The 72,089-nt window shown below is 41.4% G+C and overlaps 1 pseudogene; it reads right to left on the minus strand.

The window, feature by feature from the left end:
- Window positions 1–17,847: 17,847 nt before the first annotated feature.
- On the minus strand, window positions 17,848–55,682 carry LOC128588770 (N-lysine methyltransferase KMT5A-like; annotated as a pseudogene).
- Between the last annotated feature and the right edge of the window lie 16,407 nt (window positions 55,683–72,089).

Below are 72,089 nucleotides of genomic sequence, written 5' to 3' on the forward strand. Positions count from 1 at the left end.
TGAGGATCAAATTTCAGTCTTCTGCATGTGGATAACATTTTCCCAGCACGTTTTTGTTAGGCTTACCAAAGATTAAATGATGATATGTGGCTGGGTTCATCTCTAGATTCTCTATCTTAATTCCATAGATCTGTGTCTCTATTTTTGCATCAGTACCATGCTGCTTTGACCAGTATAGCCTTGTAATGTAACCTAAAGTCTGGCAATATGATGTCCCCAGATTTGTTTTAATTTCTAAGAACTTTATTTGCTATTTGTATTTTTTTTCTGATTTCATATGAATCAAAGTACTATTTTTTAAAGTTCTTTAAAGTATGACATTGGCGCTTTGATGGGGATTACATTAAATCTGTAGATTGCTTTCAGTAGCATGGACATTTTAACAATGTTAATTCTTTCCAACCACGAGCATGGTATGTTCTTCCATTTGTTGACCTCTTCTGCTATTTCCTTTATCAAAGTTTCATAATTCTCTTTATAGAGATCTTTCACATCTTTTATTAGATAACTTCCCAGGTATTTCATCATCTTTGGTACTATTGTAAAAGGAATGGGGTTTTTGATTTTAAAGACATTTGCACTAAAATGATAATTGTGGCTCAATTAATAATTGCCAAGTCATCGATGCAACCTAAATGCCCATCAACCCATGAATGGATCAACAAACTGTGGTATATGTACACTGTGGAATATTATTTACCAATTAAAAAAGATGAAGACGGGCGGCGCCTGTGGCTCAGTGAGCAGGGTGCCGGCCCCATATACCGAGGGTGGTGGGTTCATACCCGGCCCCGGCCAAACTGCAACAAAAAAGTAGCCGGGCGTCGTGGCGGGCGCCTGTGGTCCCAGCTACTCGGGAGGCTGAGGCAGGAGAATCACCTAAGCCCAGGAGTTGGAGGTTGCTGTGAGCTGTGTGACGCCACGGCACTCTACCAAGGGCAATAAAGTGAAACTCTGTCTCTACAAAAAAAATATATAAAAAAAAAAAAGATAAAGACTTTACATCTTTTACATTTACCTGGTTGGAGGTGAAACATATTCTTCTTAGTAAAGTATTACAAAAATGAAAAAAATAAATATCCAATGTACTCCATACTACTATGAAATCAATATGTAAATAATTACATGCTCAAAAGAACAATAAAACACTAATATAGTCCAGTTTGGAGGTAAAGGGAAGCAGGAGGGGGTTAGGGGAGACCATTTGGCAAAAGGAGGAAGGGCATGAGGTGGGATCTCACCTAATGTGTACATTGTGAAGGTGTATAACAGGCACCCTGAGTGATGGGCTCTTCTACAAATGGAACTTTACCCTGGAAGTGAGAACAATGTAACCTAAAAATTGTACCCTCATATTAATTTGAAAAAATTGAAAAAATACTCAAAAATAAATAAAGTTCTTTGAATTACATTGACAAACAGGTTGATTTCAATGGGCCTGAAATAATTCCTAAGAATAATAATGGTAAGTCAGATAATTATCAAGCTTAAGAAATTAGGAGCAACAATCATAACATTATCTTTTAAAAGCTACTAACAATTGGAAGGATTTCAAGAGAAGCAATGCAACTTGAACTTTCAATACTGTAAATTTACAATTTATTCATTTTTTGTTAGTTTTTTTAATAAAATAAAGTTCAATGCACACATCTAAATTAATTAATCTTGATGGAGAAATATAACATAATTTTTACTATAAATAATTTAGAATAGGCAAAAACAAATATAAACAATAAAATAACAAAGAAAAATCCAAAAATTTCCCATTCAAAATATTAGAAAATGACAAGTGAATTGCAGATTATACCAGTGATGGCAGTTGTAAAAATTGTGAATAGGTAAGTATTAGTCATTGAGTACTTAGGTATAGCTCATCAATGAAATAAATAAAACCATATGTAGTGACATTTGATCATGAGTAGGAATAGCTATGCCAAATTTAAAAATCCAGTTATAAATTATACACCACAGAGATACTTAAAATATGTTGCCACAGTTTTTCCGCTGATTCTGCCTCGTGGTTGTTTTTCACTGTTCGCTAGGTGGTCTGGGAAGGTGAGATTTGATTGGGGTTTCCTGGGGTTGTGGTTAACCAGCCCTTTGTTAAGGATCTTGGACTGATGACTACAGCTTTTTCCCCTTTAGCTTTGCAAAGGATCTGTACAGTATTACAGTCTGAGGCTGGGAAAACCTGCTTGGTATGGTGGTGTTAGGGAGCTCAGTCTTGTATTCAACTGGTTCTTGTCTGATCCTGGTGGACCAGTGACTCTGGTGAAGTCTTACCTATGAAGAAATAGAAGCAATTAAGTAACCCCACCTTCCGAGACAACAACTGGAATGGGAAAATCAACCCTTCCTGTAACTACACAACCAGGGTATCACCCTAGACGGTCCTTGGGTGATTGTCCCAAGTTATGGGTTCTGAACCAATTGTCCCTGTCAGTATGAACTCTCAGGTGGGAGAGTTTGAAAGGTCTCTAGCAGCTAGATAGCAGAAATCTACTGGCTGCTCAGATTTGGCTGTCTCCGGTGCTCTACAAAGTCAGAAAGGCCCGCCCAGTAGCACAGTAGGACCAGGGGGCTGAGTGTCTTCCTCCACTTTGTTCCTTTTTCACGCCTAATCACTGGTGACCCTGCATGGCTGCAGTCCTGTTTCCTCCAATAATGCGAAGTGCCAGGGTTTAGCACCTGTCAGAGTCAAAGGAAGGTCAATGCCACCCAGCCAGCTGGGGGAGCTGAGGCCTGCCTGCCTCGGGTGTTCAATATTCACTGGCAAGTGTTCCACTTGGGCTCAGTCTAATCCTAGGGGTACGAGGCCTGCCAATGCTTATCTCCCTCAAGCACTGCACTTTGCCCCTGCCACTCTGCACCACCAGTATCCCTATAGAGTGACTTCTGGTTTCCTCTGGCAGTGCACAGAGTTGGGGGGCGAGGTGTTTCTCCAAGATTAGATCCCAGCTTGATCACTCTATTGGTGGATCTTTGTGGGAAGTGCCCCTGCACAGTTCCACTGCCACTGCCAAAGCCAGAGAATTCTGGTTGTAGGAGCAGCTCTAGGAGTGTGCTGCACACAGATCTGGCACCAGGGCAGGGTACGCTGCACGTGATTATGGCAGTATCTAGTGCCCAGTGACATCAGGAAGGAGAACACTACTCCACTGTCAATTCTGGTCAGGCCAGGTGCAGAGGCACGGTGGGCACGGGGCTTCAGCGGTCTCTAGATGGGTGGGGCACTGTAAGGGGCCTCAGTGGTCTCTGGGTGGGTGGGGCATGGTGCAGCCTCGGTGGTCTCCAGGCAGACAGGGCTTGATGCCTCAGCGGTCTCTTGGCGGGCAGGGCACAGAGCCAGCCTTCGCGGTCTAGAAGCACTCTTATTTTTTGTGATGGCAGATGGAGTTTTTGGACTCAGTTTTCCTGTGTGACTACTACACATCATAACTTTGAGCTACAACAAAAGGAAAAACACAACTGAACAGGAAAGCCCCAAGCACCAATATTTGACAGAGAAAAGTACTATTGTACATATGTAGAAGTAAATATCATGGGTAAAATAGTAATGCAGTGTAAAAATGCATCTGAGAGCAAAGAAATTTCATTATACTTCTGAAGGTATAAAGACCAAAATCAAAGTAGTGAAAGTATGACAAAGAGGGAAAACTTTATATCATTACCATCTAGTTCTTTGTGCTCCCTAGAAAACCTTGGCAAGTGTCAAAACCCAATGAGGAAAACCTCATTCCAAGTGTCAAAACCCACAAGCTAGAGCATAGAAGTGCTTCACTGAGCTGCCATGATGAGGTTGGGTTGTGAGGGAAGTAGTGGGTAAAGCAAGCTCAGTGGGTAGGCTTTGTTCCAGGCCATATGCTAAGGCTAACAAATTTACTTTAGCATTTGGGTAACTTATGAAGTAGCAGTCAATGTCTCAACACCTAATTCTGAGGTAAGACAAAGCACTCCTTTGTTACTTATAGAGTAGTATTTAGAATAATGTTTTTAAAAGGTTACCTCAAATCCCCCTGGGATGAGAGTAAGAAGAGTAAGGCTACCTACTTACAATCAGACCATCCTTGAAAGAGACACTTGACACATGATTTATACATAAAAAGGATTAAAATTAGACATTACCTTTTCACTTACTCCACATATGGTAACCATCTGTTTTGTTCTGTTAGTTACATTATCAACATCCCTGGAACAACCTAATGAAACCCATTTAAAAATATACAACTCAATATTTTAAAAAAATCTTTAGACCTACACAGAAAATTTGAACTAAAGGCACTCTTTCAAGCCAAACTGTGGTTATATGGTGCATTCCAACTATAAGCTTCTCTGCCACTCTTCCTCCCATACTCACATCCATTTCTTCAAGAAAGGGCTCTGCTTTCATTCCATCAGTCATTCTTAGGCACCAGGGGCATGTAAAAAACTGAAAAACAATCATATCATAACCAAGGACGAACCCCAGATACAATCCTGAAATAGTGACATTGAAAACTAGAATTATCCGGGCGGCACCTGTGGCTTAAAGGGGGTAGGGCGCCGGCCCCATATGCCGGAGGTGGCGGGTTCAAACCCAGCCCCAGCCAAAACAAACTGCAAAAAATAAATAAATAAATAAAAATAAATAAATTAAAAAAAAGAAAACTAGAATTATCATCTAGCGCTAACTAAAGTAAGTGTTTTATACCATGATGCTGAATAATGAAAGCAGAGAGATAGCTATGACTGAAGACAAAACCATCAGTAAAAAAATAATGTTTATAAAGTAAAATTTTATTTTGAAAACAATAAGTGGTTAACCCTGCAACAGGACTGTTTTCTCCCAAGTTACATAAAAATTTCAAAAATGGCTATAACTGAGGCTGGGCGTGTTGGTTCATGCCTGTAATTATAGCACTTGCGAAGTGGAAGCAGGTGAATTGCTTGAGCTCACAGGTTTGAGACCAGCCTGAGCCAGAGGGTGAGATCTTTTCTCTAAGAATAGCAGGTGTTGTGGTGGGTACCTGTAATCCCAGCTACTCAGAAGGCTGTAGCAAGAGAATCACTTGAGCCTAAGAGTTTAAGGTTGCCGTGAGCTATGACACCATGGCACTCAACTAAGGGCAACAAAGGTCTAAAAGAAAAGAGAAAGAAAGAAAACTACAATTGGAAAGATATAACGATAGACTTGCCGTGAATAGAAAAAAGTCGTAGAAAAACTGTTGAATCAATTACCACGACCCATAATTTCTCTCTTTTGAGAGATCTGAGAAATTTTAAGAACTATTGTTTGGTGCAATTACTCAATTAAATTTCATAATATGCACATGTAACATAAAATATATTAAGATAATGATTGTTCTTAACAGGGAAATATCCACAAATGCCACCATCTGATTTCAAGATAGCTCAAGACATTAAAGAAGAATGGTGAATTCTTGTATAAACGTTTCAATCAGCAATTGCCTACATAAGCTTTGTAAAGGATCTATTTGAAAACAAACAAATAAAATTTCACATGTCCATTTGCTGGCCCTCTGGTCCTCATAGTAGCTTTGTCCATAGTCATCTCATCTTCTGTGTAACATAAGGTAATAATAGCATCACCAGATACCACTGGTGGTCTTTTTTTTTTTTAAATCCATTTCCATACTTCTTTTAGCCCCTCATGTAAAAATTTAAGCCAACTACTGTACTAGAAAGGTATATTTCAATCAGTGAAACTCACTTTTCTTTGCAAACCACAAACGTATTCATGAGGTTTTCATCCATAGATTGGATTAATATTGAAAATATTGGTGGGGGACTAATGAAAAAATGATAGTTATAAAAGAACAATATAGGCTAGCAACAGGTTAAATAGCTTTATAGAGTAAAAATAAATAAATGTGGGAGGATGAGCATCATATGGCATCATGAATAAGAGATTTGAATTTACCTGAACTTTAGTATCCATAGGACACTAAATATTTTAAACAGCATAAAGGGATTCTTTTTTTTTCTATAAAAAGTGGGTATAATTCACTCCACAACACATGCAACTATACATATATACATGTACCACAATTTGTTAATCCATTCATGGGTCCATGGGCAATTGGGCTGTTTCCACGTCTTGGCAATTATGAATTGGGCTGCAATAAATATTCTGGTGCAGATGTGTTTTTTTGTGAAATTATTTTTGATCTTCTGGGTATATACCTAGTAGAGGAATTGTGGGAACAAGCGTTAGGTCTGCTTTTAGTTCCTTGAGTATTCTTCAAACTTCTTTCCAAAAAGTCCATATTAGCTTGCATTCCCACCGGCAGTGTAGAAGTTTTCCCTTCACTCCGCATCCAGGCCAACATCTGTAGTTTTGGTATTTTGTTATGTGAGTTATCTTAGTGGAGTTAGATAATATGTTTTGCTTTGTTTTGTTTTGTTTTCTGAGGCAGAGCCTCAAGCTGTCGCCCTGTGTAGGTGCTGTGGCATCACAGCTCACAGCAATCTCCAACTGCTGGGCTCAAGCGATTCTCCTGCATCTGCCTCCCAATTAGCTGGGACTATAGGTGTCCACCACAAAGCCCAGCTATTTTTTGGTTGCAGCCATCATTGTTGTTTGGTCGGCCCAGGCTGGATTCTAACCCGCCAGCTCAGGTGTATGTGGCTGGCGCCCGACCCGCTTGAGCCACAGGTGCCAAGCCAAGTTAGATGATATCTTAAAGTGGTTTTGATTTGCTTTTCTCTGATGATTAAAGATGAGCATTTTTTCATGTGTTTGTAGTCCATACACCTGTTTTCTTCAGTGAAGTTTCTGTTCAGATCTCTTGCCCACATAGAAATGGGGTTATTTGTTCTTTTCTTATTGATTAGTTTGAGTTCTCTGTGGATTTTAGTTATCACACCTTTGTTGGAAGATTCACTGCAAAAATCTTCTCCCAAATGAAGGCTGTCTGTTTGCCTTACCTACTGTGCTCTGGCTCGTGCAGAATCTTTTTACTATGATCAGATCCCAGTAATGTATATTGGGTGTTGCTTCAATTCCCCAGGGTGGGGGTGTCTTCCTCATAAAATATTCTCCCAGACCAATTTCTTCAAGTGTTTTCCCTGCACTCCTTTCTAGTATTTTTATAATTTCATGTCTTAAGTTTGAATCTTTTATCCAGTGAGAATCAATTTTTGTTAATGGTGGAAGACAAGAGTCCAGTTTCAGTCTTCTACAGGTTGCCAGCCAGTTCACAAAACACCACTTGTTAAATAGGGAATCTTTACCCCACTGAATGTTTTTGATAGGCTTATCAAAGATCAAATGCTGATAAGTAGCTGGGCTCATCTCTTGGTTCTCTATTCTGTTCCAACAATCTACCTCTCTGGTTTTGTGCCAATACCGTGCAGTTTTGATCACTATAGATTTATAGTATAGCTTGAAGTCTGGTAACATAATGTCTCCTGATATGTTTTCATTTCTTTCTTTAATAGTATTTTTTTAATTATTAAATCATAGCTGTGTACATTCATGCGATCATGGGGCACCATACACTGGTTTTATAGACCGTTTGACACATTTTCATCACACTGGTAAACATAGCCTTCCTGGCATTTTCTTAGTTATTGTGTTAAGACATTTACATTCTACATTTACTAAGTTTCACATATAGCCTTGTAAGATGCACCACAGGTGTAATTCCGCCAATCACCCACCCTCTGCCCAACTCCCCACTCCTTCCCTGAGTAATGCATTGGGTATTTGAAGTTTTTCTGATTCCATTAAAATGAAGCACTATAAAGGGATTGCATTAAATCTGTAGATTGCTTTGGGTAGTATGGACATTTTAACAATGTTGATTCTTCCCAGTCATGAGCATGGTATGTTTTTCCATTTGTTAGTATCTTCAGCTATTTCTTTGCTCAGAGTTTCATAATGCTTTTTATAGAGATCTTTCATGTCCTTTCTTAGGTAAATTCCCAAATATTCCATCTTTTTTGGCAGTACGGTAAAAGCAATAGAGTCCTTGACTATATTTTCAGCTCGACTATTGTTGGTACATATAAAAGCTACTGATTTGTAAGTATTGATTTTGTATCCTGAGATGCTGCTGTGTTTCTTGATCACTTCAAGAGTTTTGTAGTTAAGTCCCTGGGATTTTCCAGGTATAGGATCATATCATCAGCGAAGAGTGAGAGTTTGATCTCCTCTGACCCTATCTGGACACTCTTAATTGCCTTCTCTTGTCTGATTGCTATGGCTAAGACTTCCATTAGTATGTTGAATAGCAGTGGAAACAATGGATATCCTTGCCTGGTTCTGATCTGAGTGGAAATGTTTTCAGTTTTACTCCATTCACTCTGATACTGGCTGTGAGTTTGCTGAAGATGGCCTCTATCAGTTTAAGAAATGGCCCATCTAAGCCTATTTTCTTAAGTATTCTAATCATGAAAGGATGCTGGATATTATCAGAAGGTTTTTCTGCATCAATTGATAGAATCATATGGTCTATGTTTTTAATTGTATTTATGTGACATATTATATTTATAGATTTACATATGTTGAACCAACCTTGTAACTCTGGAATAAAACTGACTTGATCATGGTGTATAATTCATTTGATGTGTTGTTGAATTCTGTTCATTAAGATCTTATTCAATATTTTTGCATCAATATTCTTTAATGATATTGGTCTATAATTTTCTCTCTTTGTTGGTTCCTTTCCTGGTTTTGGGATCAGGGTGATATTTGCTTCATGGAATGTGTTAGGAAGTATTCCTTCTTTGTTCCTTAAAAACCTATTCTATGTTTTGGAATAGGTTATGTAATATAGGTACTAGTTTCTGTTTAAAGGTTTGGTGGAATTCTGATGTGAAGCCATCTGGTACCGGCTTTTTCTTTATTGGGAGATTTTGTATAGTTGTTATTTCAGTGATTGATATAGTTCTGTTCAGAATTTCTACTTCTTTCTGATTGAGTCTAAGAAGGTGGTGTGCTTCCTGGTATTGGTCTATTTCCTTCAGATTTTCATATTTCTAAGAATAGAGTTTTTTGTAGTAATCATTGAGGAATTTTTTGTTTTCTGAGGTGTCTATTGTTATTTCTCCTTTATCATTTCTTTTTTTTTCTTTTTTTATTAATATTAAATTATAGCTGTGTACATTAATGTGGTAGTGGGGCACCATATATTGGTTTTATAAACAGTTTGACACATTTTCATCACACTGGTTAACATAGCCTTCCTGGCATTTTCTTAGTTATTGTGTTGAGACAATTATATTCTACATTTACTAAGTTTCACATGTACCCTTGTAAGATTACTCCTTTATCATTTCTGATTGATGATATCAGAAATTTTACTTTTATGGTTCTGGTTAGCTTAGCCAAAGGCTTATCAATTTTATTAATCTTTTCAAAAAACCAACTTTTTGTTTTGTTGATCTTCTAAATGATTCTTTTGTTTTCATTTTCATTTAATTCTGCCCTGATTTTAGTTATTGCTTTTCCTCTTGTGGGTTTGGGGTTTGAATATTCTTCTTTTTCCAGTTGGTTGAGGTGACCCATCAAGTTGTTGGCTTCCTCTTTTTCTGTTTTCTTGATGAAGGCTTTCAATGCTACAAATTTCCCTCTTAGGACTGCCTTTGTGGTATCCCACAGGTTTTCATAATTTGTGTCTTCATTATCATTTAGTTCCAACAATTTGGTGATTCCCTTCTTAATCTCATCTTTGGTCCAGCTATCATTCAGCCTAAGATTATTTAGTTTCCATGACTTAGTTTGAGCATGAAGATTCCTTTTGCTGTTGAGTTCAACTTTTATTCCATGGTAATCTGAGAAGATGCAAGGAATAATTTCTATACTTTTGAATTTGCTGAGGTTAGATTTGTGTCTAACCTAAGATATGATCAATTTTGAGGATGATCGTGGGCTGATGAGAAAAATGTATATTCAGATTCATTAGGATGAAATGTTCTATAGAGGTCTGTTAATTCCAGTTGTTCTGTTGTCAAGTTTAAGTCTAATATTTCTTTGTTTAGTTTCTTCTTGGAGGATCTGTCCAAAACTGTCAAAGGGGTGTTAAAATCTCCAACTACTATCGTGCAAGAAGATATCAAGTTGTTCATATCTGTTAGGGCAGTGGTTCTCAACCTTCCTAATGCTGTGGCCCTTTAATACAGTTTCTGTGGGTCGTGACCCACAGGTTGAGAACCACTGTGCTAGGGTTTGCTTTATAAATTGAGGCACATTCTGGTGGGTGCATAAATGTTAATTATCAAAAATCTCTTCATGTTGAGTGTGTCTCTTGAGAAATATGTAGTTACCATCCTTATCTTTACTTTTGTCAGTTTAAAGCCAATTGTTTCTGCAAATAAAATTTCAACCCTTGCTTTTTTTTTTATTTCCATTTGACTGTATTATAGATGTCCGTCCCTTTACCATGAGTCTATTTTTATCCAAAGGTAAGATGAAATTCTTCTATGCAGCACATATGTGGACTGAGTTTATATATCCAGTAAGCCAACCTGTGCCTCTTCAGAGGACAATTTAAACCATTCATGTTATTTGAGAAGACTGATAAGTTTAGTGTTGTTTTGGGTGTCATGTTTTTCAAATGTCCAGTGTGGGACTACAGGTGCTTGCCCAACACCCAGTTATTTTTTGGTTGTAGTTGTCATTGTTGTTTGGCAGGCCCGCCAGCTCTGGCGTATGTGGATTCAAACTTGCCAGCTCTGGTGTATGTGGCTGGTGACTTATCCGCTTGAGCTACAGGTGCTGAGCCTGTTTTTGGAGAACTACTATTTGGATTGCAATTTCTAATGTTTCTTCCATTCTATTCATCTTATTTGCCATCCATATTTTGAATGCTATTTTTGACATTTGTGACATTTGTTTATGCATGGCATCTTCAGTTGTATATCCTGTTGTATCTCAGGTGTATCTCCTGTATCAAGCCTGTTTTGATGGTCGATAATCATCCTCTTCTGGCTTGAAAGTTTTCAGCTGAGAGATGTGCAGTCATTCTAAGATTTCTCCCTTTGCAGGTAATGCTTTTCTTAAGCCTGGCTGCTTGCAGAATTTTCTCCCTCATGTTAACTTTGGCAAAGTTAATTACTATGTGTCTTGGAGATGCTTTATTTGGATTGAGTCTTGCTGGGGTTCTGAAACTGTCTGCTATCTGAATTTGCATATCTATTGCCATGCTTGGGAAATTCTCCTTCATTATCTCTTGGAGTAGAGCATCTGTAACTTCAGAACCATCCTCTTCTCCTTCAGGAATCTCTGTAAGATGAATGTTTGTTCTTTTGAAGTGATTCCACAACTCTCTCAGGGAATGATCAGTTTTGCTCTCCATTTGTCCGCCTCCTTGAGTGTTTGAGAACGTTCAACAACTTTGTCTTCAATTTCAGAGATCCTTTCTTCTGCCTGGTCAACTCTACTACTGAGGGATTCTCATGTATTTTGGAACTCTGCAAATAACTTTTTCATTTTATTGGGCTCTGCTGTCACTTTTCTCATTATCTTCATGTCTTTGGTGACTTTCTCTTTCAATTCATTAATATTTTTCTTTTATTATTTATTTATTTATTTATTTTGAGACAGAGTCTTATTATGGTACACTTGGTAGTGTACCGTGGCATCACAGCTCACAGCAACCTTCAATTCTTGGGCTTAAGTGATTCTGTTGCCTCAGCCTCCCAAGTAGCTGGTACTATAGGCACCTTCCACAATGCACGGCTATTTTTTCTTTCTTTCTTTTCTTTTCTTTTTTTCTGTAGTTGTCATTATTGATTTTAGCTGGCCTGGGGTGGGTCTGAAATGGCAAGCCTCGATGTATGTGGCCGGCATCCTACTCACTGCACTATGGATGCCACCTGAATTCATTAATTTTTCTTGAGACAAGTTTAGAAATACTCTTTGGGTTTCAATTTCTAACTTTTCTTCCATTCTATACATCTTATTTACCATCCACATTAGGGATTCTATTTTTGACATTTGTGCCATTTGTCTATGCATGGCATCTTTAGTTCTATCTTCTTTGTCATTCCTTGGGGGAGTTGATTTACTCTGATTTTTCATGTTGCCAGAGTTCTTCTGTTGTTTCCACCCCATGTTTATTTTCCATCTTTTGGTTATTAAAACTGGTATGGGGAGATTTAATTGGTGGTCCCAGGTAGTAGAGTTAATCATCTCCTTGCAAAAGCACTAGGCTTTGTAATTGTGGCTTATTCTCTACAATCTTACAAAGCCCCCTTTCAGAGTTTTGGCTGGAGACTCTAGGAACCTACTTGGTGAGATAGCACAAGCTGGCTCTGTTTTGAAATCAGCCAACCTAAACCCTATCCTAAGAAGTCACGGTATTAGGTGTAAATCTCAGCTGGGGAGAGATACAGATTGCTGCAGCACCCTGCCTCCACCATTCATTTCTTTTCCTCTACAGAACTTCATAGGTCAACTTCAGAATGCCCCTGGGTAGATAGCCCTAGATGCACGTTCCAATCAAATTGTATCCAGCAGTACAAACTATGCTCAGCAGAGTGAGATCCAAGGGTCTCCAACTGTGGATAGAAATCTGCAGTCAGTTCTGTCCCACAACAGAAAGCATGGGGCCCGATTCCCTCTGGCGAGCTCCAAATTGCCTGCCAAAAGTCCCAACTAGGCATCCCAACAATGCCCTTGTCCCCAGGGCACAATCAATGCCAGGAGTCTGGAACCCTGCCTGCCAGGCTCAGTTCCCACCGGGCATCTGTGCCTCTGCTTGCCAGCTTAATTGGAGCTGGGGGTCTTCGCCCCTGCCTGTTGGAGTCAGTCAACACCAGCCTCCACATTTCTGCTTGCCAGCTCATTTAAAGCCCAGAGATCATGCTCCTGCCCACAGGGCTGAGTCCACACCCAGCAAGCCTCTGCTCACAGGCTCAGTTGGAACCAGGGATCCTTGCTCACTCCCGCCAACCTCAGTCCACACAGAGACTCCATGTCTCTGCTCACAGGCTCAGTTGGAGCTTGGGATCCTCACCCCACCTGCTGAACTCAAGAGTCTACACTGGGCAACCACTGTCCTGCTTGTGGTCACCATCAGAGCTGGGGGTTCTGCACCTCGTCCCACCAGACACAGCCCGAACCAGGGGTCAACACGACTTCTGGCTGGGCAAAGTCATAACCAGAGGACTGCTCCTCTTCCCTCCACATGTCCCTTTCTTCCCATGCCCTCTTTCTTCCCCACTAGTCACAGATTATGTCCTGATGTTTGGTGGTCCACACTATGCCCAGATCTCTCAGGAAAAGGACAAAGAGTCTGGGCTCGGCAGGGGCAGAACTTTAGATCACCATGTGAGGGGGGATGGGTGGAGTGTGTGTTCAGAATTGCAAGAAAAATATTTGCTCAATTTTATGCTGGGCTGGGTGGTGTCTAGGTTCACAAGTGGGACCTCCCTGAAGAAGGAGACTGCTGTATAGCAGCTCTTTTCAGTGAGGTAAAATGGGAGGCCTTTTGTCCTGTGCTTGCTTCCAGAGAGCCTGCAGCAAGCCTCCTGCTTGGGGGAGGGCTCTCCCATTCTCTAGGTGATAGGCTTTGTGCTTGTAATTTGATTTATTTCCTTCCTTCCTTCCTTCCTTCCTTCCTTCCTTCCTTCCTTCCTTCCTTCCTTCCTTCCTTCCTTCCTTCTTTCTTTCTTTCTTTCTTTCTTTCTTTCTTTCTTTCTTTTTGAGACAGAGTCTCACTTTATTGGCCTTGGTAAAGTGCCCTGACATCACAGCTCACAGCAACCTCCAACTCCTGGGCTTAGGCAATTCTCTTGCCTCAGCCTCCCGGGTAGCTGGGATTACAGGAATCAACCACAATGCCTGGTTTTTTTGTGTTGTTGCAGTTTGGCTAGGGCCAGAATCGAATCTGCCACCCTCGGTGTATGGGGTCAGCACCCTACCCACTGAGCCACAGGCACCACGCTATAATTTGTTTTCTTAAGTGCTCTTCTTTGGAATCACAGCTTGCCAAACTTATTTCTTGGCTCAGCTCCACACCTTTGGTTTCATAGAGTCTGATTCTGTCCAGTTTTTCTCCATCTTGTCAGGAGCCTTGGCCATACATCCCTAACTTGTGCCCTTTAAGTGAGAACTCCCCTCCTTCTCCCCCATTTCCTTTACCGTAAAGTGAATGGAATTAATTTTTTCTCTTAGATGGTATGCGTTAGATCATCTGCTGGCTTCATAATAAAATTTAGTACATTGGATACTTGTTTGTCCATTCCTGAGATACTTTACTAAGAAGAATGTAACTTCATCCAGGTTAATAGAAAAGATGTAAAAGCACTATCTTTACTTATAACTGAATAGTTATCCATGATTGATACACACACACACACATAAACTCACATATCAATCACAGTTTTGTAATCCATTCCTGAGTTGGGCATTTAGGTTGCTTCTATATCATCTCGACAATTGTAAATTGAGCTGTGATAAACAATTTAGTGCAAATGTCTTTATGATAAAATGATTTCTTTTCTTCTGGGTAGATGCCTCATAGTGGGATTTGGGGGTCAAATGGGAGGTCTAATTTGTGTACTTTGAGGATTCTCCATAGATTTTTCCAAAGAGGTTAGCTTGCAGTCCTACCAACAGTATAAAAGTGTCCCTCTCTCCACCCATGCCAGTATCTGCAACTGCTGGACTTTGTGATATAGGTTATTCTGATCAGGGTTATGTGATATCTCAGGGTGGTTTTGATTTGAATTTCTTTGGTGATTAGGAATGATGAGCATTTTTGCCTATTTTTTTGCCATTCATCTGTCTTCCTCAGAGAAGGTTCTGCTCATGTCTTTTGCCCAGTGATAAACAAGATTGTTTTCTCCTTTTTTGTTGATTAATAGGGGTTCTCTATCCATCCTGGTTATCAAGCTTTTGTAAGATTCATAATATTCAAGTATCTTTTCCCATTCTGAAAAGTGTCTATTTGCTTTAATTCTTGTGTCCTTAGCTGTGCAAAAGCTTTTCAGTTTAATCAAGTCCCATTTGTGTATTTTTGTTGTTGTGATTACCACTAATGTCTTCTTCATAATAAAATCTTTCCCCAGGCCAACATCCCTAAGAGGTTTCCCCACACTTTCTTTAGAGTTTGTATGACATGCATGTCTTAGATTTGAATCTTTTATCCATCTTGAATCAATTTTTGTATATGGTGAAAGATGTGGGTCCAATTTCAATCTTTTACATGTGGTTATCCAGTTCTACCATCACCATTTGTTGAATGGGGGCTTTTTGCATTTGTTTGGTTTGTTAAAGATCAGATGGCTCTAAGAGATTGGTTTTATCTGTTTATCATTTTCTATTCTCTTCCAAATGTCTATGTTTAGATTTTTGTGCCAATACCAGGCTGTTTTGATCACTGTCGACTTGTAATGTAACCTAAAGCAGTTTTTTTATGACTAAAAATTGCCTTGGCTATATGCTTTTATTTCTGGTTCTGTACAAAACAAACAGTTATTTTTTCTAGTTCCTCAAAGTATGATGTTGGTGTTTTAATCAGGATTTCATTGAATCTGTAAATTGATTTGGGTGGTATAGACATTTTAACAATGTTGATTCTTCCAAGCCAAGATCATTTTATGTTCTTCTGTGGAAGGCTGACACCACAGCATCTATCTTGTAGGCCAAGTGCTATTTCCGGTACTAACAGACTTAAGTTTCTATTTCCCTGCAAACGCCAGGCCTCTTCTCGTAAATCACATGAGCAAAACTTGGAAGCTTGCTGTTTGGAACTTATCTACACCAAGGCTGGGTTGCTTGGATACCTGGTGACGTAAACCTCCTCTTTCACCTACCCTTATATACCCTGGAAGAACTTTGCAATAAACGAGACTTGATCAGACTCCTGTCTTGTCTCCATTCTTCGCGCTCCTTTCCCCTTTTTCATTCTCACCCCCTCCTCCAGGTATCCCTGTCGACTGACCTGCGGGCCGGGTCATTCTTCCATTTGTTAGGTTTCATGAATTTCTTAAGGTTTCATAAGTCTCCTTGTAGAGATCCTTCACCTCTTTTTTAAGGTATATTCCAAAGTATTTCATTTTCTTTGAGTCTACTGTGAAAGGAATTGAATCTTTGATTAGCTTCTTGACTCGGCTGTTATTGGCATATACAAAGGCTACTGATTTGTGAACACTGTTTTTATACCCTGAGATGTTACTATATTTCTTGATTACTTCCATGAGTCTTGTTGTTGAGTCTCTGGGGTTTTCTAAGTATACGATCATATTCTGGTCAACGAACAAGAATTTGATATCCTCTTCCCTCAATTGGGTGCCCTTTATATCCTTCTCTTGCTGATTGCATTAGCTACAACTTCCAGCAGCACTATGTTGAATAGTAGTGGCAATAGTGGTAAACAGAGGACATACTTGTTTGGTTCCTTTTCTAAGTGAAAAGACTTTCACTTTTACTCTATTTAGTATATTAGTTGTGGGTTTGTCTTATATGTCATATTCAGCATAGGGTTGTTCTTCAATCAGTTTAAGAAATGTGCCACCTATATTCTTAAGTGTTCTTTTTTCCCCCACTACAAAACTTTATTTCTAATTAGAATAGAATACCATCTCAGATCTCTTCTACAAAAATGAAAACGGCCCCCAATATAACACAGCCTGTTCACTCACTTCAAGACCTATATACACGGAAGTTGTTTTCTGTTTGTTTTTTTTTCTTTCTTTTTAATTTTTTTGGTTCTTTTTGATTTATTACTATTATTTCTTAAAAACAAATTCAGTGTTCACATTTCTATAAAGAATTAACCCAGGCGGCGCCTGTGGCTCAAGGAGTAGGGCGCCGGTCCCATATGCCGGAGGTGGCGGGTTCAAACCCAGCCCCAGCCAAAAAAAAAAAAAAAAAAAAAAAGAATTAACCCAGTTTCAGGAAACCCTGCCCTGGCAAGGTAGGTAAGCAGTGCTTTCCCTGCCCACATCTAGTTTGATTTCCTGCCCTGATGCTTCAAGGTGCCCAGAAAGGCAGTAGCCTCTGGAAGAGTAAATCTATGCATGCAACATGCTTCAAGGCCAGGTGGTCAGTAAGCTTTCAAGAAAGCAGAGGGAAAGACTAGCTAACTGTGAAACTTTAAAAAATATATATTCATATACTTCAGCATGTGCCTGATGAGATATCAGGAGAACAAGAGCTGGAAAACATGTCATCCAGGCTTCAGGAGGCAGCGTCTTCCTCACACCCACCGGGTACATAGACATTGGGAGTGTGGGGACAAAGTCTGGCTCTTCCACTGGAGGCGGGAGACTTGCCCAGCTTCCTAGTTCATGTTTGACTCTTTCCTCTAAAACCTATGCTGAGTCCTTGACTGCACATAGGGTTGCACAAACGTTCAACTTGCATACAAAAAAAGTACAAAAGCAACTGGAATATAAAAGTTTTCATACTATATGGCCATCTGTTCAAGTCTATCTTGGAAACCTGTAACAGATATTTAAATACTACAGTGAAAAGTCATCTTCATACACTTTTTTAAAAACATCCGAAGTCATCTGCTAAGATTAAGTGTGTAAAAAAAAAATCAGTTCCCCACCCATTACCCTCCCTGCACCCTGACTTCCCCCCTCCCTTCTGTAATGGGTGGGGCACACCCACGGTGCATCTTAGAATGGGTACAGGCGAAAGCTACTAAATGCAGAATACAAATGTCTACATACAATAACTAAGAAAATGCCACGAAGGCTATGTTGACCAGTTTGATGAGAATATTTCAGATTGTATATGAAACCAGCAATTGTACCCCTTGATTGCACAAATGTACACAGCTATGATTTAACAATAAAAAAAAAAAAGAAAAAAAATCAATTCCCTTTGAGGGCACTTTGTCCTTTGAAGAAGAAGGGGTGAGGGAAGGAGGGCGACGGGCCAGTCAGCTAATTTTCCAGCCACAGGTAAGCTTCCATGGAAGCCTTGCTGCTTTCGGCATAGTCATACAAGAGCTCCTCTCCAGCCTCGATGTTTCAGGAGGCGATGAGGATGAGGTGAGGTAATGCCGTCCCTGTTGTGCAGTTTGGTTTGTCAATTCCCACACTTGCTGTAATTGATCAGCCTTCGCAGACGATTTGTCTCTCCAGTTACATCCACACAGTAGGTTTTGCTCAGATACTGGAAATAGTACATTTAACAGCCTATGGAGGGGTCTTGTACATACAGAGCCTCCCGCTTCTTGGCATCGGTGATTTCGATGGGGTCCCTGTGGTATTCCACCACAAAGTCGCCCCAGGAGAAATGCTTGGTGGCTATCACACCCCTGCCTTTGCCATCAATGAGGTCAATCTTCATGCCTTCTTCTTTCCCACTTTCGATCAATTCATCTATTCTTTTTCTTTCTTCTGACTGCAGCTCAGCTTTGCTCTTCCTGTAGCTCCTTCGAACAGGGTAGAAGTCTGTGAGCTTGCATTTCTGTTGTGTTCTTCCTTGAGCTTTCTCGCGAGGGGTCTGTTTGCCCTTGACGGGCTTTTTCAGAGCTTGCTTGGCAACTGCTGCATTGATAGAATCAGCAGACCAGGTTGGAGTTTTTGGAGGCTCTGCAGCTTCAGACTTTTGGTTTGGAAAAGGTGCCAGGGGACCTTTTCTGACATTTTTGATCTTCTGTTCTTCAGACTTCATGGTATTCCATATTGCATTTCCAGGATTTCTTATCTCTTCTCGCCGCCTGTAGATTTCATCTAATGGTTTCCCCTGGCATTTGACATCGTGATGTGCAACTGAGTTTTCTTCCTGAAAGGGGTAACGCGCTCCAGAGAATTTGTTTGGACTCCTGTGGAAATAAATCTTTGATTGCCCAGGAAATACGTTCTCCCTGTGGCTGTGGAGCCTGCACCGCCCCTACGCTCCACTGTCTTTAGGCTCCGGGCGGTCGCTGCCACCACCGTGGCCTCCACTGCGCCGGGTTTGAACATATTCCTGCCTGCAGCCCAGACCAGACCATGGAGGCGCGCCCTGCGCCTTCGCCACTGCAGCCGAGCCACCACCGCTGCCACTGCAGCTGCAGAAGCCACCAGCGCCACCGCGGTGCCCTGGGAACGGCAGGCGGTGCCTCAAGGCACCCCCTTCCCTCAAGGCTTGCAAGGCAGGCCCTGGCTCCCACGCACTGTGGCAGCCCTGGGCCACCTGGAATGAGGCTCACAGGGAGGGAGGCGCTGGCGGCGTGTCCTCAGTGGCCCTCCCTCCCGCTATCCGGCTCCCACCTCAGGAGTATCTTCAGTGTTCTTGTTAGAAAAGGCTACTGAGTGTTATCAAATTCTTTTTTTTTTTTTTTTTTTTGCAGTTTTTGGCCAGGGCTGGGTTTGAACCTGCCACCTCTGGAATATGGGCCTGGCGCCCTACTACTTTGAGCCACAGGTGCTGCCCTGTTATCAAATTCTTTTTCTACATTTATTGGAAGGATCATATGGACTTTTTTTTTAATTATTAAATCATGGATGTGAACATTAATGTGGCCTTTGTTTTTGCTTCTGTTAATATGGTGAATTACATTTATGAATTTGCATATGTTAAACCAGCCTTACATCCCTAGAATGAAACCTACTTGATTGTGGTATATAATTTTTTTTAATGTATTGCTGTAATCTATTGGGTAAGAAGTTACTGAGTATTTTTGAATCAATATTCATTAGTGAAATGGGTCTCTAATTCTCCTTTTTAGTTGGGTCATTTTCTGGTTTTGGTATCAGGTGATATTTGGTGATATTTGGTGATATTTGGTTCATAGCACATGTTAGGGAAGGTTAGGGAAGGTTAACCTTCCCTAACCCTAGGGAACCTTAGGGAAGGTTCCTTTCTTCTCAATGTTTTGAAAAGGGTTCTGTAGCATAGGTACAAGTTTATCTTTGAGGGTTTTATAGAATTGTGGTGTGAAACCACCAGGTCTAGGACATTTTTGTGTTGGAATATTTTTTATTGTTTCTTGGTGTTAGTGCTTGATCTGTTCAAGAGATCTATTTCTTCCTGGTTAAGTCTAGGGAGACAGTATGATTCCAGGTATTGGTCCATTTCCTTCTCATTGTCAAATCTGGGCATATAGTTTCTTGTACTAGTCAGAGATAATTTTCTTTCATCTCAGTGGTATCTGGTGTTATTTCTCCTTTTTCACCTCTGATTGAGGTTACTAGAGCTTTTACTTTTCTATTTCTAGTAAATATGACCAAAAGTTTTTCTATTGTATTTATTTGCTAAAAATAATCAACTTTTTGTTTTGTTAATTTTCTGAGTGATTATTTTTTGTTTTTTCAGTTTCATTTATTTCTGATCTAACTTTGGTTATTCTGGTAGGTTTGGGATCGAATTGCTCTTCCTTTTCCATTTCTAAGATGATTCATTAGATTGTTTATTTGCTCTTTTTCTGTGTTTCGGATGTATGCATTGAATATGACAAATGTCTCTCTTAGGACTGCTTTTGCAGTATCTCACAAGTTTTGGTAACTTGTAGCTTCATAGTTGTTATGTTTGAGGAGTTTAATAATTTCATCCTGTGTCTCTTCCAGATGTTATTCAGCATAGGGTTGTTTAATTTCTATGCCTTTGTGTAGGGATGATAATTTTTTTGGAGTTAAGTTTTATCTTTATTGCCCTGTGGTCTGAGAAGATACAAGGTACAATTTCAATTTTTAAAGTTTTGTTGAGGTTTGATTTGTGACCTACATTATGATGTATTTTATAATACGTTCCATGGGCTGATAAGAAGAATGTATATTAATTTGTTTGGGGATGGTGTGTTCTGTATATGTCTATTAAGCCCATTTGTTCTATGATTGCATTTAAGTGCCTTGTTTAGTTTCTTTCTTTTATATATATATATATATTTTTTTTTTTTATTAAATCATAACTGTATACATTGATATGATCATGGGGCATCATACACTCGCTTCATAAACCATTTAACACATTTTTATCACAGTGGTTAACATAGCCTTTCCGGCGTTATCTCAGTTACTATGCCAAAACATTTACATTCTACATTTACCAAGTTTCTCAAATACCCCTGTAATATGCACCACAGGTGTGATCCCACCGATCCCCCTCCCTCTACCCACCCACCCGCTTTCCCACTTCCCCCTATTGTTAAGTTGTAGCTGGGTTATAGCTTTCATGTGAGAGTCCCAAATTAGTTTCATAGTAGGGCTGTGTACATTGGGTACTTTTTCTTCCATTCTCGGGATACTTTACTAAGAAGAATATGTTCCAGCTCCATCCATGTAAACATGAAAGAGGTAAAGTCTCCATCTTTCTTTAAGGCTGCATAGTATTCCATGGTATACATATACCACAATTTATTAATCCATTCGTGGATCGATGGGCACTTGGGCTTTTTCCATGACTTAGCAATTATGAATTGGGCTGCAATAAACATTCTGGTACAAATATCTTTGTTATGTTGTGATTTTTGGTCTTCTGGGTATATGCCCAGCAGAGGAATTACAGGATTGAATGGCAGATCTATTTTTAGATCTCTGAGTGTTCTCCATATATCTTTCCAAAAGGAATTTATTAATTTGCATTCCCACCAGCAGTGCAGAAGTGTTCCCTTTTCTCCGCATCCACGCCAACATCTCTGGTCTTGAGATTTTGTGATATAGGCTAGTCTCATTGGAGTTAGATGATATCTCAAAGTAGTTTTGATTTGCATTTCTCTGATGATTAAAGATGATGAGCATTTTTTCATATGTCTGAAGGACGTGCGCCTGTCTTCTTCAGAGAAGTTTCTCTTCAAATCTCTTGCCCAGCATGCAACGGGATCCCTTGTTTTTTTCTTTCTTTTTTTTTTTTATTAAATCATAACTGTATACAATGATATGATTATGGGGCATCATACACTCACTTCATAAGCCATTTGACACATTTTTATCACAGTGGTTAACATAGCCTTTCCGGCGTTATCTCAGTTACTGTGCCAAAACATTTACATTCTACATTTACCAAGTTTCGCAAATACCCCTGTAACATGCACCACAGGTGTGATTCCTCTGATTCCCCTCCCTCTACCCACACCCCCCTTTCCCACTTCCCCCTATTGTTAAGTTGTAGCTGGGTTATAGCTTTCATGTGAGAGTCCCAAATTAGTTTCATAGTAGGGCTGTGTACATTGGGTATTTTTTCTTCCATTCTTGGGATACTTTTCTAAGAAGAATATGTTCCAGCTCCATCCATGTAAACATGAAAGAGGTAAAGTCTCCATCTTTCTTTAAGGCTGCATAGTATTCCATGGTATACATATACCACAATTTATTAATCCATTCGTGGATCGATGGGCACTTGGGCTTTTTCCATGACTTAGCTATTATGAATTGGGCTGCAATAAACATTCTGGTACAAATATCTTTGTTATGTTGTGATTTTTGGTCTTCTGGGTATATGCCCAGCAGAGGGATTACAGGATTGAATGGCAGATCTATTTTTAGATCTCTGAGTGTTCTCCATATATCTTTCCAAAAAGAATGTATTAATTTGCATTCCCACCAGCAGTGCAGAAGTGTTCCCTTTTCTCCGCATCCACGCCAACATCTCTGGACTTGAGATTTTGTGATATAGGCTAGTCTCATTGGAGTTAGATGATATCTCAAAGTAGTTTTGATTTGCATTTCTCTGATGATTAAAGATGATGAGCATTTTTTCATATGTCTGAAGGCCGTGCGCCTGTCTTCTTCAGAGAAGTTTCTCTTCAAATCCCTTGCCCAGCCTGCGATGGGATCCCTTGTTTTTTTCTTGCTGATGCGTTTGAGTTCTCTGTGGATTCTGGTTATTAAACCTTTGTCAGAGATATACCCTGCAAATATCTTCTCCCATTCTGAGGGCTGTCTGCTTGCTCTGCTTACTGTGTTCTTAGCTGTGCAGAAGCTTTTTAGTTTGATCAAGTCCCAGTAGTGTATTTTTGAAGCTGCTTCAATTGCCTGGGGGGTTCTCCTCATGAAATACTCACCCAGACCAATTTCTTCAAGGGTTTTCCCTGCATTCTCCTCTAGTATTTTTATAGTTTCATGTCTTAAGTTTAAATCTTTAATCCAATGAGAGTCTATCTTAGTTAATGGTGAAAGGTGTGGGTCCAATTTCAGTCTTCTGCAGGTTGCCAGCCAGTTCACCCAGCACCATTTGTTAAATAGGGAATCTTTTCCCCACTGAATGTTTTTAATTGGCTTGTCAAAAATCAAATAGCGGTAAGTAGCTGGATTCATGTCTTGGTTCTCTATTCTGTTCCAGATATCTACTTCTCTGTTTTTGTGCCAATACCATGCTGTTTTGATCACTATCGATTTGTAGTAAAGTCTGAGGTCTGGTAGTGTGATTCCTCCTGTTTTGTTTTTATTTCTGAGTAATGTCTTGACTATTCGAGGTTTTTTCTGATTCCATATAAAACGAAGTAATGTTTTTTCAAGATCTTTAAAATATGACAGTGGAGCTTTAATAGGGAGTGCGTTGAAATTATATATTGCTTTGGGTAGTATGGACATTTTGATAATGTTGATTCTTCCTAGCCATGAGCATGGTATGTTTTTCCATTTGTTAACATTTTCAGCTATTTCTTTTCTTAGAGTTTCATAGTTCTCTTTATAGAGATCTTTCACGCCTTTTGTTAGGTAAATTCCCAAATATTTCATCTTCTTTGGCACTACTGTGAATGGGATAGAGTCCTTAACTGCTTTTTCAATTTGACTGTTGTTGGTGTATATAAAGGCTACCGATTTATGAATGTTGATTTTGTAACCTGAGACGCTGCTGTATTCCTTGATCACTTCTAGGAGTTTTGTAGTAGAGTCCCTAGTGTTTTCCAGATACACAATCATATCATCTGCGAAGAGCGAGAGTTTGATCTCTTCTGACCCTATATGGATACCCTTGATCGCCTTTTCTTCCCTAATTGCGGTGGCTAAAACATCCATTACAATGTTGAAAAGCAATGGAGACAATGGGCAGCCTTGTCTGGTTCCTGATCTGAGTGGAAATGATTCCAATTTAACTCCATTCAATATGATATTGGCTGTGGGTTTGCTGTAGACGGCCTCTATCAGTTTAAGAAAAGTCCCTTCTAGACCAATTTTCTTGATTGTTCTGATCATAAAGGGATGCTGGATATTATCAAAAGCTTTTTCTGCATCAATTGAGAGAATCATATGGTCTTTGTTTTTTAATTTGTTTATGTGCTGAATTACATTTATAGATTTACATATATTGAACCAGCCTTGAGACCCTGGGATAAAACCAACTTGGTCATGATGTATAATTTGTTTGATGTGTTGCTGGATTCTGTTTGTTAGGATCTTGTTGAATATTTTTGCATCTATATTCATTAGTGATATTGGTCTATAATTTTCTTTTCTTGTTGGGTCTTTTCCTGGTTTGGGGATCAGGGTGATGAATGCTTCATTGAACGTGTTGGGTAGTCTTCCTTCTTTTTCTACATTTTGGAACAGGTTGAGTAATATAGGTACTAATTCCTCTTTAAATGTTTGGTAGAATTCTGATGTGAAACCATCTGGTCCCGGGCTTTTCTTTTTAGGGAGGTTTTGTATAGTTGATGCTATTTCTGAACTTGATATGGGTCTGTTCAACATTTCCACTTGATTCTGGTTAAGTCTTGGAAGGTGGCGTGCTTCCAAGTATCGGTCTATTTCCTTCAGATTTTCATATTTCTGAGAATAAAATTTCTTGTAATATTCATTAAGGATTTTTTGGATTTCTGATGAGTCTGTGGTTATTTCGTCTTTGTTGTTTCTGATTGATGATATTAGAGATTTTACTCTTTTTTTCCTGATTAGGTTGGCCAGAGGTTTATCTATTTTATTGACCTTTTCAAAAAACCAGCTTTTTGATTTATTGATCTGTTGTATTATTCTTTTGTTTTCAATTTCATTTAATTCTGCTCTAATTTTGGTTATTTCTTTTCTTCTACTGGGTTTGGGGTTGGAATGTTCTTCCTTTTCCAGTTGCGTGAGATGTCCCATTAAGTTGTTAACTTCCTCTCTTTCCGTTCTCTTGAGGAAGGCTTGCAGTGCTATAAATTTCCCTCTTAGAACTGCCTTTGCAGTGTCCCATAGGTTCTGATAGTTTGTGTCTTCATTGTCATTTTGTTCCAAAAAATTGGTGATTTCTTTCTTAATCTCATCTCTGACCCAGCTATCATTCAGCATAAGGTTATTTAACTTCCATGTTTTTGTATGGGTATGCAGATTCCTGTTGTTACTCATCTCAAGTTTTATTCCATGATGGTCCGAGAAGATGCATGGAATTATTTCTATTCCTTTAAATTTACTGAGGTTAGACTTGTGACCTAAAATGTGATCAATTTTGGAGTAAGTTCCGAGGGCTGATGAGAAATATGTGTATTCAGTTTTGTTGGGATGAAATGTTCTGTAGATGTGTGCTAAATCTAAATATTGGATGGTTAGGTTTAAATCTAAGATTTCTTTGCTCAGCTTCTTTCTGGAGGAAAGATCCAACACTGCCAAGGGAGTGTTGAAATCTCCGACGATTATGGAGCTGGAGGAAATCAAGTTACTCATGTCTGTTAGAGTTTCTCTTATAAATTGAGGTGCATTCTGGATGGGTGCATAGATATTAATAATTGAGATCTCATCATATTGAGTATTACCCTTAACAAATATGAAGTGACCATTCTTGTCCTTCCTTACTTTTGATGGTTGAAAGCCTACTGTATCTGCAAATAAAATTGCAACACCTGCTTTTTTCTGATTACCATTTGCCTGAAATATGGATGACCATCCTTTCACCCTGAGTCTGTATTTGACTTTTAAGTTGAGATGTGACTCTTGTATGCAACAAATATCTGGCTTGAGTTTTTGTATCCAGTCAGCTAACCTATGCCTCTTTAGAGGACAGTTTAAGCCATTCACATTGATGGAGAGTATTGATAAGTGTGGTGGAATTTTGGGTATCGAGTTTTTCAAAGGTCTAGTGGACATTTTTAATCCTTTCGCCAGTGTGGAAGTTGGAGTTTGATCCGAAGTTTCTGAGTGAGTTTACTTTTGTGGTATAGGATTGGGTTGGTCATTGTGGAGGACAGGTCTGAGAACATCCTGAAGAGCTGGTTTACTTACGGCAAATTTTTTCAACATATGAATGTCATTGAAGTATTTAATTTCTCCATCATAGATGAAACTCAGTTTAGCTGGATACAAGATCCTAGGTTGAAAGTTTTTTTGCTTTAGGAAATTAAAAGTGATGACCAGCCAGTGAAGAGGCTGATGACCAGCCTCTTCTGCCTTGAAAAGTTTCAGCAGAGAGATCTGCAGTTATTCTAATATTCTTACCTTTGTACGTTATAGTTTTCTTTCGCCGGGCTGCTTTGAGAATCTTCTCTTTCATGTTAACTTTAGTGAATCTAATTCTGATATGTCTGGGGGATGACTTATTGGGGTTGAATCGTGCTGGGGTTCTGAAGCTGTCTGCTATCTGAATTTCAGTTTCTCTAGGCATGTCTGGAAAATTTTCTTTCATAATTTCATGCAGAAGGGCCTCTGTGCCCTCAGAGGCCACTTCATCGTTATCAGAAATCCCTATAATCCTTATGTTGCTTTTTTTTTAATTATCTGAGAGTTCTCTGAGTGAGTGATCCGTTTTTGCCCTCCATTTCTCTTCCTCTTTGAGAGATTGGGAGCGTTCGAAGACTTAATCTTCAATGTCAGAAATCCTTTCTTCTGCTTGCTCCATTCTGTTACTGAGGGATTCTACTGTGTTTTTCATATCTTTGAGGGCTGTAAGTTCTTGCTTCAGTGTGTCTAAGTCTTTGATGGTTTTGTCTTTAAATTCGTTAAATTCTTGAGACAATTTTTGAATTTCTCCTCGAATTCCTAATTCCATTTTATTAATCTTGTCTGCAATCCAAATTCTGAATTCGATTTCTGACATCTCAGCCAGTTGTTTATGAATGGGATCTTCAATCACATCTGCCGTATCTTTTCTTGGGGGGGTTGATCTATTCTGGTTATTCATGTTACCAAAGTTTTTCGGCTGATTCCGCCCCATGGTTATTTTACTCCCTTTGGTTTTTCCCCTGGGGTTTTATGGAGGGCCCGTACAGTGTTGCGGCCTGAGAAACTGGGGCCCTGTCTGGTGTGGTGGAGCAAAGTGGTTCTGTCTTGTTTTCAGCTGGTTTCTGTTCGATCCTATTGCAACTTCTACTCTGGCTTGAAGTCTCAGCTATGTGGAAAAATCAGCAATTAAGTCACCCCGCCCGCCCACCTCTGGCCCCAGTTGGAAAAGGAGAATCAAACCTTCCTACAATCGCACACCCAGGGCACTGCCTGAAAAGTCCTCAGTCTATTAGCCCAGTTCAAAAGGTCCAAATCAACTGTCTCAATCGGCACTTGTCTCGGGTGGGAGAGTTCAAGAGGTCTCTGGGAACTGGATCACAGGGGCCTGGTGACTCCTCTGACACGGCTCACCCCAGTGCAGCGTGGAGTCAGGAGGAGCCACCCCGCAAACAGAGCAGTCTAGGAAGGTTGACGTCTCCTTCCCCACTTTGCCCCTCCGTCGGACCCAGTCACTGGTATCTCTGCAGAAGGCTAACCCAGTTGCCTGCAGTGAACAGATACTCCAGGGGTTTGCACCTGCCTGAATCGCAAGGAAGTCTGCCAGGCCCCCGCAGACTGCCGCTATCTAGCAGGAGGAGATGGGGCCTGACATCTTTGAGTGTTTGATGCAGGTGATGGGAAGGAGGTGTTCACTCAGGCTTAGCCCCGTCCCTGATGGATGCTGCTAACAGAACAGAACAGAACGGAACAGACAACTTTGCGGGGTTCTGTCTCTGTTCCTGTCGAAATCGCCTACAGAAGACTGGCTGTTTTGAGTTCAAACGTCTTTGCTGCTGGAGATTTGCATCTGAACACCTCTCTGGGTCGGCCCCGCCCTGGAAGCTTCCCGTGTTTGTGAGCCGTGTCAGGAAATCCCCCGCTCACCGGTGGCCTCCTCTGGTTGCCCAGGGAGACAGGGGGTGTGGCCTCAGAATATCCAGAAGTGAGCATTCTGCCGTTAAAGAAAAAATGGCTGTTGATCTACCTCCAGGGAACTGCTGCTCTGGTGTGGGCACTCAGGCGACCCTTTTCTCCTCTGTCCCGCGCCCCAGAGTCAGCACTGAGCGGCCGCAGTTTGTGCTGGGTCCACACCACTCAAGAGATCCCCCAAGAATCAGAACTCTTGGGGGATGGGCCCCCAGACCCCGATTGGGAGTGGGGGGTGGAAGCTAGAGTTTCTTTCAGTTTTACGCAACACTACGGCCCAGGGAGGGCTCCTGCACTGCACCGCAGGGAAGTGCCACCAAGGCTTGATTTCCCCTCAGCAGAGTGCCCTCTCCTCACTCACGTGTCCCAGAGTCAGCGCTGACCTGACGCAGCTCAGGCACTGTGCACTCCCCTCGAGAAATCACCCAAGGATCCGAACTCCTGGGGTATAGGCCCTCAGACCCCAAGTGAGAGTAGGGGCTCTCAGCTCTCAGCGGGGAAGCTAGAGTCTTATTCAGTATTGTGCCTGCCCCGTAATGTTGCCCGGGGAGGGTTGCTGCACCTAATCCGCAGGAAAGTGCCACGAGGCGTGACTCCCCCTCAGCCCGGTGCCCTCTCCTCACTCGCGCGCCTCAGAGTCAATGCTGACCAGTCGCAACTCGGATACTGTCCACTCCCCTTGAGAAATCACCCAAGGATCCGAAGTCCTGGGGGACAGGCCTCCAGACCTCAGTGCGCGGGAGGGGAGCGCCGGGAGGATCCCCAAGTTTTATTCAGTTTTATGCCTGGCAGGAGAACGCCACGACACGCCAGTAGGGGAGGTAGGTCCAGTTTTTAAAGGTCTCTCCCGTGGAGTGTAGTGGGAGGGCCTTTAATTTCTGCCTGCTTGTTTAATTGTGGGGCTCTTGAGCCGGTCTCATGGGGTAGGGGGACTCCCGTCCGCTTGGTGGTGGATTTTGTACCTTTTGTTTGCGTCCTTGTGATCACAACTTGCCTCAGCGGTGTTGATGTGCGTTCTTCAACCTTCTCTCTTGGTGAGGCTCAAGTCCACCAGTATACATACTAAATTCCTGTCCCTTAACTCTCCTTCTGGATGGGAGCCTCTGTTGAAAGCTGGCTTCAGTCCGCCATCTTCCTTGTTTAGTTTCTGTTTAGATGATCTGTCCAGTTCAACCAGAGAGGTATTATAGTTACCAGCTATTATGGTGTTATAGTGCATCATATAGCTCAGACCAATCAATGCCTGCTTCATAAACTGGGAACATTTAACTTGAGTGTGTAACTATTTAGAATTCAAAATGTCCTCTTGAGGTATTGTTCCCTTGATCAGCATGAAGTGATTATCTTTATCTTTCTTAGTTTTAGTTGCTTTCAATCCACTTGTATCTGAAAATATGGTTGTGACCCATCCTTTCTTCTGGTTTCCATTTGCCTAAAATATTGTTTTCCAACCCTTTACTGTGAGTCTTGTTTTGATGTTTAAGGTTAGGTGTATCTCCTGGAGACAGCATATGGATGATTTGTGCTTTTATTCCAATCAAGCAGTCTGTGCCCCTTCAGTGGGAAATTAAATCCATTTACATTTATTGAGAGAATTGATAAGTGTGGTGGAGTTCTTTCATCTCATTTTGTGAAGGTCCATTGTTTAGTTTTATCCTTTGTGCCATTGTGGAAGCCAGGTTTTGTCTAGTTTGTGGTTGTTTGCTTTGATGATGGTCCATTGTGATGTTTGGTGTGCAGAATAGGTCTAAGTATTTCCTCTATAGCTGGTCTTGTTGTGGTGAATTTCCTCAATATTTACATATCAGTAAAAGATTTTATTTCTCCATTAATTTTGAAGCTTAGTTTAGCAAGATACAGAATTCTGGGCTGAAGATTATTTTGTTTAAGAAGGATAAATGTGGCTGACCATTCTCTTCTGGCTTAGAAAGTTTCAGCTGAAAAGTCAACTATCACCCTGCTAGATCTTGCCCTTTAGGTCAATTGGCACTTAATCTGGCTGCTTGCAGAATTTTCTCTTTTGTCTTGACTTTGGACATGTTCATTAAAATGTTTCTTGGAGATACTCTCTTTGTGTTGAGATTGCACAGAGTTTGATATCCCTCGAAAAGGAGTGTTTCAGAATCTTTAGTGATACTTGGGAAGTTTTCATTTATGATATCCTCCACACATAGGGCTTCCATTCCTTTGGAAAATTCTTTGTCCTCTTCAGGAATACTTGTAATTTGTATGTTTGAATGTTTCATGAAGTCTATAATTCTCTGAGCAAGTATTCTGCTTTCTCTCTCTTCTTTTGTGCCTCTTTAACTGGATTGGTTAGCTCAAGAGCTGCATCCTATAGCTCTCAGATTCTTTCTTCTCCATGGTCTAATCCGTTACTGATACTTTCTACTTCATCTTTAAGTTCCATGATTGATTCCTTTAAGTCCTTAAGCTATGCCATATCCTTTCTATATTCTTTATATCTTTTGCCCTTTTTTTGGTTCTGTTTTTCCACGTGCTCATCAATTCTTTTTTGTTTTTGCCATTCATATTTTAACTTCCCTTTCTATCATTTCCATTAATTCTTTCTTTGTGGAATGCCCTGTGGTTTCTACCTCATGTTCCTTTGGGGGATGCAGTTGCTGTAATCTGCTTTTTCCTTGTCTAGGCTCAGCACCTGTGGCTCAGGCAGCTACGACATCAGCCACAGGTGCTAGCCAAGACAAGAAATGAGGTTGTGGGTTTGAATCCAGCCCAGGCTCACCAAAAAACAATGACGGCTGCAATTCAAAAAATAGCCAGGCATTGTGGCAGGCACCTGTAGTCCCAGTTACTTTGGAGGAAGAGGATGGAGAATCGCTTGAGCCCAGGAGTTGGAGATTGCTGTGAGCTGTGATGCCACAACACTCTACCCAGGGCGACATATTGAGGCTCTGCCTCAAAAAATAAATAAATAAATAGAATAAATAAATAGGGGGTGAGAGCAAGATGGTGGCCGAGTAACAGCTTCCTTGCAGCTGGGCACCGTGAGTCTGGGGAGATAGGACTCCAGGCATCTCTGGCTGGTGGGATCTGCCTATCATCACCCCTGTGAGGATACAGAGAGTCAGCGAGAGACTTCTGGACCCCAAGAGGTGGACTAAAGAAGTGGAAAACCTGCAAGTGGTCACGTGCGTTCAATCAGTCTAAACCCCCCCCACCCCGCAACTGTAAATTCAGTAGCAGCAAGACTGCAAACCGGAAAGACCTTACCTGTGAACTGTTTTGGTGTCCTTGGTCTTGGCACTCAGTTGAACTGCCTTGGGGAGAGCCTGAGTGGGAATGTGGAGAACTTTGGCCATTGTCTAGGGCCCTAGTCTGAGCCGCTGAGCCAGACGGAGCTAATAGTGTTTGGCTGTGGGCCACAGGGAGCCATTGTGAGCGATCTGCCCCAGCAAGCTCCACCCTCAGGGTCGCAGAGCTAGAATTGGGGGGGAGCTGGTAACCCAGTGACCAAGTAGCCTAATGGTGAGGTCTGAGCTGCATTGCAGCCCTAACACTCAAGGGCAGAGTGAGACCGGTTTTGGCACACTGGGTAAGTGGATAGCCACTTCAGCAGTGATTCCAGCAACAAGCACTTTCCTGGGAAAGCTTCTGCTCAGCAAGTTTACAAGTTCAAAGTGCCTTTTAAGTGGGCTGAAGACAGATTTAGGGTGTCTACCTGCTGGGGTTTGAGAAATCAGCAGCCTCCAGTCGTATTAGAACTGTGATTAACATCTCATACCACAGAAGACCATGTGTTGCCCAGACAATATTCAACAACATATACATACTGCACTGTTTTTGGTTGTGTTTTGTTTTTTCTGTTCCTTTTTTTTTTTTTTTTTGGTTTGGTTGTTTTTTTGTTTATTTTGATGTTGTTGATGTTGCTTTGTTTTTTAATTGCAACATTTTTTGTACGGATCTTTTTTCTTTCTCAATTTTTCTAGTTTAATTATAATTTCCCATTGCTGCCTTTTTTAATAACTAGACCTTCATTTTTGCTAGTGTTTCTACCGCTATTATTTGGTTTTTCACCCAATTTTATCCCATAAAATATTCTGCTTGCTTAATTTGGTTTGATTTATAGCATTTTTGTCTTTGCTCTCTACTTGGTGGAGGTGGGGTACTATGTCATATCAGGTTAGCAAAGAGCTGCTGACCTCAAGGGACCCACCCAACTGGGCACCCACAGAAGGTGGTTTTTTTTAAAGGTTGTGTCAAAGTACCCTACTGTACACCTATATTGCTCTGTCTCCCTCTTTCTGTGCCTCCCTTCTTTTTGTCAATATTCCTTTTACCACCCCCTCTCTTTTCTCTATTTTTTTTTTCTTTTCACTGGGTCCTCCTTTCTTTCATCCCTTTCTTGCTCTTCAACCTTCTCACCCTTCTGATCCTGTACCAAAAGGACTCATCTACCCCTTAGTGCACAGGCATGAGAACTTAAAGAGCAAGAGGAAGTGAAAGGAAAATTAGGGCAAGGAAACAGATAAAAGAAATCACTCAAGAATCAGCAGAAAACTCCAGGCAACATGAAGAACCAGTCCAGAACAACCCCACCAAGGGACCATGAGGTAGCTACTGCAGAGGATTCCACCTATAAAGAAATGTTCGGATTGACAGAAAGGGAATTTAGAATACACATGATGAAAACAATGAAAGAAATGATGGAAACAATGAAGGAAACTGCTAATATAGTGGAAAATAACCAAAAGGAAATCCAAAAACAGAATCAAATAAGAGATGAACGATATGAAGAATATAAAAAGGATATAGCAGAGATGAAGGAACTGTAACAGTCAATTAGGGAACTTAAAGATGCAATGGAAAGTATCAGTAACAGGTTAGACCGTGCAGAAGAAAGAACTTCAGAGGTAGAAGACAAAGTTCTTGAGATTACTCAGATAGTAAAAGAGGCAGAAAAGAAGAGAGAGAAAGCAGAACGTTCACTGTCAGAATTATGGGACTTTATGAAGCATTGCAACATACGAGTTATAGGAATTCCAGAAGGGGAAGAAGAATGCCCCAGAGGAATGGAAGCCATACTAGAGAATATTATAAAAGAAAATTTCCGAAATATCACCAAAGACTCTGACACACTGCTTTCAGAGGGGTATCGGACCCCAGGTCACCTCAACTCTAACCGAGCTTCTCCAAGACACATTGTGATGAACCTGTCCAAAGTCAAGACAAAAGAAAAGATTCTGCAAGCTGCCAGGAGTAAGCGCCAGTTGACCTACAGGGGCAAATCCATCAGAGTGACCGCAGACTTCTCTAATGAAACTTTACAAGCAAGAAGACAATGGTCATCTACCTTTAATCTACTTAAACCGAACAATTTCCAGCCCAGAATTCTGTACCCTCCTAAGCTAAGCTTAAACATTGACAGAAAAATCAAATCATTTACAGATATACAAACATTGAGGAAATTCGCCACAACAAGACCACCTGTACAGGAAATACTTCAACCTGTTCTGCACACTGACCACCACAATGGATCAGCAGTGAAGTAGGAACTCAGAAATTAAAGGACAGAACCTAACCTCCACACTGATGCAAAAGATAAAACTAAGCAATGGACTCTCACAAAATAAGATGAAAAGAATACTACCACACTTATCAATTATCTAAATAAAGGTTAATGGCTTGAATTCCCCACTGAAGAGACATAGATTGGCTGACTGGATTAAAAAACACAAGCTATCCATCTGCTGTCTGCAAGGAACACACCTGGCTTCAAAAGACAAATTAAAGCTCCGAGTCAAGGGTTGGAAGACAATTTTTCAGGCAAATGGTATTGAGAAGAAAAGAGTAGTTGCAATCTTATTTTCAGATTCATGTGGATTTAAAGCAACTAAAGTCAAAAAAGACAAAGACGGTCACTTTATATTGGTCAAGGGAAAAATACAACAAGAAGATGTTTCAATTCTAAATATTTATGCACTCAATTTAAATGCTCCCAGATTCTTGAAACAGACCTTACTCAGTCTGAGCAATATGATATCCGATAATACCATAATAATGGAGGACTTTAACACTCCTCCTACAGAGCTGGACAGATCCTCTAAATAGAAATTAAACAAAGATATAAGAGATTTAAATGAGACCCTAGAACAACTGTGCTTGATAGACGCATATAGAACACTCCATCCCAAAGATAAAGAATATACATTCTTCTCATCACCCCATGGAACATTCTCCAAAATTGATTATATCCTGGGACACAAAACAATTATCAACAGAATCAAAAGAATTGAAATTTTACCTTGTATCTTCTCAGACCATAAGGCACTAAAGGTGGAACTCAACTCTAACAAAAACGCTCTACGCAACACAAAGGCATGGAAACTAAACAATCTTCTGTTGAATAACAGATGGGTGCAGGAAGAAATAAAACAGGAAGTCATTAACTTCCTTGAGCATAGCAACAATGAAGACACAAGCTACCAAAACATGTGGAATACTGCAAAAGCTGTTTTGAGAGGAAAATTCATCGCTTTAGATGTCTACATTCGAAAAACAGAACAAGAGCACATCAACAATCTCACAAGCCATCTATGGAATTGGAAAAAGAAGAACAATCTAAGCCTAAACTCAGTAAAAGAAAAGAAATATCCAAAATCAAATCAGAGATCAATGAAATTGAAAACAAAAGAATCATTCAGAAAATTAATGACACAAGGAGTTGGTTTTTTAAAAAAATAAATAAAATAGATAAACCATTGGCCAGACTAACGAGAAATAGAAAAGTAAAATCTCTAGTAACCTCAATCAGAAATGATAAAGGGGAAATAACAACTGATCCCACAGAGATACAAGAGATCATCTCTGAATACTACCAGAAACTCTATGCCCAGAAATTTGACAATGTGAAGGAAATGGATAAATATTTGGAATCACACCCTCTCCCTAGACTCAGCCAGGAAGAAATAGAGCTCCTGAACAGACCAATTTCAAGCACTGAGATCAGAGAAACAGTAAAAAATCTTCCAACCAAAAAATGCCCTGGTCCAGATGTCTTCACACCAGAATTCTATCAAACCTCCAAGTAGGAACTTATTCCTGTACTGCAGAAATTATTCCAAAAAATTGAGGAAGAAGGAATCCTCCCCAACACATTGTATGAAGCAAACAAAACCCTGATACCAAAACCAGGAAAAGACCCAAACAAAAAGGAGAATTTCAGACAAATCTCACTCATGAATATAGATGCAAAAATTCTCAACAAAATTCTAGCCAATAGATTATAGCTTATCATCAAAAAAGTCATTCATCATGATCAAGTAGGCTTCATCCCAGGGATGCAAGGCTGGTTTAACACGTGCAAGTCCATAAATGTTATCCACCATATTAACAGAGGCAAAAATTAAGATCACATGATCCTCTCAATAGATGCAGAAAAAGCATTTGATAAAATCCAGCATCCTTTTCTAACTAGAACACTGAAGAGTATAGGCATAAGTGGCACATTTCTAAAACTGATTGAAGCTATCTATGACAAACCCACAGCCAATATTTTACTAAATGGAGTAAAACTGAAAGCTTTTCCTCTTAGAACTGGAACCAGACAAGGTTGTCCTCTGTCACCTTTACTATTCAACGTAGTGCTGGAAGTTCTAGCCAATACAATTAGGCAAGACAAGGAAATAAAGGGAATCCAAATGGGAGCAGAGGAGGTCAAACTCTCCCTCTTTGCTGACGACATGATCTTATACTTAGAGAACCCCAAAGACTCAACCACAAGACTCCTAGAAGTCATCAAAAAATACAGTAATGTTTCAGGATGTAAAATCAATGTCCACAAGTCAGTAGCCTTTGTATACACCAATAACAGTCAAGAGGAGAAGCTAATTAAGAACACAACTCCCTTCACCATGGTTTCAAAGAAAATGAAATACCTAGGAATATGCCTAACGAAGGAGGTGAAGGACCTCCATAAAGAAAACTATGAAATCCTCAGAAAGGAAATAGCAGAGGATATTAACAAATGGAAGAACATACCATGCTCATGGATGGGAAGAATTACCATTCTTAAAATGTCTATACTTCCCAAAGCAATCTACCTATTCAATGCCATTCCTATCAAAATACCAACATTGTACTTTCAAGATTTGGAGAAAATGATTCTGCATTTTGTATGGAACCAGAAAAAACCCTGTATAGCTAAGGCAGTTCTTAGTAATAAAAATAAAGCTGGGGGCATCAGCATACCAGATTTTAGTCTGTATTACAAAGCCATAATGGTCAAGACAGCATGGTACTGGCACAAAAACAGAGACATAGACACTTGAAATCGAATTGAACACCAAGAAATGAATCTAACATCTTACAACCACCTAATCTTCGATAAACCAAACAAGAACATACCTTGGGGGAAAGACTCCCTATTCAATAAATGGTGTTGGGACAACTGGATGTCTACATGTAAAAGACTGAAACTGGACCCACACCTTTCCCCACTCACAAAAATTGATTCAAGATGGATAAAGGACTTAAATTTAAGGCATGAAACAATAAAAATCCTCCAAGAAAGCATAGGAAAAACACTGGAAGATATTGGCCTGGGGAAAGACTTCATGAAGAAGACTGCCATGGCAATTACAACAACAACAGAAATAAACAAATGGGACTTCATTAAACTGAAAAGCTTCTGTACAGCTAAAGAGACAATAACCAAAGCAAAGAGACAACCTACACAATGGGAAAGGATATTTGCATATTTTCAATCAGACAAAAGCTTGATAACTAGAATCTATAGAGAACTCAAATTAATCCACATGAAAAAAGCCAACAATCCCATATATCAATGGGCAAGAGACATGAATAGAACTTTCTCTAAAGATGACAGACGAATGGCTAACAAACACATGAAAAAATGTTCATCATCTCTATATATTAGAGAAATGCAAATCAAAACAACCCTGAGATATCATCTATCCCCAGTGAGAATGGCCCACATCACAAAATCTCAAAACTGCAGATGCTGGCGTGGATGTGGAGAGAAGGGAACACTTTTACACTGCTGGTGGGACTGCAAACTAGTACAACCTTTCTGGAAGGAAGTATGGAGAAACCTCAAAGCACTCAAACTAGACCTCCCATTTGATCCTGCAATCCCATTACTGGGCATCTACCCAGAAGGAAAAAAATCCTTTTATCATAAGGACACTTGTACTAGACTGTTTATTGCAGCTCGATTTACAATCGCCAAAATGTGGAAACAGCCTAAATGCCCACCAACCCAGGAATGGATTAACAAGCTGTGGTATATGTATACCATGGAATACTATTCAGCCAATTAAAAAAAATGGAGACTTTACATCCTTCGTATTAACCTGGATGGAAGTGGAAGACATTATTCTTAGTAAAGCATCACAAGAATGGAGAAGCATGAATCCTATGTACTCAATCTTGATATGAGGACAATTAATGACAATTAAGTTTATGGGGGCGAAGCAGAAAGAGGGATGGAGGGAGGGGGTGGGGCCTTAGTGTGTGTCACATTTTATGGGGGCAAGACATGATTGCAAGAGGGACTTTGCCTATCAATTGCAATCAGTGTAACTGTCTTATTGTACCCTCAATGAATCCCCAACAATAAAAAGAAAAAGAAGGTTGTCTGGAATTTTGGGAAATCCAGGGCAATTCATGTTTTAACCAGTTGAATTTTCATTTCTCTTGACTTTAGTCTCATAAGTGTATAATGATGTGCATATTCATGTGTTTTTTACTTACATTTTTATGGGGAAAGAACCTCAGATTCAAATTCGAAATTCATATATTGAAAAGTTACAGTGAGAAATGTAAGCACTTTTCCCTATGTGTTTGCTCTGTGTACACACCCTACATATCAGGAGGAGGGTACTAGGAGCTACGCTGAAGAGGTTTTAATCTTCCTCTGCACCAGAGAGTGCACGGAAGGCACCCCCAAGCTCCTGATTGCATGAGCAAAGCATAGACAGCGCTGCTGGTGAGTCCTCCATATTCAAAAGAGGGTTCAGTTCACTTAATTCAAAGTGTTTAACTCCATTCAACCCATCTCTACTGAGACTGTCACTTTGGATTTTTTTTTTTTTTTTTTTGTAGAGACAGAGTCTCACTTTACTGTCCTCAGTAGAGTGTCGTGGCATCACATGGCTCACAACAACCTCCAGCTCTTGGGCTTACGTGATTCTCTTGCCTCAGCCTGCCAAGTAGCTGGGACTACAGGTGCCCGCCACAACACCCAGCTATTTATTTTGTTGTTGCAGTTTGGCCGGGGCTGGGTTTGAACCCACCACCCTCGGTATATGGGGCCGGCGCCCTACTCACTGAGCCACAGGTGCCGCCCCAAGACTGTCACCTTGGAACTGGACAAGGGCAAAAACTTCCTAATTTGTCTCCCTGCCTGTCATGGCATATGTCCCCACCTCCACATTCACTCTCCCACTGAGCTCCTAGTGATATTGATGAAGTGCAGATGGGATCATCCTGTGTAGGTTGACACTTCAACATTTCCCTTGGTTTCCAAGACTCTGCAGGTGAAGATAAATCCTTAACATGGGCCCAGAGCCCTGGGGGATGCAGCTGCTGCTGACCTCTCACCCTCTTCTCTGCCTGGATGTCTGGGCTCCAGCCTCTCTGGGTGTCCTTTAAGCCTGAATGGTGCTTATTCTTGCTACAGATCACTTACATCTGTTGTTCCTTCCCCTGCAACGGTCTCTCCACAGTTAACTTCTTACTCTTCCAATTTGATCTGGAGCATCACTTCCCTGAGCTCTCTCTTGTTCTCAATCAGCTGGTTGTTGATTCTATCCCCCTGTGTACCTCCATGTTGCAGTGAATTCCTGTGTGACACATCTACATGTGTGTGAATGTGTGTTTATGGTGTGTCGTTTTCTGTAGAATGCAAGTTCCATGAAAGCACTTGTCAGCTCTCCTTGTTTGTTATTGCATTTCCAGTTTCTAGCATGGTGAAAGGCATAGGATCAAACCTCAATACATCTCTGAATACAGGAAAGAATAAATGAATGGATTTAAAGACCTAGTCAGCAGGTGCAGTTACCCTGCATAACCCTGTGGGTGCTGGTGATTAGTTCTCAATGACTGGTGTGTGTAGTGCAGTATTTTGTATTTGTTTACTCACATTTACCAGTGAGTTTTACCATTTTATATGCTTTGGAGACAGAGTCTCACTCTGTGCTGTGAGTAGAATGCTTTGGCATTATCTTGGCTCACAGCAACCCCAAACTCTTGGGCTTAAGCAACCCTCTTGCCTCAGCCTCCTGAGTAGCTGGGACTGCAGGCATGTGCCACCGCTCCTGGCTAATTTTTCTATTTTGGTCCAGATGATGTCTTGCACTTGCTCTTGCTTTTGCTCTGGCTGGTCTTGAAGCTCCTGAGCTCACGCAATCCACCTCCCTCGGCCTTGCAGAGCACTAGGATTATAGCCATGAACCACCATGCCCAGCCTATTTTGCCTTTAATATAAACCTGTTTTAGCTGAGTTTGTGTCAAACGGACATATCTGTACACATTTGCAAAAATGAACACAGGGTGGAAAAACACCAATCCTGTCACTGAGTGTGGTTGTACACAAGTAACAGAGAAAGAAGAGAGCACACAGTGCTGTGCTAGTTTGCTAGGGCCGTTGGAGCCAAGTGTCACCACACCCTGGGTGGCTTGAAACAGCACAAGGGTCTTGTGTCATGATTCTAGAGGCTGGAAGTCAAAAAACTCCAGATGTTGTCTGTGTCGTGCTTCCTTTGGCAGCTCTAGGGGAGAAGTCGTTGCCTGCCCCTTTCCTAGTTTCTGGTGCTTTGGGGGCAGTCGTTGATGTCCCTAGGTTTAGATGCATCACTAATCCCTGAACTCTTTGTGACATTCTCCTTGTGCTCTTCACATGCTCTTCCCTCTTTATGTTGTTCGGTATCCAAATTTCTCCTCCTTTGAAGGACTCTAGTCGTATCACACGAGGCCCATCCTACTGATGTCATTTTGACTTGATGACCTCTATGAAGACCCTCATGTTCAAACACAGTGACATTTGGAGGAATCAACAATAAGGATTTGACCTGTTTTTCCTGGGTACACAAGTCAACCTATAAACAGCTTTGTTTTAAAAGAACAGAAGGACAGAGTGGCTACAGGGACTTCCTGTGTTGGTGTGGGAGTCCATGGAACTGGGGTCTGACTGTGAGGAACTTGTGACATTACTGTGGTAGCCAGCCTCCGGGATGGTTCCCGATGACCTTTGACTCAGCCCTTCACAGCCTGTGTTGCCCTTTCCCTTACTGGAGCAGAGCTGGTCTGGGTGACCTATAGATTATGTCTATAGTATTGGGGCATCCCTTCTGAAGCTAGGTTATAAAAGACATTTGGCTGATACCTTGTCCTCTCCTTGAGCACTTGCTGTGAGATAACCAGCCACCATGTAACAGGGACACTCAAGCCCCGAAGGGGCAGAGAACTGAGGCCTCCAGCCAGTCACCATGTCAGTGAGCCTTGTCAGAAGGGGACCCTCCTGCCCCAGTCAGGCCTCCAGACAATCACAGCCTCACATGATGTCTTGATTCAACTGGATAATCTCCCGAACTCAAGATCCTGAACTCAATCGCATCTGTAAAATGCCTTTTGCATATACGGTAACGTAATTGCATGTTCCTGGATTAGAGCATGGACATCTTTGGAAAGCCTTTATTCAGCCCACCACAGTCTTTTGTGCCAGAAGCACCCAAACAGGCCACTCCTGAATTGTCAACCTGCAATAACCATGATCAATAATAAATGATATTTGACCTTTCAATGCAAGAAGTGTTTAAGTAATTTGTTCTGCAGCAGTAAGTAACTAATACAGAATAGGGATCTGTAATTCAGCATGTGGTTCTATAGCCCTTGAAAGTCATCATTCTGGATGTCTAATAACTTTTTTTCTGAAATACATATATAGAAAGTGTGCATATATTCTAAGTAAACAGTTAAGTGACTTTTTACAAACTGAAAACAACATAATCTTTTTTTTTTTTTTTTTTGAGACAGAGTCTCATTGTGTTGCCCTTGGTAGAGTGCTGTGGAGTCACAGCTCACAGCAACCTCAAACTCCCCTTGCCTCAGCCTCCTAAGTAGCTGCAACTACAGGTGCCTGCCACAACGGCCAGCTATTTCAGTTGTTGTTGTTTGGCAGGCCCAGGCTGGGTTTGAACCTGCCAGCCCTGATGGATGTGGCTGGCGCCCTAACTGCTGAGTTACAGGTGTCAAGGTAACATAAACTGTCTTAAATAATAAAGCCTGGCTAGATCCTGGATGTTCTTACACTCCTTGTAAGAGATTTTGCCTGCTCACTCTCACATCCATTCTCCGCACTTTTTCATTCTGCTGCGTAATTACAGAGAAACAACTTTGTTTCCTGTTTCTTGCCTTCTGATGGGTTCAGCCAATGATTCCGGCAATGATGGACAATTAAAGTAGAAGGAGGAGGAAAGCCAGGGTATTTCTCCTTTGCTGGGTCTTGCTTGAACAGCTATACCTTCCCCTTCTGGATCCCATTAGGAACTCCCCTCCTCCCCAAAGCTAGCTTGTGCTGGACAACACTGTTGATGTCCCTTGGATGCACCAACTTCTCAGCTTTTCCTTTTTGGCTTAGGCTGGCTGTGTCTTCCTGCTGATTACACAGACACTATATTTCTCAAATCCCTCTCCTTGGAGTGTTCCCACTGAGTGTGAGGCACAAACCCAGCAGAGCAGCAGGCGGGCGGTGGAGCGGAAGGGCTGGTGGCAGGTCCCCAGGCTTCCTCCTTGGTAAATGTACTGCCCTCTACTGACAGCTTTCTTGGCCTCACCTCTTCTCACTCTGTCTGGATAATTCATGTTCTATGCTGCCCTCATTTTTTGTTCATATCCTTTCTCTGCAGGATGATGAAAAAGCGTTGGAGCCAGAGTCCTGCATTCTAATCTCAGTGATGTGGGAGTGAATCTGCCCTTTCTGAGGCTCCTCATTTCCCCCAAGAATTAAATGATAGCAATGCCACTGTTGGTGTTTGATCTGCCAAACTCAGTTACTCCTCACAATAGCCCTGGGACAATTGCCCCCATTTACCATAGAGACAACTGAAGGTCAGGGAGGTTAAGTAACTTGCAGAAGGTCACACAGCCAGTGAGTACCAGAGTTGGAACTTGAGCTCAGGCAGCTGGGCTCCAGAGACTTGACTCTTTTCAGGGCCCTATTTCCTCTACCCACATGTTTGGTCCCAGACCAGCCCTCCCTTCCCCAGGACCCAGGGTCTGTCTCTCTCTCCTCTACCCACTAGGAGGTTCCCCAAGGGTTAAACTTTAGACCTTTCCTGATCCCCCATGAACTGAGATGGGCCAGGTTAACCCAAACATAAATGGGAGGGGACGTCTGCACTCCTTTCTCATGTGTTGGAACCCAAGACCTGGATGCTCATCTCATCTTTTTCACCCCCCAGCTCTGTGACGTTGAACAGGACATTTTGCTGCTCTGGCCCTCAGAGATGAGTGTGGGTAAATCCTCTTGTAAACTGTAGGGATTTTTTAGGCAGACACTTTCAAGGTGCATTTATGAGCTGACATGGTGACGTCCTGAGGTGAGCACCCCCTCTCTGTCCCTAGGTGTCCTTTATTTTCTCTGACCGCTGCTGGCCTCCAGCCTGGGGGCCCAAGATGGGGATGCCACAATTGCAATTTCAATCAACCACAATGTACTGTCAGCCCCTTCTCACACAGACTCAGCTTCCCTCCACACCACCCCTTCCCTCTCTCAACAGCTTGGCACACTCTCGAGCGGGCTCAGTTTTTCCTGCTGCCTCTCCATGTTTCCCTCTCTCTTTCTCTTTAAAATTAGAAGAGTCCAAATTATTTGAGAAGCACAGACTTGCAATTTTGTGAGGGGACCAGCTGATCTGCAGGGCAGAGCTGAGTGTGTCTCTATGATGGGAGCTGCCCTGGTCCTCTCTGTCTTCCTTTGCAGTGGGGCACTCATTGCCCTAGAAAGATCCCTGGACAGGGAACCCGGAAGACCAGGGCTCTACTCCTTACTTGCCCTGAATAGCCTCACCAGCCTTAGTTTCCTCATCTACCAAATAAAGCAGAATGACCCCAGCCTCGGGGAGGGGCCGTGAGCCATTCATGGTCACACAGCTAGTGAGTTCTCTGGGGAGCTGGGAATTGAACTTACATCTGATCCTGAATCCTCACATTCTGTGTTCCTAATCCCCATCCTCTCCTCGGTTGATACATGTGTGTTCCTTTAAGCAACAGTCCAAAAATAAACTTCACATAGTTAGAACCTCTTACAAAAAAATCCATCCAATAGCCACACTTCACCCCGTCCGTAAATACTCTCAACTCTCTGAGTGAGTGTTCATGTTGTTTGCAAAATTCAGACACGATGTTCCTCTGCTCTGTTGTGTTTGCTTCCCATTATTTCACAGAAGCGTTCCATGCTGCCTGCCACAATTCTATTTCCAATGTTAATGTCTGCCTAATAGCTTCAAAGTGACACACTGTGATTCCCTAACTATTCCCAATTGCTTTGTGATGAAGGAGCTTTCAGCATCTCCTGTCATCAACAGCACCACTCCAGGCCTCCTCAGATACAGAGCTGTGCTCTGCCTTTTGATTTCACCCTTCTAGGATTAATTCCACAGAAAGTGGAATTCTGGGTTTAACCGGACTCAGCACTATTGACATTTGAGCCAGATAATTCTTTGCTGTAGGGTCTGTCCTGTGTTGTACGATGTTGAGCAACAGCTTTGGTCTCTATCCACTAGATGCCAATAGTGTCCCTCAATTTGTGACAGGCAAAAATGTCTTCAGACAGCACCAAATGTCCCCCGGGGTGGGGGCCGCTGGTTCTGAAGTTACCCTCAGTTGATAGTCATTACATGGAAGGGTAGGGGTGTGTGTGAATGGATGGAACAGATTTCACTGACTCTAGACAAAGTTTAGGGCAGTCCCAGGGAGTACTGAGCACAGGGAAGGAGCACTGAGAGGGAGTCAGATGTTGAGCTCGAGGTCCAGCCCCGCCACAAAATCTTCGCTTCTCAGTGCCTCAGTTCCTCATCTGTAAAATGGGCATGAGAATAGTCAACTCATCTACCAGGCTTGTGAGGCGCAAGTAAAGGCATGAGTCTAAAACACTCAACACAGCACTGGCCACAAAAGGCAGCCTGTCATCTTTGCCTGTTCTGGTGGGAGCCCTGCCAAGGCTTTCCATCTTTGCCTTTGCTGATCTTGGGGAGATCAAAGTGCAGCACCCAGGGCACAGGGCTAAATGGAAACTATTCTTGGTTCTGCACGCACCTCTCCTCCCCCCCCATTCCATCCATCCTGTGGGTTATTCCTCTAAAACTTGCTTCTGTGACCCTCGTGTCTGTTTAGTCATCCATCCGAGATGGGCTGAGCACAGAGAGTGCCGGGCAGCGTGGCAGTGCAGATCCAGAGCATTGTTGGGCACACTAGGTGCAGCGTCTACTGCATGGATGAGCAAGCTATGTGTCCCTGAGCCATGCCCTGGCACATCCATTTCCTCCTCTATAAAATGCAGAGCACCTGGCTGAAGGTTTGATCAAGCGCTTCGCAGAGAGCCTCTCATGGAGCACCCACAATGTCACAGGTGCTCACTGGGCACCTGGCATGGCTGAGGGTGTGTCTGCTCCCCAGAGAATGTGTAGATAGGTGGGTAGGGATCTTATCTAAGGCCAGAGTGTGCGTGACATCGTCTCTCTCTGGGAGAAGTACGTGGAGGAGCTTGTAACAGTGAGGCAGACCCTCCAGACAGACTTGTAGACGTTCATCTAGTGCAGCAGTGCTCAACCTGTGGGTTGCGAATCACAGGAACTGTAGTAAAAGATCGCAGCATTAGGAAGGTTGAGAACCACAGATCTAGCGCAGGCGTCCTCAAACTGCGGCCCGTGGGCCACATGAAGCCGTGTGAATTTTATTTGTTCCCATTTTGTTTTTACTTCAAAATAAGATATGTACAGTGTGCATAGGAATTTGTTCATAGTTTTGTTTTGTTTTTTAAACTATAGTCCGGCCCTCCAACAGTCTGAGGGACAGTGAATTGGCCCCCTGTTTAAAAAGTTTGAGGATGACTGATCTAGTGGGTTGCTGACCTGCAGGCAGACTTGGAAGAGGTGGCCAGTGATAGTAATATGGAGAGGTAAGCTGTAAGGGTCCTGGTGGGGCTGGGCAGAGCAGGTGGGCTACACCTGGGAAGCTCTACAGTCTCTACCTAGACGAGGAGACCACGTGAGCTGGGGAACCCATGGCCACTGTATAGACAGAGGGATACCTGGCTTGCTTGGGGTGAGGACAGACCATTGAAACCACCTGGCCCTGCTTGCCAAGACTTTGGTAAAGCAATGTGTCTGGAAGAAGGACTACAGTATGTGATGTTGGGCAATTTGATGTCTAATCTTGGCCTTATTTGTAAAGTGGACATAATAATATTAGGATGAACCACATAAACTTGACAAGATTTGTGCTACGGACATGAGGTTTTCTGTTTTCAACCCACCGTCCACCTCAGAGGGCTATTAGGGAATACATAGATGTAGATCACTTAGAACAGTGCTGGGTACATATGTGTGTGTAAGTGGAAGCTGTGTTTGCACAGAATAGTGAACATTATTATACAAAGACGAGGGTTGTTCAAGGATGCAAGGTCGTACTACAGTTCAGCAAAACCACCCAAATTTAATGTCAGGGCTTCTCACCTTTCCCAGAAGACAGACTGTTCCTCACCATCTCCACTCAAGTCCTAACCTGCCACAGCCCACAGGTGGGCTGCTCAGCTGCAAGGAGTTGGAGGTGTCCTAACTGTGTACGTAGGCCCCCGCTGGTCAGTCTCTACAGGTGGCTAAGCATCCTATTCCCAGGAGCTGCCTTTGTAGCCTTGGCTTGTTGCTTCTCTGGGAAGCTGTGGCATCTCTGCCCTCATCCCAGTCTCCGTGTCTAAGCCTGGACTTTACACAGTGCTTTGTAGTAAGGAACCTGCAGGTGCAGTTTCTACCCAATGCTTACCAGCTGACCCTACACACACCTGACTGGGCCAAATTGGAAACCACTTTTTCCTGGTCTTCCTCTCTGTGAAAGCTGGTTTGTGTTACAGCCACAACTGTCAAATGACAGCTCTTAGTGTGCAGCTTTCTCGGTTTTCCCACAAGGGCCCTGACCTCAAAAAACATCAGGGTTACACAGCAAATTCACATCAACATTGAGGTAGAATCCAGTTCTGCTGAGTTTCCTACCCAGACCTTTGTTGTGTACAGCCCTGGGGACAGGTGGGGGCAGGGGGCAGGTGCTGGCCTTGGAGAGGTGTGGGTATGAGACAGGCAAGGGAGGGAGAGAGGGTAACAAGCAGAGATCCAGAGCCCAGGTTTGTTGAACTCCTGAGAAGTAGAATAGGAGAAAAGCCCCACAATGGTCCTGCCTTTCTAGAACCTGCATCTTGATGGGTTTATGTGTGTGTGTGTCCATGAATAAACTGGACAGCCGTGGTTTAGCTGGTAGAGAGAACCAGATGTCTATATTGACTATATTAGAGTTGAGCTTGCCTAGTCAAGGAAAAAAAAAAATGGAAGGAAACACAGCAACATTCTAACATTGGGGGAAGGTAGAGCCTTGATATTCTTCCTATAGAATCTATGGTTGAGGGTTAATAGTCCTCTACCAAAAGTTTCATAAGACGCTATACTGGCAACATTTAAAAAAAGAAAGAAAGGTTACCAGTTATATTAAATGTGTCTGCTAAAGTCTCTGCATGTAATAGAGAAAAATTACTTTCCACAAATAGAGCACTTGACTTAGAGTCAAGAAAACACACCCCTTACGTATATCTGCTATACTCCTTATGTTATTTAACTTCACCAAAATTCAGTTTTCATGTTTAAAAGCAATAGGCCCCGTGTTGTGATACCCAATAACTGGTTAAGTAAAAAAAACCTTGAATTCATATTTAATGATGGAATGAAACAGGCATTTATTCAGTCACTTCAGTTTTCATATATATGTTTCATATTATATGTGAATGAATATATGTCTATATATGTAAGAACAAGTGATTTATCATACTGCTTTGTATACAAAGACATGTGAGGAAAGAGCAGTTCCAATTTCTACCCTGGGGGGTATTAATACAAATAGTGCCTCTCAATGTCTTATCTTCTGCACAGTCAATTTAAAAAAAATTTCCCTACGTGGGTGTCTTCCCAAGGATCCTGTCCCAAGGGTCTGTCCCTTAGCGGGTCATACCACCAGAAATATTAGAAGCATTCTCACATATGTTAAACATTGGTTTATGGATTTATATTAAAATAATTCCTACTTCCAAAATTATCTAAACCCTGTAAGACAGACTAGAGATATTTGAACATGTCATTAGCAATAATGTCTATGTTCACATATTTGAAAACTTTATTTTTAAATCATACCCTGCAGAACAAATTGAGAAGCCCGTTCTTAAAACTGGAGTTTAATTTCAGCTGTGTATACACAAGAATTAAAATATTTTCTTTAAAATATATTTTAGAGTACTATGTTTATGACCATAATAAGTAGTAAATTCTTTTAAAGATAAAAACTATAATTTTGTATTAGACAATGAATTTGGCCTTTAGAGTAACAATGGTATAAGCCCCAGAGAACAAATACGGCCACTGGCATAAGATCACAATTTTCTTTTATTTTAGAAATTACTACAAACTATCTAGAGATGGATTTGAGATTTCATTTCATTTTGAAAATTCAATGAACTAATTTTAGATGATATTCTAGAAGTCAGAATCAAATAGTTAGAAAATAATATGTAGTGCAAAAAGCGAATTAATGGTTTTTACTGATTTTTATCAGTTAACTATTTTGCCAGTATAGCTGTTCCTCAACTTACAATAGGATCATATCCCAATAAACCCATCTTAAATTTAAAATATCATAAATTAGAACATGCATTTAATACACCTAAACTACTAAACACAGTAGCTCAGCCCAGCCTCCCTTGAACATGCTCTGAACACTTACAAGAGTCTAGAGTTGGGAAAAGTCATCTCACACAAAGTTTATTTTATAATAAAGTGTTAAAAATATTTCATATTCAATTAAATACCATATTGAAAGTGATAATTAGAATGGTTGTATGGGTACTCAAAGTACAGTTTCTACTGAATGCTTATTGTTTTTATGCCATCAAAAGTTGGAAAGTTGTTAGGTCAAACCATCGTAAGTTGGGGATCATCTACATATAGATATAGCTTTAAAATTCATAATTTTCTATCACTTACATGGTTTTATGGGAGAAAATATGTTCTCGTATCTCTTATGTTCAATCATACGCTGCTATCAAAGTGTCATCCACATTCCTCACCCAGATTTTATACATATCTTTTTGCACATATGTTAAAACTTTAAAATGGCAATGGGGTTTGGGAAATACTATCAAAATAGTGATCCCTTGGAATTTGAGGAAAGAGCAGAAGTAGAAGTTCTCTCTGACTTTCTCCCATTCTACTCCATGAGGCAAACCATGAAAGAATTCTCTACCCTTTCCCTAAAGTGGGCCTGAAGACTTCATTTGAGAGAAGCCTTTTGGTACCCTAAGGAAAGGAACCTCTTTGTCCCTAAAGACAAAGGGACACAGAAACGAATCTGAACAAACACCGCTTGCTAAATTCCATTTACTACCATTAGGCCACATCTTCCTTGTCCAATTCCACTTCTGCTTTACTGTCCAGTCTTCATCAAACCAAGCATAATCCACTTATTCCTATCAGACTCTAGCACGTAAGAACTTACTCTCAGAGCTAATGAGCCCTTTAATGTTGACAGTATTTCACAGAAGGAGCATAAGAAATATAAGCAGGGTGTGCAGTAGATAAAACAATGGGAGGCCTAAGGTGGGAGGGAGATGAAAGAGCTGTGGAAAGCATTTGACTATGCACAGTATAGTTGGAGCAGAATCAAAAGGTATTGCGTGCTTCAAAGTAACAATTGGCGTTGACTTTCAGAGTGTCCTGACCATCATCTAGGAGAAATAACTGTTAATTAATTGTTAAATGTTTTAGGTTATTTCCTTGATTACCTAAAGTCTTCTGTAAGTAAAATGTTTACTCTAAGAAACGTTGCTATAAAAATTTAAGAATAAAATATCACCAAAAGATGGAGGTCAAGATGTAGTCCAAAAACATACAGTGCACATTAAAATGTATTTCTGGCAGAGCACTGCAGCTCATGCTTGTAACCCCAGCCCCTTGCAGGCCAACTTAGAAGAATCATTTGAAGCCAGAATTTTGAGACCAGCATGTTTCTGGAGGGCACCATAGCTTCTCTACACACACACACACACACACACACACACAATCAGCCAACATGCAGAATGTCACAGATCTGTAGTCCCCGCTACTCAGGAGGCTGACCTGGGAAGATGGTCTGAGCCCAGGAGTTCAAGATTGCTGTGAGCTATGATGGTGCCCCTGTGCTTCCGCCTGGCAGCCTGGACAGACACCAAGAACTTTCTCTAAACATAAAAATTTCTTATTTATTTGCCAAGAAAAAGAAGGCAAAGAACACACTTACTGCTGCCTTCAGGAGATCTCAGTAAAAATTATACAATTTATTCAGCAAGTTTGCACTTGAACAACAGGGCAGAACTTATATTGTATTCAATTAATTGGGGGTTTCCAATCAGACAGTCTCACTCTGAGAAAATGCAAAAGTGAGATACTTTCCAACAGATGTGATTTTTCAGGGAAGTTTTAGGTTTAGGGAAAAAATTGGAAAAATAGTTATTTCATCGATATAGATGAAAATATGACATTTTGCATGAACATTTATCACTATGGTGAGTATCTTTAGAAAGAGATAAAGAGAAAATGAGCACAATTTCCAAGATATTGAGGTTTCAGTTGAATGAAGGTCATAGTTTACTTTTTATTTGTACAGTACTTGGTTCTTATCACTAATTTATTTAAAACTTCCATCTTAAATTTCATTATTTTTCGTTCGACTCTTCTTCTGAGCAGTTAGATGCTTTTGGAGTGCAAGTATATGTCTTATTTCATGATGTTTCTCCAGTGACATTGCACATTGCTTGTTATATAGTAAGCACTCATATTTTGCTTATTTACATTGACACAGCAAAAATCAATATTTTCATTTGCTTAGGCTTTAAATTGGTTCCCACAGAAACCATTATATTCACCCAGCTACATAGGTATTAGTGTGTTTCATATAAAATGGAATAACCTCAAGGAGCTAGTTTTCCTTTCATTTAACTAGCTTTATTACTTTTAGTGCACAGTGTTAGTGCTTTAGGATACAAAGGAGCCTATTTTGTTATTTGATAGCAGGCTTTGGACTGCCAAGTACGTTAACAAACTAAAGGAATGTCATAAATATATGTTAAAGTATATGTAATAAAACTGTCCTACACATGTAACGTGGCATGAAGTAACTTTTATTTTAAATCTACTAAGTGTAGCCATTGTGATTTTGATAGCAAGCCTAACAGTTTATATTATTGGAGCTCTTACTGACAATTTCCTTTAATCAATTCTGATAAAAATTACAAATAAAAAAAAACAGCATAAAATTGTCTGTTACTTACAGGTCTAACAGTCTAATATAAATATGTAATCTTTCTTTCAGTAGTGGGAAGAAGGAGTCTTCTGCTAAATCTTACGCCATACTTCCATTTATCTTCCAAGAGTTAGATTTTTACTTTGTCATAGGGCTGACCTGCAGTGGTAAAATCACAGTTCACAATAACCTTCAATTCCTGAGCCCAAGCAATCTTCCTGCCTCAGTTCCCCCAGTAGAAGTACAGGTCCATGACACCATGCCCAGATGATTGTTCCATTTTTAAAGGGACTTTTCAACACCATTGTTTGTTCTTTTAGCCCTTCTTGAAATTACTACCACTTTGAGTTATCAGATAAGCTAAACTGATGGGGAGTTTTTCATTTGCACATCAGCAAAATCTGCTTTCAACTAATTTAAAATAGGATGACTTTACTTTGAATAATGGCATATAGATCACAAAGATATAAGCAAAGTGGCCATGGGAAGCAAATGGTACTAAATAGGACATATCTCCAGATTGCAAACCATTCCTCCTCTCCTGCATGTGGCCTCCTGTGTCCTCTCCTCCCCTGGATTTCCTTCCTTTGGCTTCCTCTCCTTCCCTCTCCTGGCCCCTGTCCATTTTCTTCAGACATTGATTTTGTTCTGATAGGGCAAACTAATACTTTATGCTGAGGATTAGCATCATCAGACACCATCTCCATGTAGAGCACTGATCTCCATTTTCCAAATATGGGAAATACACTTGTATTGAAAAGCATTGTTACTGGGTGGTAAATCAGGCCTGGGTTAGCAAACTTTTTCTATAAGAGCTAGGGAGTAAATATTTTGGGCTTTGCAGGCCATGTTGTCACTGCAGTGATTACTGACCTCTGATATGATAGTGCAAAAGCAGTCACAGACAATATATAAATAAATGAATGTGGGTGTTCTCCAATAAAATTTACTTACAAACACAGAAAAGGCTTCGGTTTAACCCACAGACCATATCATTTGCTGGTTTGGGGTTAGGCTAAACCACCTCCATTATCACTCCTGGTGGTCTTCATTCACTGAGGACTCATATTTGAAGCAGCCTGTCCAGTTATTCATTGCTATTTATGTTTAGGGTTTGGTTTTGATTTCTCAGATACTTCTAACCCTCCAAATTGGTCTAAGGCATTCACCAGTATAAGAGGTCACTTGATCTTATAACAGCCTGTTCTCAGTCAACAAAGAGTGAAAGTGCTGTGCATTCTTTTTTACTGCTTCAATGCATGATAATGGCAAATCTCTGGGACTGCTTACTTCCTCTGGTAGCTGGCTTAGAATTTCCAATGCTCCTGAACTTTCTTAGAAGGCAGTGGAGAATATTTGCTCTGAATTAAAAGCTCAATCTAGCATCAAAACTAGTTTCTTTTGCTTCAAACACTAGTACCGGCTGGGTGATGCTTCTTATAATCAAACTTTTCTGTCTGCTTCAGAAATACCTGACATAGGAGACCTACTCCATCTGTAATTCCTGATGCTTTTCTGAAGAGCCCTTTACCTACTGTTTCTAATCTTCAGTTTAGATTATTGGTTTGTTAATTTTATTCACCATTCTCATCTATTATCTTCTATTTCTGAGTGATTCCCAGGAATATATGTTGCTGGAATACGAGTCCCAATGGAGAGAAAGAGCACCCAAACACTGTATTTAAGAAAAAAAGGCTTTTATTCAGCTGGCAGAGCTAACGGCATAGAAGAATTTAAAATGGCCTCACTCCTAGACTCGATCTTTTCCTTTTTATCTCTAAGTCAAAATGTTCCAACCCATGGGTACCTTTCTTACTGGCCAGATTGAATCAAGTGGGAGAAATTATTCCAGCCCCTTCAGAACTACAGTCCAGGATTTCACAGAAGTGGAAATTTTCAGGTTCCAGGAAGTTAAGTCTATATATTCCTAATAGCTGAGTCACCATGGAGAGGACCCCGCAGGTGTATCCTGTGGTCTCCTTGAGAAGACCTCTGTTCTCCTAGATGTCACCCTTCCTGTGTATCCTCTGTCTCTTATACTATCCAGGAAACTTTATTCATGCATTTATTTTTGGTTCCTCTTTCTGTTCACTTTGTACCCAGGACACTTATAATAATAATATATAAAATTTTATACTATAAAAATATCCAGTAGCCAGATGAAAGCAGAACCGACTTAAATACATAAGTCCAAATCTTGAATGATTCAAATGAGATAATGCAGATAGGTGTATATAGGGGGAATTACAATGCCTACTTCCACCCCCCTACCCTCTTCTAATATTTCCAAATCCCTGCAGTTTAGCAATCCTACACAGAAATTACCTATTCATTGCAAAGTGAGACTGGCAGTATCCTTTGGGCCGATTGGCCCCTGACGCACTCAAGCCAAAATATAAGCTTAGCAGTCATGATTAGCTTTTAAAATGTCCTGGCTAATAGGAAAAATAGTTAGGATCTGCAAAATTCTCCCTGGGAACTGAACCAGAAATATGCCTAGAGGATCACTCAGTTAGCGGTGGGGTCAGAGCAGATGGTCACTCAAAGAAAACAGAATTGTTAAATTATATTAATGCAGCACTGCTGTACGGTGGCCCTGCATGCACTCTGTCCCAGTAGGATGAAGGCCCATTCATCCTACTCCTGCTGGGGTGCATGAGGCTTCCTCCACACTCAACAGTTACCTGGTCAGCTGCCCTGGGGCTGTCCTGCCTGCTGGACTCAGGGAGATGGGGAGAGATGAGGAGGGGTCCAGTGTGCCCCAGTCCTGAGCCAGAGGTGCCCTGAGCTGAATGAGAGACAGAAGGTGAAACAGGGCAGACACGGGGAGCTGCACATCCCCCCATCCCTCCTGTACCCCTGAATATGGCAGCTAGGGTGATGCTTCCCTGTTCTGTCTGTCCCGCCCTTTCTGGCAGAGGGACACACTCCACATTGGGTCCCCCAATGTGTTGCACCCCACTGTCACCGCCTTTGCCTGGATGTACTATGGCTATTGTTTGAACATCTGATTACTCTATGACCTCGTGGCATCCCTGATGGCCCCGAGTTGGAGGAAGCAGAAGGAAAGGAAAGCTGGGTTTTCAGGGCCTCGATTGGGAAACAGGGTCAGTGGGGAGAGGCTGTGTCTGTCCAAGGGTGCTTGGGGGTAGGGAGTGCCACTTAGCTTCTTGACACTGGGACAGAGAGGCCCTTGAGGAAAAAGAATGGCTGGTCTGAGCTCCTGGCCAGTGGGCCTCTTGGCTGGGGCACAGTGAAGACTGCCCCAGTGTTTTCAGTACTGCAGGGGGTGGAGCAGGTGGTCAGCCAGGCTGTGCCAAGAGCGGCTGCCCTCACTTGCCTTTGTCTAGGGTCCACTGCATCACAGAGAACACCTTTATCAGGATGCTGTGGTTCCACAGAGGATGATGAGCACCTTGAGCAGCAGCACAATGGAACAGTTCATATGCCAGGAAAGGCTGCCTGGCTGGTTGGGGTCATCAATGGGGATCCACCAGCTTGACCTGCTGCAGCACAGGGCAGCCCTCACTCCTCCCAGCTCCAGGTCTACTTCCCTGCAGTGTCCCAGTGACCAGCAGGGCATGTGACACTGACTCAGGGTCCAGTAAGGGTGTGCGAAAGGTGCAAGTGACCCAGGGAATGAGTGACATGGACTGAAGATTCCCATCTCTGAGATGGGATCTCAGAAGCCTGGAATGTTGCTAACCTCTTGATAGAACTCTATAACAGACACACTGGAGTAATCCCTGCCCCAAATGGACCAAAGCTACACTGCCTCTTCTTGGTAAGGAATCTAGCTGACTCACACAGTGGTTTGAAGTTCTGGGGACCTGGGCCACCAGCCATAGAGGGACCACAGGAGGATGGCCAGGTGGTGGCCTCCCAGGCCCTTGTTTTCATGTGTCCATGCTCAAGTAATCCTAGAAGGGAAGACAGGGCCCTTCTGCCATTGAGCTCTTAAGTCCTAGGAGGAGCATAAAACCCTCAGCCTTGAGCTCATGCAGCCTCCACATGGGATCACGCTGTGACACAGAAGGCCTGCCAGGAGGGCTGAGGGACTATGTTGAGTCTGGCTGCCACCTTCCACCCTTAGGCAATGTCCAACAAGAACAAAACCAGGGGGCTGAGGCCATCCACGTGCATGGTGGCAAACACCAAAGTTGCATCTTCCTACCACGCAGACATGCTTCTTGTAGCAGCGTATGCAAAGCAGCCCCTGCCCCTCTGCTCCCAGGGCCACATAAGTTCCAGGTGTGACAGCACTAGCCAGGAAGCGGCTATCCTGAGGGATATCAGGCCCATCTTTGTGTGTGGGGGGAAAGGCCAGGTCCTGCTGAGGCACTACATATGTCGCTCTCAGGGTGTCACCTAGCCTCACATTGCTACACAAAGGAGAGTGGACCTCGGAGACATGGAGGGTCACACTCCCCACCCCGTCAAGAGTCACGCAGCCTGAAGAGAAAGTTCAGGGATGGTCCCGCACCACACCCATGACTGCCAGGACAGGAAGGGTGATCTCAAAGAGCCTCTGAGGAAGGCCTCCAGCCAGCTCCCACCCCCTCTTCCACACAGGATCGGATCTGGCTGATGGAATATTGTGGCTACATATGTCCATCTATGTGCTGGAAGAGCTGGTGCAAATGTGCGCAGGGGCTGCCTGTTTCTGCAGGAGCCAGGCAGGGTTACCCGGAATGGCCAATGTTCAGGGTTGTACAGGAGATCAGGAACTGATGTGGGCTTCCACATCTGCATAGCCCTGGCTCTCTGCAATGCGCAATTCCATCTGAGGCCTGCAGGTGAAAGCCAGCAGGAGTCAACGCAGCTCCTGTGCTCAGGCTGAGGTCGCCACTGCTCCTGATGCACATGCCACAGCGCTGCCTTCCACAGTGGGTGCCGCCTGGAAAAAGTCAGACCCTGGTTAGAAAGGAGGGAAGAGAGAGAACGAAGGAAGAAGGAAGGAGGAGGCCTGAAGGGGGCGGGGCCGGGGCCGGGGCCGGGGCGGGGCCGGGGCCGGGGCGGGGCCGCTGCTGACTGGCATTCGCCACCGAGCCGGTGCTCAGCTCTGGCGGCCATGCCTGTCAGTGAGGAGGCGGAGGCACAGTGGGTACTGGACCTCGATCGCCGCCTGAGCAGCGCAGCTGCGCTTTGGCCTGCGCCCTCCTCCCTCCCGCCACACCGGCCATAATCGCGCAGACTCCTCCCTGGTTGGATGTGCCAGAAGGTCCTTAAGAACAGATGTCATCTCAGCAGGAGGCTCCAGGGGAGCAGCGCAGGAGGCACTGCGTGGAGAAGATGAAGACCTGGAGCCGCGCTCTGGTCCTCCATCCCACCGCCTCCACTCCCGCCCGGCCCTCCAGGGGTCTCCCAGGTCGCGCCCAGCGGCCGCCCGTTATTTAAAGGTCCCGCCCGCAGCCCGGTGCTCGGTACATTCCCCGCACTCTCCTGTGCGGACTACTGGCCGCGCCACGGTTTCCACAACCCCTCCCTGTGTTTCCCCGAGTGACTGCGATCCTTTCCGTGGAGAGTTCAGCGAGTTGGGGAGAGTTTTATTTTTTCAGGAAAAGACCCTACAGGCTCCATGAGTCCCCAGGTATGCAATCGGGTTCCTCCCTTGGGGAGAAGCCCAGGCCTCGGGTGGGAGGTGGGGGTGAGAGAGCCCTTCCCTTGTCCAGCCGTGTGCTCAGCCCTTAGTCCCCGGGGTGACCTGTGCGCCACTGCGCCTTCACGGGAGCCAGCCTAGAGATGCCACTGCCAGGGATCCCCCAGGTGACCTGTCCACCTCTGACCCTTTGACGGGGCCAGCTCAGAGATACCAGGGCCTGCAGCAATCCCTCAGGTGACCTGTTTGTCACTGACCCCTGGCAGGGCCAACTTGGAAATGCTGGCACTGGCAGGGGGCCCAGAAGTGACCTGTGGGCTACTGCCCCTCAAGGGAGTCATCTTGGAGATACAGGACCGGTGGCGCGTACCGCAGGGCGGCAGCTGGAGCTGATGAAGGTGGGCAGCTTGCTGAGGGCTCCTGGCTCAGCCCCTCGCCTGCATAGGCAGCTGCTCTGGGGGAATTTGGGGGTGGGGGGTTCCCGCACCCACCGCAGAGGTCTGGGCTTGACTTTGCCTCTGGGAGGTGGAGGTCAGAGTGGGAAGGGTGGTGTGGGACGCTGACCCTGGTCACTGGGGACATGGTGGTTTGGCCTGGCCTAGACCCATGCTGGGCCACCCACAGGTCAGCGGGCTATGAGGAGGGTGGAGAGGACTGAGGCAGGGGTCCCTAGCCCTGCTTCTCCTTGGCCCTGGTGACTCCCATGGCTGGAGAAGGGTATTGGCCAGTGCCGGTTTTGGGGCTGTGTGTGTTTCCTGCGAGAGCTTGGTGGTGGTGGTGGAAACAGGCAATGATTAATAGGGTCTCTCTAGACAAACACAGCCATTAAGTTGTGGGAAGGCTCCAATGGGGGCCAGAACTCCTTGGAAGGGTGCCTAGCAGGTGTACCTGGGACCAGAGCCTTTCAGCTCAGAGAGGAGTTGGTGTTGATGTTTCTGGCCATGTCCTCGGTTCCTCATCCCCCAACACAAGTCACTCTGATATTTGGCTCTGTTTTCGCTATGGCAGTGGTGCCCTTCCAGCCCCTCTGGGAACAAGTGGCTGATGGAGGGATCATCTAGCCTTCCTTAAGACCCATGCCAAGGTCATGGGGACTTAGGTGTTGCACAGCCTTCCTACTTGTCCTGATTTTACTGCTTTTCTAAATCTTCTCTCCAGGGTCTTAGGGTGGGCCAGAGGGCCATTGAAGAGGGGTGAGAGCCTTGTACCAGGGTTAGAAGTGTCTGAGCTTCCCAGGACCTTGGCTGTGTGGCAGAGCCATCTAGGGGTGTTCATGAACCTGATGTGTATGGGCTGTCGTGCCAGCTCATACTTTGATGTACTGAGGCCGCAGTTTGTCCTCATTGCTTTTCCCTTTCAGAGATGGAGGGACTGTGTGTGTCTGTGTGTGTGTGTGTGTGTGAAATCAAGTCTTCCCAACTGCCTCCTTTTGTGGTCAACTCAGTCCATTCCTCGGGGTTGAGACTCCCATGTGGGGAGCTGCCACTGTATTTCACTGCGGTCACACCAGCCTAACATGTCAGATTCCTGAGGGTGATGTTCCTAAAAGGTGTGGGTGATGGAAACAGTGATACGGGCTTACAGGCTGTAAGATATAAACTGGGTTATTGAATCACTGAACTGGAGAGGGATTAGAGTCTTCTGGCAATGTAATGGCACCTGTGGGCTTTTTCTGTAGTGAGGCACCAAATACACATTATGCCAAAAAAAAAAAAAAAAAAAAACAAGTAAATTGACCTGAACCTGATTCATAGATAACAACTCCTGAATGAGTTGTTTGATATTCTCCATTTAAATCTGGAGAAGAGGCAAATGCTGCCTCTTCTTTATTAATGTTTTCTCTAATTATTTCAGTCATCCTGAGGAGATTTGGGCATATATGGGAGCCAAAATATTAATGACAGGAACAGCACCACTGAGGCCAGAGTAGGGGTGACAACAATATTTTGGGAGATATCCTGAGGGCTCGGAGATTTTTTGAGATAAGAATTGTGCTAAAGAAGTCCACCCCTTTCCAGCTGCATGATTTCTCTTCAAATCCTATTGCTAGGTTTTATTTTCCTAGCTACGAAGCAGTTCTTTATAAATCATGCAATGGGATACTGACATTGAGCCAGCGACTTAGTTTTCTGTGGTTGCTATGGGAGCAACAGGCAGTTGTCATGCATGGCTGGTGTAGCCCCCAAGACAGTGGGTGAAACCTCTGGCCAGGACAGGGTGAGAGGGGGTGGCAGGGAGAATGGCTTTGGTGACACAGCCTGAACTCTGCTCATGGCTGCTTGTGACTCTATTGTTAATTTTACTCATGTATCTCTAGCGGCTGTTTTTAGAGGTGTTAAGTACATAAGATCAAATTTAGGGCATAATTATCTGGATAATTCAAGTTGAATAAAACCTCATTTACCATACGTTTTTGGTCAGTTGAAGCAGGGTGGCTGAATTATATTTATAGACCACCTAGAAAAATTAAGAAAAAAACACTATCATTTTAAATATACATAAAAAAAAATCTATCTGGAAGGAGGGATTCCCAAATGTGTAAACATTAAAATTGAAAAGAAAATTTAGAGGTTAATTTCATTTTTTTTTTTTTTACAGTTTTTTGGCCAGGGCTGGGTTTGAATCTGCCACCTCCAGCGTATGGAGCCGGCACCCTACTCCTTTGAGTCACAGGCACTGCCCGAGGTTAATTCCATTTTTATGTGAGCACTAGTCGGTGCCTTTGCTTTAACTGTTTTTTTTTTTTTTCTCCCCTATATTAATCTTTTCTTGAAGACCGGCTTGGAACCTGTCCTGTCTGTGAATAAAATAGTATCTAGTGGTGTGACACTTTGGGATTAAATAAGAGAATCTGTATCCAGTCTTCAGCATAGGGCTGGGCACAAAATAGCAATAGTGTTTTCCCCCAATACTGTGATTAACCTTTAATTGTTTTATTCCCTGACTATAAAAAAAGAAGCTTGCTGCCTATACCACTTATTTATACATACTATTTTAGCTTTTTAAACTTTTCTATTTTAGATGTTAAGTTTTACATGCATAATGGAACTGTAGACTCCTTGGTATACAAAAATGGGCAACACAAAACTCATTGAATTATATTAAATATCGACATTTACTTTCTTTACAAAGCACGTGGCTTTCATTTATTTATTTTGTACTCAACAGAAAATGAAAATGTTAGTAAGAAGAGAGAAAAGTGTTCTGTCTCTTCTCCTGAACAAAATCCTTCAACAACAGCCCAGTACTGGCAGGTAGATGCAAGGCTTTGTAGTACACATGTGGTGTGTGCTTGAAACTTAGTATTATATGATGAGTTTTTAATGTGGATCCACAGTTTTTAATCCACAGTTTTTAATGTGGGTGTTTGTTTTTTGTTTTTGTTGTTGCCCAGTAGCACCAGCATTCTCTGTTGGAAGAGAAATGGAATATAATGATGGAAATTTAATAATGGAAAATTTGACTTCTGTCCTGAGCTTATTTAAAAAGACCCTTTTTGTGGGAATAATAAAGCCTTTTAGATCTGGTGTGTATGCTCAGTTGGGTTAAAATTGATTCAAAAGTGAATTTCACATCATAGAGTACAAAAACGTGCAGGTTCCACATTTTACCAAGGTTTATTTGTAGAAACAATTGAAAATCAGGATATTGAAAAATAAATATTTTGTTATGCATAAAACATTACTTATCTTTTTTGAGACAGAGTCTCACAGTGTTTCCCAAGACTAGACTGTTATGTCATCAGCCTAGCTCACAGCAATTTCAAACCCTTGGAGTCAAGTGATCTTCCTGTCTCAGTATCCCAAATACCTGGAGCTACAGGCATCTGCCATCACACCTGGCTAATTTTTCTATTTTTAGTAGAGACAGGCTCTCTACAGCATGGTGGCTCATGGCTGTAATCTTAGCATTTTGGGAGCCTAAGACAGAAGGATCACTTGAGTTCAGGGGTCCAAGAACAGCCCGGGTAATATAGTGAGACCTTGTCTCCATAAACAAACAAACAAACAACAGCAAAAATAATAATAAAAAAATAAAAAGGAAAAAGAAAAGAACACCCTCAATGTTAAGCTAGTTCTTTGTTTGTTTCAAACAATAGTAGGGCAATAGTCACAGATTGAAATGCTTTCAGGACCCTGAGAGATGCAGAGGACAGAGTAAAAAGTGACAGAGAGAGAATGTGTGAACTTTTCTGATGAACAAAAGTTTTTGAAAACTCAGTTTGGGCCAAGTGAAATATGATCATGGGCCGTGTTTCTCAAACTCTACTATTTTGAGCTGAGCAACTAGAGTCAAAGTTCCACAGCAGCAGAGAATAAATCTAACTTATCTACCCAGTACCTTAATTTAGCACAAAACCTACCCGTTATATATAGATGCTCAGCTGGTATTTCTTTGATGAAAAATTAAAAATAATAAGTAAATAAAGGCTGCCCTATTCTTTCACTAAGTCAATTTGTCTCCACTTCACCACCCACAACTAATCAATTTAATCAATTGACAGATGTCAATAATCTGTATTTTTATGTGTTCTTCTATCTTTCCTGTCCATTATCCAAGGTGGATATGCAATATTTCTTAGGTAAAATTACTGCAGTAACTTCCTGATGGTCTTCCTTCAGGATGTCCTCCTCTGTTTTCTTCAATATACAGATTGAATTTCCTTGATCCAAAATGCTTGGAAGCAGCAGTGTCTTGAACATTGGATTTTTGGGAGAATTTTTGCATATTCAAAATCAGATATCTTGGGGATGGGTCCCAAGTCTAAACACAAATTAATTTCTATGTTATATATAATTTATACATGTAGCCTGGAGGTAATTTTACACATTTTAAAAATATTTTTTTTCCTAAAATAAAGTATGTATACATGGAGGTCAGCTATGGAATTTTTACTGTAGGTGCTTAAAAAGTGTTAGCTTTTAGAGAATTTCAAATTTTTGTGGGGTTTTGGGGGTGGGGTGGGGTTAGGAATGTGTAACTGGTATTACAAGACATTATGTCCTGCTCAAAACCCTTTAGTATTTTACACAGAGTCTAAGTCCCGTAGCCTGGTAGGAAAAATGTTCATGGTCTGGTCCTTACCTCATCTGCTGCTCAACTTCCTCAAGTCCTTATAATTTTAGCTTTTCTGAATTTTTCAGTTACTGATGCACAATTTTTGACACATTCTTCCTTCCACTTACAGTGCCCTTCAGCTGTCATTTGTCTGTCTGTCCATCTTTTAAAACCTTGCTTCCTCCAAGACCCTTTCCTGACCAACTCACTGTCAGAGGGGGACGTCTGTTTTTGCTCCTCTTTGTACCACAGTGCTCTGCATTTCTTTCATTGCATTTATCTCACTGGCTCACTTTTGTGTTACTTGTCTGATTTGCCTATTTTATTGCTAACTCCTCGAGGCCAGAATCCAAATCGATTTCCCATGTCTGACACATGGCAGGTGGCCAGCAGGTACCTTAATCACTATTACAAATAACTATTATATGGCAGTGTATGCTCAGTGAATGTTGAATGATAACATTTAGTATGAGTAAAGCAGAAGAGAAGTGCTAGGTGTCATATAAAAGATGCCAAGCAAGGATTTAGTTGAGAGAAAGTTCTCGTAGTAGAGATGACGTTTGGAATGAGCTTTGAGATATGGGTAAATAGAGAGGAGATAATGATATTTAGTTATTCAACAATTATCAAGCAGTGACCATTTGCTAGCCACTGGGCCAGGCTGCGATGTTCTCCAGCTCCTGTCTAGTCTGTGTCATCTCATTGTAATCTCTATTTGATTACTACTTACAAGTGTAGACATTTTTAAGACATATTCTGAATTTTGGTTTATTTTCTTTTGTGATTTATGATGAAGATATACCACCTCTAAAACTGCACTTGAAAGTGGACACATTTTTGCTTGTGACAGAGTCTCACTTGTTCACTTTGGGTACAGTGCTGTGGCTTCAGGCTGGCTCACAGCAAGGTCAAACTCTTAGGGTCAAGTGATCCCCTTCCCTCAGTCTCCAAGGTAGCCAGGACTGTAGGTGCCCGCCAAACAGCTCTGCTAATTTTTCTATTTTCAGTGGAGATGGGGTCTTGCTCTTGCTCAGGATGGTCTCCAATTTGTAAGCTCAAGCAATCCACCCGCCTTGGCCTCCTAGAGTGCTGGGATTACAGGTGTGAGCCACTGCACCCAGCCTTATACTCACTTTTACAATGAATGTTATTAGTGATAAAAATTGAGAGATACTACTGTGGCCAGGTTGCATGAAAGCTATTTGCTAGTTTTAGTAAAATATGAGTAAGGTCGTAAAACTCTTTTTTGCCTTTCAGAAGTGGCTTCCCATACCAATTTGAAAATAAATGTTAACACATAAGAAAAAGACGGCAGGTTAATTCTTAGACTCTGGTCATACATGTTAGATCATTTGAGTGCTCTCTTACTTTTGTTTTTCTTTTGAGACAGAATCTGACTGTGTCACCCTCGGTAGAGTGTGCTGGTATCATAGCTCACAGCAACCTCCAACTCTTGGGCTTAAGCGATTCTCTTGCCTCAGCCTCCCAAGTGGCTGGGACTGCAGGCACCCATCACAAGGCCCAGCTGTTTTTTGTTGCAGTTGTCATTGTTGTTTAACTGGCCGAGTGGGGTTCAAAGCTCCCACCCTTGGTGTATGTGGCACTGTAACTGCTGTGCTATGGGCGCTGAGCCAACTCTCTTACTTATAATTTGTAAATCTTAATTAGCGGCTAAATACGTTATCCTCTTATCATCCCCTAATTTTCATACTCTAAAAGACTAACATAAGTATTTATCTACATTGCACTCAAAATAAAAATAAACACCTCAGAATCATATAACTGCAAAATACATTTTTAAGTAGGAGACACTAAAGTTATAGGTTTAAAATAAAACACAAAGGTTGTTCTTTTTTCTTTTTAGAAAAGTTTTTTCTTTTCAATTATTAGAATGCTGAGATGTTTACTTTTATTCTAGTGATTTATCTAGAAATAAATTCCCTAATTGCTTCACATTAGCCTTTATTTATAAGCATTAAAATAGTTCACAAGTTTTGCTTAAATCACAGGTCAGCAAACTTGAGCCAGATAGGCATCTTGGTTTTGTAAATAAAATTTTATTAGAACACAGCAACACCTGTTTTTTGTTTATCCTATGACTGATTCTCCAGTACAAGGGCAAAGTTAGGTAGTGTTGACAGAGACTGCATTGCTTTCAAAGCCTAAACTATTTATTATCTGACCCTTTGAGTAATATTAATAGTTTGAAGATTCCTACTTTAAAGCATACTGCTATCTGATAGATTATTACTATAATTTTAAAAAGCAATTATTTATTGATACCTAAATCAAAACACAAAAGGTGATTTTTCCACTTCCAAAGTTTTCCTGTTACGCAATGAAACATTAAGGCTGTGTGAAATGCTACTGCAGTTATTCTTCATTCATGCTTTCTTTTTTTTTTTTCCTGGAACAATTTCCCACAGGTTTGATATATATGTTGAAGATTATTTTTTTTTTATCTTTTTTTTTTTTTTATTGTTGGGGATTCATTGAGGGTACAATAAGCCAGTTAAACTGATTGCAATTGTTAGGTAAAGTCCCTCTTGCAATCATGTCTTGCCCCCATAAAGTGTGACACACACTAAGGCCCCACCCTCCTCCCTCCATCACTCTTTCTGCTCCCCCCCCATAAACTTAATTGTCATTAATTGTCCTCATATCAAGATTGAGTACATAGGATTCATGCTTCTCCATTTTTGTGATGCTTTACTAAGAATAATGTCTTCCACTTCCATCCAGGTTAATACGAAGTATGTAAAGTCTCCATTTTTTTTTAATAGCTGAACAGTATTCCATGGTATACATATACCACAGCTTGTTAATCCATTCCTGGGTTGGTGGGCATTTAGGCTGTTTCCACATTTTGGCAATGGTAAATTGAGCTGCAATAAACAGTCTAGTACAAGTGTCCTTATGATAAAAGGATTTCTTTCCTTCTGGGTAGATGCCCAGTAATGGGATTGCAGGATCGAATGGGAGGTCTAGCTTGAGTGCTTTGAGGTTTCTCCATACTTCCTTCCAGAAAGGTTGTACTAGTTTGCAGTCCCACCAGCAGTGTAAAAGTGTTCCCTTCTCTCCACATCCACGCCAGCATCTGCAGTTTTGAGATTTTGTGATGTGGGCCATTCTCACTGGGGTTAGATGATATCTCAGGGTTGTTTTGATTTGCATTTCTCTAATATATAGAGATGATGAACATTTTTTCATATGTTTGTTAGCCATTCGTCTGTCATCTTTAGAGAAAGTTCTATTCATGTCTCTTGCCCATTGATATAAGGGATTGTTGGCTTTTTTCATGTGGATTAATTTGAGTTCTCTATAGATCCTGGTTATCAAGCTTTTGTCTGATTAAAAATATGCAAATATCCTTTCCCATTGTGTAGGTTGTCTCTTTGCTTTGGTTATTGTGTCCTTAGCTGTACAGAAGCTTTTCAGTTTAATGAAGTCCCATTTGTTTATTTTTGATGTTGTTGCAATTGCCATAGCAGTCTTCTTCATGAAGTCTTCCCCCAGGCCAATATCTTCCAGTGTTTTTCCTATGCTTTCTTTGAGGATTTTTATTGTTTCATGCCTTAAATTTAAGTCCTTTATCTATCTTGAATCAATTTTTGTGAGTGGGGAAAGGTGTGGGTCCAGTTTCAGTCTTTTACATGTAGACATCCAGTTCTCCCAACACCATTTATTGAATAGGGAGTCTTTCCCCCAAGGTAAGTTCTTGTTTGGTTTATCAAAGATTAGGTGGTTGTAAGATGTTAGTTTCATTTCTTGGTGTTCAATTCGATTCCAAGTGTCTATGTCTCTGTTTTTGTGCCAGTGCCATGCTGTCTTGACCACTATGGCTTTGTAGTACAGACTAAAATCTGATATGCTGACGCCCCCAGCTTTATTTTTGTTACTAAGAACTGCCTTAGCTATACGGGGTTTTTTCCAGTTCCATACAAAACGCAGAATCATTTTTTCCAAATCTTGAAAGTACGATGCAGGTATTTTGATAGGAATGGCATTGAATAGGTAGATAGCTTTGGGAAGTATAGACATTTTAAGAATGTTGATTCTTCCCATCCATGAGCATGGTATGTTCTTCCATTTGTTAATATCCTCTGCTATTTCCTTTCTGAGGATTTCATAGTTTTCTTTATAGAGGTCCTTCACCTCCTTCGTTAGGTATATTCCTAGGTATTTCATTTTCTTTGAAACTATGGTGAAGGGAGTTGTGTCCTTAATTAGCTTCTCATCTTGACTGTTATTGGTGTATACAAAGGCTACTGACTTGTGGACATTGATTTTATATCCTGAAACATTACTGTATTTTTTGATGACTTCTAGGAGTCTTGTGGTTGAGTCTTTGGGGTTCTCTAAGTATAAGATCATGTCGTCAGCAAAGAGGGAGAGTTTGACCTCCTCTGCTCCCATTTGGATTCCCTTTATTTTTGTCTTGCCTAATTGTATTGGCTAGAACTTCCAGCACTACATTGAATAGTAAAGGTGACAGAGGACAACCTTGTCTGGTTCCAGTTCTAAGAGGAAAAGCTTTCAGTTTTACTCCATTCAGTAAAATATTGGCTGTGGGTTTGTCATAGATAGCTTCAATCAGTTTTAGAAATGTGCCACCTATGCCTATACTCTTCAGAGTTCTAATTAGAAAAGAATGCTGGATTTTATCAAATGCTTTTTCTGCATCTATTGAGAGGATCATGTGATCTTTATTTTTGCCTCTGTTAATATGGTGGATAACGTTTATAGACTTGCGTATGTTAAACCAGCCTTGCATCCCTGGGATGAAGCCTACTTGATCATGATGAATGACTTTTTTGATGATAAGCTGTAATCTATTGGCTAGGATTTTGTTGAGAATTTTTGCGTCTATGTTCATGAGTGAGATTGGTCTGAAATTCTCCTTTTTGTTTGGGTCTTTTCCTGGTTTTGGTACCAGGGTGATGTTTGCTTCATAGAATGTGTTGGGGAAGATTCCTTCTTCCTCAATGTTTTGGAATAATTTCTGCAGTACAGGAATTAGCTCTTCCTTGAAGGTTTGATAGAATTCTGGAGTGAAGCCATCTGGACCAGGGCATTTTTTAGTTGGAAGATTTTTTATTGTTTCTTTGATCTCAGTGCTTGAAATTGGTCTGTTCAGGAGGTCTATTTCTTCCTGGCTAAGTCTAGGGAGAGGGTGTGATTCCGAATATTGATCCATTTCCTTCACATTGTCAAATTTCTGGGCATAGAGTTTCTGGTAGTATTCAGAGATGATCTCTTGTATCTCTGTGGGATCAGTTGTTATTTCCCCTTTATCGTTTCTGATTGAGGTTAGAGATTTTACTTTTCTATTTCTAGTTAGTCTGGCTAATGGTTTATCTATTTTATTTATTTTTTCAAAAAACCAACTCCTTGTTTCATTAATTTTCTGAATGATTCTTTTGTTCTCAATTTCATTGATCTCTGATTTGATTTTGGATATTTCTTTTCTTCTACTGAGTTTAGGCTTAGATTGACTTCTTTTTCCAATTCCATAAGATCTCTTGTGAGATTGTTGATGTGCTCTCTTTCTGTTTCTCGAACGTAGGCATCTAAAGCGATGAATTTTCCTCTCAAAACTGCTTTTGCAGTATCCCACAGGTTTTGGTAGCTTGTGTCTTCATTGTTGTTATGCTCAAGGAAGTTAATGATTTCCTGTTTTATTTCTTCCTTCACCCATCTGTTATTCAACAGAAGATTGTTTAATTTCCATGCCTTTGGGTGGGGTCGAGCGTTTTTGTTAGAGTTGAGTTCCACCTTTAGTGCCTTATGGTCTGAAAAGATACAAGGTAAAATTTCAATTCTTTTGATTCTGTTGATATGTGTTTTGTGTCCCAGGATATGATCAATTTTGGAGAATGTTCCATGGGGTGATGAGAAGAATGTATATTCTTTATCTTTGGGGTGGAGTGTTCTATATGCATCTATCAAGCATAGTTGTTCTAGGGTCTCATTTAAATCTCTTACATCTTTGTTTAATTTCTGTTTAGAGGATCTGTCCAGCTCTGTAAGAGGTGTGTTAAAGTCCCCCGTTATGATGGTATTATCAGATATCATATTGCTCAGACTGAGTAAGGTCTGCTTCAAGAATCTGGGAGCATTTAAATTGGGTGCATAAATATTTAGAATGGAAATGTCTTCTTGTTGTAGTTTTCCTTTGACCAATATAAAGTGACCATCTTTGTCTTTTTTGACTTTAGTTGCTTTAAATCCACATGTATCTGAAAATAAGATTGCAACTCCTCTTTTCTTCTGAATTCCGTTTGCCTGAAAAATTGTCTTCCAACCCTTGACTTGGAGCTTTAATTTGTCTTTTGAGGCCAGGTGTGTTTCTTGCAGACAGCAAATGGATGGCTTGTGTTTTTTAATCCAGTCAGCCAATCTATGTCTCTTCAGTGGGGAATTCAAGCCATTAACATTTTGAGATAATTGATAAGTGTGGTAGTATTCTATTCGTCTTATTTGGTGAGAGTCCATTGCTTAGTTTTATCTTTTGCATCAGTGTGGAGGTTAGGTTTTGTCCTTTGATTTCTGAGTTCTTACTTTGCTGCTGATCCATTGTGGTGGTCAGTGTGCAGAACAGGTTGAAGTATTTCCTGTAGAGCTGGTCTTGTTGTGGCGAATTTCCTCAATGTTTGTATATCCGTAAATGAATTGATTTCTCTGTCAATTCTGAAGCTTAGCTTAGCAGGGTACAGAATTCTGGGCTGAAAATAGTTCTGTTTAAGTAGGTTAAAGGCAGATGACCATTGTCTTCTTGCTTGGAAAGTTTCATTAGAGAAGTCTGCGGTAACTCTGATGGATTTGCCCCTGTAGGTCAACTGGCGCTTACTCCTGGCAGCTTGGAGGATCTTTTCTTTTGTCTTGACTTTGGACAGGTTCATCACAATGTGTCTTGGAGAAGCTCGGTTAGAGTTGAGGCGACCCGGGGTCCGATATCCCTCTGAAAGCAGTGTGTCAGACTCTTTGGTGATGTTTGGGAAATTTTCTTTTATAATATTCTCTAGTATGGCTTCCATTCCTCTGGGGCATTCTTCTTCCCCTTCTGGAATTCCTATAACTCGTATGTTGGAACGCTTCATAAAGCCCATAATTCTGACAGTGAACGTTCTGCTTTCTCTCTCTTCTTTTCTGCCTCTTTTACTGTCTGAGTTATCTCAAGAACTTTGTCTTCTACTTCTGAAATTCTTTCTTCTGCATGGTCTAACCTGTTGCTGATACTTTCCCTTGTATCTTCAAGTTCCCTAATTGACTGTTTCAGTTCCTTCAGGTCTGCTATATCCTTTTTATATTCTTCATATCGTTCATCTCTTATTTGATTCTGTTTTTGGATTTCCTTTTGGTTATTTTCCACTTTATTAGCAATTTCCTTCATTGTTTCCATCATTTCTTTCATTGTTTTCAACATGTGTATTCTAAATTCCCTTTCTGTCATTCCTAACATTTCTATACTGGTGGAATCATCTGCAGTAGCTACCTCATGGTCCCTTGGTGGGGTTGTTCTAGACTGGTTCTTCATGTTGCCTGGAGTTTTCTGCTGATTCTTCCACATGGGTGATTTCTTTTATCTGTTTCCTTGCCCTAATTTTCCTTTAACTTCCTCTTGCTCTTTAAGTTCTTGTGCCTGTGGACTAAGGGTTACAGGACCCGAAGGGTGAGAAGGTTGAAGAGCAAAAAAAGGGGATGAAAGAAAGGAGGACCGAGTGATAAGAAAAAAAGAAAGACAGAGAAAGGAGGGGGGTGGGTATAAGGAATATTGACAGAAAGAAGAGAGGCACAGAAAGAGGGAGACAGGACAATATAGGTGTACAGTAGGGTACTTTGACACAACCTTAAAAAACCCCACATTCTGGGGGTGCCCAGTTGCGTGGTTCCCTTGAGGTCAGCAGCTCTTTGCTAACCTGATCAGACACAGTACCCCACCTCCACCAACTAGAGAGGAAAGACAAAAATTCTATAAATCAAACCAAAAGAAGCAAACAGAAAACTTTACGGGGATAAAATTGGGTGAAAAACCAAATTATATCAGTAGAAACACTAGCAAAAATGAAGTTGAAGTTATTAAAAAAGGCAGCAATGGGAAATTATAATTAAACTAGGAAAATTGAGAAAGAAAAAGGGATCTGTGTGGAAAAGATTGAAATTAAAAAAACAAAAGAACATCAGCAACGTCAAAGTAAACAAACAAAAAAAAAACAACCAAACCAAAAAAAAAAGAACAAAAAAATACACAACCAAAAACAAAGCAGTTTGTATATGTTATTGAATATTGTCTGGGCAACACATGGTCTTCTGGGGTATGAGATGTTAGTCACAGTTCTGATACGACTGGAGGCTGCTGATTTCTCAAACCCCAGCAGGTAGACACCCTAAATCTCTCTTCAGCCTACTTAAAAGGCACTTTGAACTTGTAAACTTGCTGAGCAGAAGCTTTCCCAGCTTTCTCGCTGGAATCGCTGCTGAAGTGGCTATCCACTTACTCAGTGTGCCAAAACTGGTCTCACTCTGACCCTGAGGGTTAGGGCTGCAAGGCGGCTCAAACCCCACCCTTAGGCTACTTGGTTGCTGGGTTATCAGCTCCCACCCGTATCTAGCTCTGCGACCCTCAGGGCGGAGCTTGCTGGGGCAGATCACTGACAATGGATCCGTGTGACCCACCGCCAAACACTATTAGCTCCGTCTGGCTCAGAGGCTCAGACTGGGGCCCTAGACAATGGCCAAAGTTCTCCGCACTCCCGCTCAGGCCTTCCCCAAGGCAGTTCAACTCAGTGCCAAGTCCAAGGACATCAAAACAGTTCACAGGTAAGGCCTTTCTGGTTTGCAGTCTCGCTGCTACTGAACTTACAGTTGTGGGCGGGTTTAGACGGATTGAACACACGCGACCACTTGCCGGTTTTCCACTGTTTTAGTCCTCCTCTTGGGATCCAGAAGTCTCTCGCTGACTCCCTGTATCTTCATAGGAGTGATGATAGGCAGTTCCCACCAGCCAGAGATGCCTGGAGTCCTATCTCCCCAGACTCACGGTGCCCAGATGCAAGGAAGCTGTTACTCGGCTGCCATCTTGCTCCGCCTCCATATTCATGCTTTCTTTGATAGCATTGCCTTTGCTGTTTTGATGAGAGCAAGTGAGACTTCGTTCTTTTGTGGTATACAAATTTGAAGATCACCATGTACCATTATATCTTATCCATTCTCACACACCCCAAAAAATTGAGAGAGAAAAAATTTTCTCTGTGATGAATGTAGACCTTTTTTCTCTGCATAATTCTAATTTATATTATTGCATATAGAAATTCCCTTTTCTTTGAAAGGTTTGTGATGGGTTTACTTGCCTTGTTATTGACCTTTATGTCTTTATTACACAGAAGAAAGCTTATTTTGAAATGAAACCTTTATGTGTAAAAACCTTAAAGTCATATTATGTTTCATGAAATATCTGAGCTATTTGTGAGATAAAGTACTTCAGCTGTTTAGTAAATTGGGTCTTTTATCTGTCAAAGAAGAAGATTTTTTCCTTTTAAAATCTTCTACTTATCAACAATAAAGTCTTGAAGAAAAAAATCTTCTAATTATTAGTTTGGCTAAATGAATGATTAACTTTATAGTGAACTGTGATTCTGTTTTGTAAAAAGTGGGTTTGGGGGGTAAAAAAGACTAAACAAGAAAATAACATTATATACAAAAGAAACTTGTCTGGTAAACTTTTGTCCTGAAATAGAATGATTGGCTATTTTAGAAAGTGAAAAGAAAGACGAAACAGAAAGTTTAAGATGTTTGTAGATCGTGCAGTTGAAATAGAACTCATGAGAGAGAATTTATGAAAAAGTGTACAGGTGATCCAGTAGACTTTGCTTTATAAAATGTAATTGCCTGTTTCCCTTTAATTTACAAATCACACTACTGGAAGTTATCTTACCTTTTCAGTAAATGGCCTGAAAGAAATAATCCATGTGTTGTCTGTATTGGTGAAGAGGAAAGATTGAACTTTAATTAGGTTTATAGCCATTTAACCTCCTGTATTGCTTTGAAAATCTTTTGATTTGTGATTCCATTTAAACAAATGTTTTAAGCCTTTGATGTTTGGTAATTCTTCCAAAATCAAAAGTCGAAATTCATTTCTTTTTTTCAAATAATATGACCATTGAATGTCTGAGAAAGAAATATTTGGCTTATTTGGTGTATTAGAACTGTATAGGAAATATTGTCAAATATGAAATGGTGGTTAATTTTCTGTGGATTATGTTTATATATATACATATGTTCTAACATTATAAAGTATTAGTCTACCTTAGTGTATGTTATCAGTAATAATTATTAATTCATATCAGAAAGTGTGTTTTTTTTTTTTTCTAATAATGGGCTAAGTCCAAAATTTGTTCTTCAGGAAAAGTAATGGAAATATTGACAGGTCTCTTAAATAGAAATTTCTGATAACTTTAGAAATCATATACCATTGGACTAAGAGCAAACTTCCAGGAATTTAATTTAAAAGCTAAAACAGAACAGAAATTAATTACATGGGCCTGAACCAATTCTTTTTTGACTTTTTTGTTTAAAACATTACTAATTCTGTGTTCTGTTTTCCAAAAGTCAAAAAGAAAAAAAACTTTTCTGGCTTGGTGCCCATAGCACAGTGATTATGCCACCAGCCACATATACTGAGGGTGGCTGGTTCGAACCCAATCCTGGCCAGCTAAACAACAATGACAACTGCCACAACAACAAAAAATAGCCAGGCATTGTGGCGGGCACCTGTAGTCCCAGCTACTTGGGAAGCTGAGGCAAGAGAATTGCTTAAGCCCAAGAGTTGGAGGTTGCTGTGAGCTGTGATGCCATATCACTCTACTGATGGTGACATAGCGAGACCCTGTCATGAAAATAAGAAACCACTTTTCCATCTTTTGAGCTAGTTATA

The sequence above is a fragment of the Nycticebus coucang genome, chromosome 6 (genome assembly GCF_027406575.1).
Source record: "Nycticebus coucang isolate mNycCou1 chromosome 6, mNycCou1.pri, whole genome shotgun sequence".
NCBI classification, from domain to species: Eukaryota; Metazoa; Chordata; class Mammalia; order Primates; family Lorisidae; genus Nycticebus; species Nycticebus coucang.